Below are 63,150 nucleotides of genomic sequence, written 5' to 3'. Positions count from 1 at the left end.
TATGTATTTATTTTTGAAGAACAAATACATGCACCAGTGGTAAGTCACCTTCGCCTGCTAGTCACATATACTAATGATCTCCCCTTTGAGAAGATACATATATGTTCTCAGTTGGTCATTCACCTCCACCCTTTTAATTTATATATATATATATATATATATATATATATATATATATATTAAAAGTAATTCACAGTAAATATATATATATTTACTGTGATCAAAAAGTAAGGTGAAACGTTAGGAAGGCAGGTAATTTCTTTCTGAGGTTGGTAGAATTGTCTATTACATATGCCAAAAGTTTTCAAAAGGTTTAATTATTTCCTAGTTAAACGTGTTTTTGACAAACGCGTCACATCTCGATTCTCGCTAAAAGTCGTTCAATTTTTTTAAAAAAAGAAACCGTCAAAAACTGTACTCATATCGTTCCGCAACCACCGTATGCGTTGTGATTTGGCTCCGTGCGACTTTTGGCTATTTTGCAAACAACAATGCTGGGATCCCGTTTAGATACGAACGACGTGATAAACACCTAATCGAAGAGAGTCTTGCTTGTTACAAATGAAATAACACTGTTCGGACTGTTTCAATGATTTTAAAAAAGGTAAAAGTACCTTTTATCGGACAGAGATTACTTTGACGGCGATGAAATTGATTTGGAAAAGACAAATAAAGAATTTTTATATTATAAACAAATTCACCTTACTTTTTGATCACATTATAACATTTAAAGATTTTAACATATGTACTGACACGTCATATTCTGGAACCATAAGTCTTAGGGATTAGATTTTTAAAATATTCCTTTAGTTGAATTTCGTACAATCGGGCGGGTTGTGGGAGTGTTCACTAACTTCGCGAAACGGATAGTGGACAGCTAGGATATATAACAAATTATATTTTTTTATACTTCTTTTCATATACTCTTCTTGGTCAAAGAGATCATGGTCATGCCTCGGTTGGTTCTGGTGTCCCTGCTGCACGCTCGCCAACCGCCGTACGAATTTCTGATAAATTCAGGCGGTACTTTGCGGAAGTCCATCCTAAGTAAGATAAGGACTAATATATAGCTACTTCCGCTATGCATGTGCATGCGCATTTATTAACAGGCGGGCGGGCGGTGCACTTTATTGCACGACTACTGCTACATAGCGAAAGTAGCTATATATTAGTCCTTTTCTTACTGCCGTACGAATTTCCTCATATAGTAATATGTAACAGAACATTTAGAAAATTGAACAGAAATTTTTGTAAATAGAATGAATGCATACAAATCTTTGTACATTAAACATCTCGTTTTGTCACGCTGATCGTATTTATCGATTTAATTTTCTATTGCCATACCACATGCCAATAAGTTCTGGCAGCAAAGTCACAAGAGCTAGTTAAAGATAATTACGCAATTCGTGTGTATGTGTAATTCCCACTGATGGGACACCGGCCTCTTCTGAGTACAGTACTTTTTCAATTATATTCCACCACGCATTATTAAATGTTACATATCCTTCATAATTAATTTTAAACACATAAAGAGATTTAAGTAAGAAAAGGACCAATATTTAGCCACTTTCGCACATGCATGCGTTTGCGAAAGTGGGTAAATATTGGTCCTTTTCTTACTTAGGATGGACTTCCGCAAGGTAACGCCTGATTCCGTTAAATATATAAAGAGATTTAGTTGCTTGCTGTTGTCGCCCTGGATGAAGGTCGCTAACAATTGGTCCTACTGAAAATCTATGTATAAGTATATATAGATCAGAATAAGTATATATATATATACTATATGATAAGATCTATGTCCAACAGTGGGCTACCGGTTAAAATCATGATAATGTTAATTATGTCATTTACAATCTTGTCTCTTGGTATAAAATAATAATTTCCTGTTAACTAACGCAAAAATGCGTTTGTATTTTAATGAAAAGTTTCCTTACAATGTTTTAAGAATACACCAATACCTCGCTTTGCGTCATTTCGTTTTGCCTTTTTTTCGAACTTGCGTCGCTGCTTAATTAGTACTAATTTTCACTGTGCGTCGTTAGATTTTCGAGGTTGCTTTGTTTTGGGTTCAAGTCTTTAATTATTTTTTTAAAATTTTTATTTTTTTTCTTAAAGATGGCAACAATTTTGTTTCTAATTGAGCAATGCCATCAAAACTCGGGGATTCTCTTTCTAACTAAAAATCAACGTAATTTTAATACAGTTTTATTTTCACTTTGTTTTGCTAATTTTAAGAGTACAGTTTCAATTACGTAGTGTGTTGTGCCTTTTTTAAAAGAAAATAATAAATTTATATAAATTTTTACGTTTTATTCCTGGTTACAAAAAAGGTAAATATTATTCCAATTTATTTATTGGCAGAGTTATAATATTTTTGTTTCTAAATGTTCAATTTTCTTTTTAAAAAAGTAGTATTTTCGTGACCCTGGAACCTATGTAAATAAAGATCATGTGATGATCTTTAGCAAAGTTAGTTGTGTATGATACTACAAAGGTTTCTAAGTTGGTATGATCAACTTTCGACAGATGACGCCATTGTCATTTCAATGATCTTCATATATCGCCGTGATACGATATTACTTTCCGGTCGTCCTAATATAACACATTTTATAGCATTTATGTTATAAATGTAACAAGGGACATGTGTGAGAATTTTATCCAAAACTTTTTGGCATGTAAATAATTTTAAATTACAGAATCAAAAATGACTGCCTGTATTTAAATTTATAATAAAGATAAATAATAAAAAAAGGTTAACACAACAACAGGATCTTTGAAAAAAAGTATAAAAACTTTGAAAGCGTGAATATATATCTTTACTGTCAATTAATATAAGAATTAATAAATAAAGTAATGATATTATTAAAAACCTTTTTCAAAATTAGGATTAATAAACATAAAAGATAATTTTTTTTTACTCTATGTTCCTGCAAATTTTGTACTGCCATAAGATTTTGGCTTGTCGAATTACAATAAAAAAAAAATAATATGACATATGTCAAAGTGACAACTTTAATAGAGTGGTTGCAAATAGGTGCTTATATAACCGAATATTGTTTTTTTTATTATTTTGCCGAGAAATGTATACATTCACCTTTTTAAAACTTTTACAATGTATATTACACTTCAAAAAATTCAAAGTAATATTTTAACAATTAATTACAGATTAAAAAGTCATGGAAATACCGTTCCAAAATCGGAATTCTTTTATTATCATGTCTCAAGTAATTTATATAAGATTATAAAATGTGTCATACCGGCCAAAAGGTAGGAAGGTTGCGAAATTATTTTAAAAATACACAGCGGTTGAGGTCGTTGCACTTTCGGACCCACTTAGAGCGGGAAAATTAATATTATTTAGGCATTGGCGTCTTACGGATACGGCGTAAATTCCAAACGTATTGCAAAATGAAGTAACAACAAAATAATGACGATGTTTGCCTTGACAATTTAAAAAAAAACTATTTATTACAACAAAAACCAAAAAAGATATTCACATGTAACATCATCATTTACATCAGAGTTCCCCAAACTTTTTTGTGTCGTAGACCCCTTGCCATGTTTTTCCGTGTTGGGTAGACCCCCTACTTACCTGATATTGATTTCCTGTAAATTTTTAACTGTAGTGAAGTTTAGTGTTAAAAACTTAAAGTAAAAACACATGTTAATTTATACATTTAATAATTGAATTTAAATTAAAACTAATCAGAATAAAATTTTGTATCTGTTATGTAAAATATACGTAACATTAAATAAAATAGTTAATAGATTCAGGAAACGAATAAACGTTTTTGTCCCACATTCGTATTTATAGAGTGACGAATTGAACAAGTCAGTGCAAGGTAGCGAAGCTCTCAGACTGCGACTATCAGGTTGTTACAAGTTCAAAATGTATTGCGACCACAAAGCGAATACCAATATCCTACAACCTACACAATTTTATAAACATATATAATATTTTTTTTACTTCATAGGCACTTTTATAAATAATGTAAATGTTTTGATATTATAAGATAGTACGATGTAAGTAAATAGGTACTATCAGTGTATGTGTTGAGATCCACTATCGTGGACCCCCATTATCATTTCATGGACCCCCAAATTTTTTTTCGCTGACGTGGAACCCTTGCAGGTTGTCATAGACACCTAGGGGTCGATATAGACCACTTTAGGAATCATTGATCTACATCATCATGTGGTCGCCATGATGCCATATCTGCTGGTCATACGCTGCCCGACTCTAGCGACTTGCACGAGCTATGTGGTCCGCCAACTGCTAATGTAGACAAGCAATTCCTAGAGCGAAGTCTTTAATTCTTCTGCGGACTCCTACCATAGCCTTCTCCATTACTCTTTGTTTACCCTGTGATAATATATATATATATATATATATATATATATACGTTTTACGTTTTTTTCGAAGTTGCGTCGCTGCTTAATTAGTACTAATTTTCACTGTGCGTCGTTAGATTTTCGAGGTTGCGTTGTTTTGAGTTGGAGTCTTTAATTTTTTTTTTAATTTTCTATTTTTTTTTCAAAAAAAATTGCAACACTTGTTTCTAATAGCGCCATGCCACCAAAACTCGGAGATTCCCTTTCTAACTAAAAATTAATACAGTTTTATTTTCACTTCACTTCTATATATATTAGATATATATAAATATAAAAAAAATACCTCTTGTCTGTAATGAGGTCATCTTACCGGATGGGAACAACTTCCTGCTTCGCCCGCCCTTTCATCTGATCACTGTCTTAACCCCATTGTTCACCTGATAAATGTTACTATAGTATATTAAGTAAGCCACTTCTATACTTTCTGTATATTTGTATGGACATAATTTTGATATATATGATATGATTGGTGGTAGATGTAAATGCTTTAAATGGATGAATTTATAGCTCATTTATTTTTAATGAATTATTGGTAAATACTATACAAAAATAAATTATTTAGAAATATTAAATAGCGTAATGATAATCAGCATAGTAGCGTAACTTCCAACATATAAGGTACTAGATACTATAAGTTATAATTACTTGTATGTTAAAAGTTTATGCCTTGAGGAATTTTATAAACATACTAGTTCCCGAAAATGTTGTTTTGCAAAAAAAAATGTTTTTAATTTTCAAATAAAAAATAAGGGTTCATCGTAGAGCGGTGAAAATTTAGGGTTGTATGTATTTTTGTATGCTGTATCATAAAAAACAAAAAAAAATCGTTAAAAAATTAAAAAAAAATTCAAGGGTGAACAACCCTTATCACTTAAGGGTATGAAAAATAGATAGTAGCCGATTCTCAGATCTACTGAATACGCATGTCAAATTTGGTAAAAATCGGTCAAGCCGTTTCGGAGGAGCACGGTAACTAACATTGTGACATGGAAATTTTATATATTAGAAGATTAGTGGAACCGGAAAGTAATGTCGCTTTAAGTTGATTTTTTTTGATTTGCCATCTATACAAATCAATGTCGGAGCGGTAACAAATCAATCGGCGTTTCTGTAAAATATGTCAACAGAAACGACATTACTTTCTGGTCCGTCTAATATTTATTTAGTGGTCCGAAGAACTTTTTGGAAGTGGCAATAAACGGAACAGGTCGTAGTGAAGCCTAGGGGAACTGACAACACAGATGCTTTCATTGTAGCGATTTTAGTCGAAGGCCTATGTTTTGCAACGGGTGTGTAACGGCTGATATGAATGAAATTAAAATGTTATTTATTTTAATAAATCATCAGATTAAAGGGCTTTTTAACAATATAATGGATGTTTATAATTTCTATTTATTTTATACCTACGAATATTAAAAAAAAACACTAGACAATCGCCATCTTGTATTTCTTAAGAGTTTGACATTTCTTTTTTTTTTCTTCGCGTGTTGACATTTTTAAAATTAATAATTCGATCTTATAAATTCTAAAAGTTTGTATATATCAATCCGTAACAAATATATTATAATAATAAAATAACAAGACCTCTTTCAGTATATTGTATTACTTGTTGATTTATATTCACGTCGCGCTTTGGCTTGCGCGCCTACAGCGCGGTGTGAGCAATATGGCGTTACCGCCATTTTATAAATTTCTTTTCAGGCGCATCCTGCCATTTCTGTATTTCGCCTCTACAATCGCGGCCAATATCCCGGATTGCTGAACGGAATTATAAATTAATATATGCATTAAATTCTTTACCTTTCATTTGTATTCAAATACATTCTGAATATTTTTCTATTCTTTTTGTATCTACATAAATTTGGAATGTACGTATTACGTATGTAACGAAGACTTGACTTTTTTATTGTAACTGCACATTTAAAGCTATATACATTCGCAAAAAAATAACCAGCTAGTCCAAAACGACGACACACTTTAAGTGAAGATAGAACAAAACTTTCGTCTTGTTTGCAAACGACTTACTTCGAGTAACGCCTAAAGTTTTTACTCCAAGTGCAACAGGGTAACAGACTACAAGCCATTCATACGTTGCGCGATTGTATTAAACCTTCAAAATCAAAGTGATCTTAAATAGAGTAAACTTGACAATTGGTGCTTTCAAATCGTCTAAAATGTCTTAATACAAAACACTATATTCAATTGACCGAAGGTTTTGGAAAACCGATTGGGTTCGGAAAGTCTTAGACCGTTATCCCTACATTAACTTAAATATAAATTGTTAACTTAACGGTAGAGAATGGAGATTTGCGACCGTAGGTCACGGGGAATTCCCGGAATACAATTTTATATAACGGCAAGATACGAGAGCTCGGCTCGACACAACATAGGACTCCTTTCGAAACTCTCCGTCATAAACAAACTGCGAAAACTCATCAAGACATCTTTCCATCTCACACAACTACTAAACGGGTACGGGTACTGCAAGCAGTACCTGCACCGTTTTAAAATAATACACAACGAGACTTGCCCATGTGACGGCTCCACAATACAGACTTTTCATCACTTACTCAGACACTGCTCCCGATTCGAATCCAAAAGACGTAACCACGTGACCTTATGTGAAAACCTTAATACACCTCCGTTCAACTTACCGGACCTTCTCAAGAAAAAATCTACAGCAGAATCTTTTAATGAGTGGGCCCGGCACATTGTCCTAAATCTCAAGGCATTTAACGGTCTGTAGCGCTTGGGCAGCGACTTGAAGTAAAATAATGTACCAACTAATATATGATTGAGTAAATCTCACAAATTTTATTGTTAATATGTATAAATTTTAGCTGTATTTATCCATAAGAGAAAATTGTGTAATAAAAATTGTAAAAATTATGAAACGCTGTCGTGTCTCGCTGTTGGGAGAAGAAAGATCCGTATCAAATAGCGGCAACCCTCTCCCAACTGTCTGCGTTCAGTAAAAGCGAAAAAAAAATATTGTGAAAAAAAAAAACCACTAGCGATACAAATTAGATTTAATAAAAAAAACCTCCGTTCAACTTACCGCACCTCCTCAGGAACAAATCTACGACAGAATCTCTTGATGAGTTCGCCCGGCACATTGTCCTAAATCTCAAGGCATTTAACGGTCTGTAGCGCTTGGTCAGCGACTTGAAATAAACTAATGTACCAACTAATATATAATTGAGAAAAACTTCCAAATTGTATTGTTTGTATGTACAAGAAAAATTATAAATAAAATTCCAGTCTTTTTTGTGATTAGCCAGAACAAACAGACAGTTAGATATAATAAGATAATTGTCAATTATGATTAGTGTATAGTGTGCTGAATGCCACCTATTTCTTTTTCAAATATGTCGCATGCACACTAGTACAAGGAAAAAAATAGTGAGAGATAAAATTATGTAAATGAATTATAAAGATATAAAATACTAAAAAAAACGTATTAAATTAATCGTATGTAATAACTAATTACAATACCCGGCGATTAATATTGCACATCGACCTTTGGAAAGAGACAAACGGCCAATTTCGGCTTCATTCTTTCTTCTAATTTCCTTCACAATGTCTTTAATTTCTTTCCATACATCGCCTTACAGAGATCTACACAATTATCAATTATTAATTCTTATTTATTTTCTTACTATCTATATCGCACTTATTTAATTATTGTTAACAGCTATTTCATCACTCTTGTTTATTATTTTCTTTATTTTAGTTCTTTGTATTTACTTATTGCTTTTGATTTGTTTTTGTTAATACTATTTCGCAGAACCTTGAAAAGATCTGGTAACATTAATCTTTATCCACCAGTAGGGTGATGTTAGCTTCTTCTAATCACTGCTAAGATCAGGTGCACCACGATCTCGTTCACACCAGGGTCACAGATGCACGAGGGAATCTCCCTGAGTTTTAACCAATGCAGGTGCTCTGCGAATCCCTCGTGCCATGTGAACTCTTGGACCAGAATCGTGTCCAATTCAACCTAAAGCACATTAGGCGTTTGCCTGTTGTAAGCCTTACTTACTTACTCCGCTGGCTCAGAGACCCAAAGTGGGTCTTGGCCTCCGAAGCGAGAGACTTCCACTTTCCTCTATCTTGCGCCATCGTCTGCCATTGGTTGACATTCCATTCGCGCAATTCAATCATTCTGTTGTAAGCCTACAAAGTTAATATTTATTTTAGCACTATATTAAGTTAAACTTATGTAAACTTATATTGTTTCAATGTTTGTATGCCAATTAACCTGTCAACTGCCTATGGACATATTTGTCTAAACTTCTCGGGTGCGTACGGGTCATATCTGCCCGAAATAAATTAGGCTACATTATATCGAATCACCTTTAAAATACAGTTTAAAATCGCTTGCTCTGTATGTACAGACCACAGGACAATAATCAATAATATTTCATTTACCATTTGAATATATTAGACCCCGACACTGGCTGGCGCCATGTTGCTGCATAGTAAGGGTTTAAAGTAAATAAATATCAACCTGTGGCGTATAAATTATCTGTGTTACTGTGATTAAAACCGATCAGACGTTAAAACAGGGCGTCGATGTGTCGCATTAATATTACATGAGGTTCTAAGGAGTAATAATCGAAGCGCTCTCAAGTGTTGCGTGCGCGCGACAGTGACACGGGGAGTGGGGTGTGCATGCAGCGGCGCCGGCGGCGGACGGTGCGTCGCGCGCATTGCTGTCTCACAAGTAGGACGCCGTGTGGTTACAGTCTGCCCTTTATGTCATGAGCGGTGAGCGATTTCAACGTATAATACATAAAAACTTTTATAACTTTAATCGATTTTAACAGAGTCCGCTGTTTATCAAGTGTGTCCTTAGTCACCACATTTTAGCATCATCATTTCTGTGGACGTAGGCCTTCACCATAGTTTTCCTATATCACCGGATGAAAGCAACTTGCTTCCTGTGTATTTCGACGACATTAACATGGTTTTCTCTTCACTTTAAGGGTTGACGTTAGAACCTTAAGGCTCTAATGTGGCCTATCTTATGCCACTTCAATTTGACAAACTTCTAGGTGATGAAATTCAAATTACCGATGCCAATCACAAACACAGACTCTGCGAAATTTTCCATATATGTCTGCTTTTGTTTACAATAAAATTCTTAGGTCTTATCATGATATTAAACACTGCTCTGTATTTTAAATCAAATATAAAATTATTGAGTAATTAGTAGAAAGCATTTTAAAGCAATAAAATAATACGTGGGTACATTTCTTTATTTTTCAGCGCTAAATAAATGTTCAGAGTCTATTTCAGAGCTCTAATTCAATATTAAGTATAATTATTTTGTTACTGTGTATATCTTATTAAACAGCTTATTCTTTGTATTAATATACTTGTAACCTTACTTTGTATGTTGTCGTGAAATCTGATCTGTGAATCTCAATGCTATTGAATTTGTGGTACAGGCCTTGCATAGTGTGTGGTTGTACTCATATTGGCATACATCTATCAATTGTATATATATTCTTTATATCACTATTTCTAGCGCCCATTCATGTGCTTTCATAAATAAATATATTATTATAAACGTCGGTTTCTTATTTTGATTGTGGATCTCCTCATGCCCGTGCGCTTGATGCTATTTGTAACAGCGTCATGTTATTAAAAGCAATCTTCTCTCTCTCTCTCTCTCTTTATCTCTCTCTTTATAACGTTTATCGTATATGATGTAGTGACTCACTCTCCTTTTCATCCACTTGGCTCTCTTCAGAAGTTGTTTATCTGCTTTCAATAACAATTTTATACCTTTAATAATATATACAATATCAACGGAGTATAATAATACATAAAATAAAAATAGAGTTATTTCTACGACTAAGTAGTAACCGCCATTTTGGCATCTGCCTCTCCTAAGCCCCTCCGTGCATCACGTTCCCATTCCTCACATATCCATAAGGGTCTATGGTTGAAAGTTTCGTTCCACTTTTTACTTGGTCATCTTCTTTTTCCTCCAGGCTCTCATTCTGTTACGTGTTTTACCCATTTAATGTTCCTCCTGTAGACATGTCCTGCCAATGTCCCTTGAGTAGTCTTTCTCCTTTCTTCACGTCTATTATATTAGTTTTATTCTTGATATTAATATTGTCCACCTTATAAGATAATTTTAGAGTTATAATAATACATACAGTATGACAGTAATACATTTAAAACCGAGCATTAGAGTTTTGAGACGTTCTGCTATAATATTATCCTGTTAAGATAGTTGTATATTGAGCGTATATTAAGTTAAATTTTATTAAAGGTAAGGGTTGGTACATAAAATGCTATCGCTTATCGATTGTGCCACCGCGCACGCTGTCGCTTGTCAAACTTGTCACAGAGCGGGCGGCCCCGTTCTGCCCCCACGCGACGATAGGGCGACCACACCGCATCTCAAACTTTATAGAGTACACTACAAATGTTGCATCTTTGAAGTTAGATAGAAGAAGCTATTTCCTCCCGATTGATTCTATCACGCTGCGACGTGATGTTTCAAAATTGAATTGAGCAATAAACAGCGCTAGAAAATGACTTTATCTTTCGACTTCTCCTTAGATTTTATTGGTTTACTGAGAAATAATGTTGAACAGTGTAAAAGCTTCTTGTAATTTCAGATTACTGCGTATATATATATATAATTATTATTTACTATTCCACTGTCTTAATAGGTATTGAATAATATTATAATTTTTATTTGTAGTATATTTTTAGTACAGTGTCATCGTGATCCATGTTAAAGTTTTCATCAATAGGTGAAGGAAATAAATACATTTAAAAAACTTTTAAGTTAAACGGTTTTTTGATACCCATATTGTGGTAGTTGTGGAAAAATATGTACCTAGTCCGCCATATTGGAACGGCGTCCATCTTGAATTTTAAATTTTGACGTAATCATCGTGTTCTACTAGTGTAGCCCTTTCATTTGATACACATATTGAGGGGGTTAAGGAAAAATATGTAATCCGCCATTTTGTATCGGCGGCCATCTTAGATTTATAATGTTATTGATTTTATTATATTGTATTGTCATCTAAATTAAATGTGTGTACCAAATTTCAGATCAATCTGACAACGGGAAGGTGCTTAAATTTCAATTTTGTAATTTTGACCCAAATAAATAAACAAATAAATTCCGTACGGGTCGAACTAAATAAAACCGTTTAAAAAAGTAATAAATATATTACGAAAAGACGTTGTCAAAATTGGGATTACTACATATTAAAATTAATCATTGTTTACTATCTGTTCGTGTAGATTTTTGTACTACCATATGTTATTAGCTTGTCGATTTACAGTTAAAATTTTTTTTGTAACATATTTCAGGGTGATACAGGGTAGTTGAAAATAGACATACAAGTTTAAAAACGTTTTTCTGACTAATCATTCACAACTTAAACGTTTTTTTTCTATTACCAATCAACCTGTATAAAAAAAGGTAATGGTTAGTTCAAAAAGTGCATTATTCCGCAAGACTATGAGACTAACAAAAATAAGCGTGAGCAAAGAATAAACCTGTTTTCGGTTGAATTTAAAAACTAATCTAAGATAGATAATGTTATATATGTCATATGTATGAAGTTACGCTGCTAGCTGCCGCCATTTTGGATTTATGCAGTTACACGTGCGAGCGTAAACTAAATAAATACATTTAAGAAATTTAAAAAAAAGTTAAACGTTAAACTTAAAAAAGTTAAACGGTTTTTTGATACCCATATTGTAGTGGTTGTGGAAAAATATGTACCTAGTCCGCCATATTGGAACGGCGTCCATCTTGAATTTTAAATTTTGACATAATCATCGTGTTTTACTAGTGTAGCCCTTTCATTTGATACCCATATTGAGTGGGTTAAGGAAAAATATGTAATCCGCCATTTTGTATCGGCGGCCATCTTAGATTTATAATGTTATTGATTTTATTATATTGTATTGTCATCTAAATTAAATGTGTGTACCAAATTTCAGATCAATCTGACAACGGGAAGGTGCTTAAATTTCAATTTCTAATTTTGACCCAAATAAACAAATTCCGTACGGGTCGAACTAAATAAAACCGTTTAAAAAATAATATTGTTTATATATTAGTTGTTATTTTTATAATTACCAGCCAATGGACGCAATTCACGGAGGACAGAAGTCCAAATAATAGTTCTTTTAATTATTGTGCAGAAAGAAAGAGACACATTACTACGCCACGTCACGTACACAATAGGACTCTGTGTTTGGCACTAATCGGTGTAACATAACTCCTGAAGATGCCACGTGGAGGGGTGAAACACGTGTTGAGTAATTTGGCGGTGGCGGTTGTATGATTCGCATTGTTTGCCGCATACGCATTTATCAGCGGGCTGGCGGGCAGGGCACTTTATTGCACGACTACCACTGCATGTGCGGAAGTGGCTAAATATTGGTTCTTTTCTTACTTAGGATGGACTTCCGCGAGGTAACGCCTGATTCCATTAAATACAGAATAGATGGCGTATCAAAAACCTCTCAAATCATTGGGTATATTATTAAAAAGTATGTATTAATATACACGGATTTCTGTAAACTGTCGTCTTGTTAAATTACATTAATTATATTGAATAATATTACGGTCTTATTGAAAATCTATGTATAACCTATGCCCAGCAGTGGACTACCTAAGACTTAAATTATGACGATGAATTTACAACCAAGTGAAAGACTTATCCAACGTGTGTCTAACACTATTGAGGAATCAATTTGTGTTAAGAAATGAGACCATATCACCAGTTCTGAAGAGTCAAAGACATACACGGCAAAATACGTATGTATTTTAAAATTTTTGATATTATCACATTATTGTTATGTGACAAAATATTGACAACTCACGAATGTGTCTGTGACTGTTTCAAAACCCCCCCCCCCCCCTTTTCTCTTTATAACAAAATAACTATTTATATATATATTAGAAACACAGTAATAAAATTAAAATTAAAAATACAGTGAAATATGTATACATTAATCAATTTTTCAGGACACAGTCTCACTTTAAAGCAAAAATATAAAAAAATTATGAATCCTAAATTTTAAATAAAACGCATACGCACCCTAGTGTAATCTTTTTTCCATTAAGGGTAAAATTATGGTTTATTATGACACAAGTTTTCAGCTGGAAAAGTATCTTGTAGCGAGTCCTTTTGCGAAGAGATTAATTTTGTGGCGGTCTGTGGAGGGATGGAAATGATTTTTACGCCTGTTTAACAGGGAAATCTGTAGTATTTATTTTGGAATTTGAGAGATCTTTTGGACTTTATCAGATAAATATTCACTTGATTGTAAGAGAATGGATAGATTTGTAAATCAGTTCGTCCAGCGGGTTGGCTAGTTCAAGTGGCAGCTGGTAGACTTCAAGGTTTTGGAATGGAGACTACAGATCGGCAAGCGCGTCATAGTACGTCTGTCTACTTAGTAAGGTTCTTCAAAAACTATGGAGAAAGCTTAAGTGATGACGATGATATTTCTACTTGTGAGATATACTTCGACTTAGATATTACTTCATGGCCAAAAACAACACACTAATGATACCGCAGCCACCGTATTCCCCAGATCTGACCCCCTGCGATTTCTTTTTCCCGAAAACTGAAGAGGCATATGAAAGGACGACGCCACGCCACGATTGACGAGATAAAGACGGCATCGAAGGAGCTGAACAAGATACAAAAATAATGATTTTTCTAAGTGCTTCGAAAATTGGAAAAAACGTTGGCACAAGTGTATAATATCCCAGAGGGATTTATTGATTATCTTTGAAGGGGACGAAATAGATATTCACGTATAAATAAATAATTTTTGAAAATTGGCGATACTTTTTGAACACACCTCGTATGTATTTTATTCAGCGGATGGACTCACACTGCAAGGCTTAGGCCTCCATAAAAGTTTTTTTTTATGACCCCTGCTATTGGGGGCCTCTCGTACCCCTATTTATGGTGGGATAGGGACTTTATTAGCATTTAATTTATTCGTCGTCGTTCGTTAATTATTTTATTTTCATTCTCTTCTCTTCCATAAAAGTTCACCACGATGACAGATCCTGCACTGCTTGCATCCAGCGACTTCTTTCGACTAAAACAATGTCATCGATCCACCTAGTGGGGGAATTACCCACACCGAGCTCACCAGCTCGTGTCGCCACTAGAGAACCATTTGGCCCCAACCGCCATCAGTTGCACGAACGGTGTGCCCTGCGTACAGCCACTTCTGATGAGCAATTCTTTGAGCTACGTTCTTGGTTCTTCTACGGATCTTCTCATTTATGATTCGATCTCGCAGCGTATATTATATATTTTAAATGTCATTTTAGTAAGAAAAGGACCAATATTTAGCCACTTTCGCACACGCAGTAGTCGTGCAACAAAGTGCACTGCCCGCTAGCCGGCTGACAAATTAAAATTTATGTATATACAGGCTTTAAATATTTATGTATATATAGGTTTTGTCACCCCCTCACGTTTGATCAACCATCTTTTTTTTTCAGTAATTTTCGTTCTTCGGCGCATCTCATTTCTGACTCTATCTCGCAGCGAAACTCCTAGCATAACCTTCTTCATTTCTCTCTGGATAACCTTGAGTCTTCTAAGTCCCGTCGTGAGTGACCACGTCTCGAATCCGCATGTCATCACCCGCAACACTAAACGAAATAGAAGTTGTTTCGGAGCATTCCGAACGCTGCCCATCCGAGTTGGAATTTTAAATTATTATTACGTAATTTATGAGCTGCAGAGGACTGGGATTAATATTAAGATAATTATATGTATGAGTTCCAGCAGTGGTAACCCAGTGGTTAAGAGTCAGATTTGCGACTTTAGGTCGCGGTTTCGATTCTCGGCATACAGTCTTATATTTATATAAGTCACACTTTCTGCAATCATTATATAGGATTGTCCAGAGGATAGGCAGCAGTGTCCTCTGCGTACCATAATATTACATATTTAATGGAATCAGGCGTTACCTCGCGAAAGTCTATCCTAAGTAAGAAAAGGACTAATATTTAGCCACTTCGGCACATGCAATGGTAGTCATGCAATAAAATACACCGCCCGCCAGCCTGCTGATAAATGCGTAGAGTCAAACGAGGGACTCTGTGTTTGGCACTAATCGGTGTCACATAACTCCTGAAGATGCCCCGTGGAGGGGTGAAACACGTGTTGAGTAATTTGGCGATGGCGGTTGTGCGATTCGCATTGTTTACCGCATACGCATTTATCAGCGGGCTGGCGGGCGGTGCACTTTATTGCACGACTACCACTGCATGTGCGGAAATGTGAATATTGGTCCTTTTCTTACCATAATATTACACCGATTGCGTAAGCGAAGCGTGGGGATTGCGGCATATATCCACCATAGATATCTATGTATTGCAATGGACGTCTATGTGCTGAAAAGAGAAAAGACTACGAAAGAATACGTCTAATGAATCTCAGCAGGACGGATGTATTTTATTAAATAATATTAAATTACATGATTTAAAAACATTTAAATAGCTTGAAAGTTATTTAAAAACAGGAAACATGCAAGAATTTTAAAAGAATTAAAAGAATTGAATTGGAAAATTACGGATCCAAGTTGTGGGGGACAAGGGTCTTATAAGAAAGTTGTAGGTTATTCAAACCACCATTACCAACACAACGACAATTATAACATGTTTTAATAACGTTGCTATGATAGTTAAAAATAACGTTATATGCTTAAATAAATAGCGTTACAAATAACATACAGCTCAAATTAGCAGACAAAGGTGTTAAGTATAAAACGTATGAAGGTTTCATTTTTGAGTTTATATTCTGATAATTTATGTATATATCTCGCAGAGATAAGTATCAATTCTGTTCTTCTCAGGTTTATGGCATTTTATCCGAACATCATAATTCAACATAATATATATATATATATATATATATTTAATTTCAAACATACAATATCTATATAGTCACCATAAATTAAATATGATAACAAAGTCACATTTTAATTTTATTGTTTTATAATCTTTACATATTTTATTTCTTAACTTACCTTTATTTTTTGTACTATATTATGTTTACCTTCTGTGTAGAAATAAAATGCTTTTTATTTTTAACATATTTATTACTAACTTAAGTAAACCATTGTAGAATATTCTTTATTAATATTTAAGATTTGTATAAATATATTCCCAAAGGTTTCCAATATAGGCAAAGCCTGTTTTGTTTAATCATTACATTAAAAAATTGGCATATTGTGAATAGTGTAGAAGAAATAAATGAAATATTAAAATATATTTGTAAATGAATTCATCAAATATAATACGTATGCGGTGTTGCCGGTTGCCCGGCTTCCCGGGAATCCAGGCTCGGGCTCCAGAGGCAAGAGGCTGCGCGATCTCGCGATCAATAGCACATCCCCCCCTTCGCCCCTCGCCCCCTCCCGGCCCAGTACACCGCCCGCAGTCGACCGCTCCACCTACAGCAAACGGGTTTTTTAATTATTTCATCACCTTTATTATTCATTAGCGCAGTTAATATCCTGAATTTCGAAACCATCATACACTCCAGCCTTCACTGGAGATGGGATTTTGCTGAAGGTAAGTTTTTATATTAGTTTTATTGACAGCTGTTGCCTGGATGTGGAATAGGTCAGGTATTGGGCCTGTCTCTATCACATGTAATTTTTTTCGAAAGCATATACTATTAATAAGCGCTTAAATATCTACTAAACAACAGAAATATATATTTTAAATCATCAATTATTAGCTATAATTTTAAAAAATAATTATAAATATAAATTAGTAATCGCATTGAAAATGTTGATGGATGTATGACCTTTACACGTTTGCCCAGCCTTGAGTTGTGTTTGCGAAAACGAAAAGCTCTTTAGGCTTTTTAAAATTCATAAAAATTTAAGCTCACCAACAGTGCTATTTTTAGATACATTTTCATAGACTAAAGTTTTTAAATATATTTATTAGATATGACAATGTTGATTATGTTAATTCTCATTATGTACACATATTATAATTTTAAATAACCATTACAAATTTATTTATGATTAAATCTAAATTATTATGGTGATGTAATAAAATAAACATGTTTTTAAAAATAATGTTATAAATATAACGTTAAAAATAGCGTTTATTAATTTAATAAATAGCGTGTTAATTAACACGCAGTTCACGTCAGCAGACGAAAAAAAAAACGTTTAAAGTTTTGTTCTATTTTCAAATGTAAAAATAGTTTAAAATAAAGATTATGACATTTATGAAATAGAATTGACATTTTTGAGTTTTATTTTTAGTAAATTCGCGTTTAAATATTGTATTGATAAGAATGGATGTATTGGTAGCGAGAGATATTAATAGCGCGCTAGGGCGCCGCCCTATCTCTGAAATAAATTAAATATCTCGCGATTGCATTTAGGGGCATGCGCGCGATGAACGTCGATTGTAATTACGGAGCCATAAATGCAATTTGAACCAACTGACATTTATGAACAAGAACTTTGTTCTACAATTAAAAAAAAAGATATACAACCTTTTTGCATTATAATCTTCAGTTACGTACAACATTTGATTTTAAAAACAATATGTAATCATTAATAAAACAAATTTAAATCGAAACTGTCTTTTTATACAAAATTACTAACAAAATAAACCATTTTCTTAAACATTTACATTTTTTTCGAGAAAATTATTGAAATATTTTTTACCTATAATTAGAACAAATCTCTTAGTTACGTAGACAATTTTCGAACAATACAAAGATATACAGGATGATTGATTAAAGGTGAAGAAGCTTTACAGGGTGTGGCAAAAATCATTTTCAAAATTCGAAATACTTCATTTTAAAATTACTAGTCTGTTGCATTTTAATAAAAAAAAAAATTGATGTATCGTATTTCATAGTGATCACTTCATAGTAGGTGATTGGAAATAGTTATAACAACTTTAAAACATTTTATTATTTGAAAAGTAGATGTCCACCATATCTGAAGTGACAGTGGGTGGGGTACATCGCTTCTATAACCGAAGGTTATTGGGCTTCCTTACATTACCCAGAGAGCAATGAAGGCGATGCTATGTTTCACTGCGAGATCGAATAAAAATTCTCACTGACATTGCTCGAAGAATTGCTCGTCAAAAATGGTAGGTCCCGGTGCGCATCGCTCGTGTTACCGATGCTTGTTGGATCCGAGAGGTTCTTGAGTAGCAGCCAACAGCCGGTAAACGCGGCGTGGATAGACAGGCCCCTCATTAGATTGATCGATGTCATAGCAGCTGGCTGCGCAAGAGCATATCATTGTGATGATAGAGTCTCCGTAGAGCACTATCTCTGTCGCACAGAGATAACTCTACGAAGCCGAAATAAGCCGATTGTCTCTTTCCAAAAGCCGATGTGCAATATTTATCGCCGAGTCAGTACTCAAAAAAACTTGTAGGCAACTGTCAGTTACACAAGTTTTTTTTATGGCCTCCTTACTTAAGGAACAGGATAAAAAAATTTTTCAGGCGAGGTCTAGATATATATATATATATATATATATATATATATATATTAAAATATCTTTGTTACAAAATATAAAATAGCTGGATAATAGCATCTTGTAAACCCTTGACCCCTTTTTATATTTTTTTTGGAAGAAATCTCGTATATACCACAGATAAAATATAGGATCGTATACAGCAGCGAAGACAGCTGTCGTGGATCTGTTACCGCACTACTTTCAAAATAAAAGATTTTCCCTAGATTATTTTTTTTAATTTCCACACCGCACGTCCGTCAAGTCAACATGAAGACAATGCGCTTCCGAAAACAGAATATAATTTCCAGTTGAGTTTCGTTGTTTTCGAAATTTAATTCTACGAGCATTTCATTTTTTCGGACGGATTTTTTGAAATGTTGCCATAATTTCCACGTAGATAACGTTTTAGTAGATATATGTGTGTTTTAATTTAAGAAATAAGAGCATTGAATACATTTGATAATATTTCGCCAATACAGAATGATTGGTTAGAAGTGAATGTATATCTCATTTGCTGTGAATTAATGTGTTGTTTTAGAAATAATAAACATCGTAATGATAATATAGTAAACAAAGCGTTTTAAAATTCGAATTACAATATATTAAAATTGTTTTTTTTTTATCTATCTGTCATTGCAAACTTTGTACTGCTGGCAGTTATTGGTCTTTTGCATTACACTAAAAAAATAAATATAACATAACATAGGGCGATTAGAAATAGACTTTTAGCCCTATAAGCAATCATATTGTAAGTAAAAAGTATTTTTACTTTAATAAAATTAAGTAATACCTCCGTTAAATAATAGCCCCCCGGTAGAGGTCTCTGACTGGCAATCGAAGGTTACTAGTTCGATTTCGGGAATACACTTATATAATCCAAACTTCGTGCATTAATTATATAGGATTGTCAATGTTCACAAACAAGTTTCCAGAGGATGCGCAGCAGCGCCCTCTACATACCATAATACCACACAGCACACGTCAACTATATCAACCATAGATATCTTTACAGTGGGCCTATATCTTGCAGTAGATTTGTATAAGCTAAAATGTAGTACAGGATTGTAAAGAGCATTGTAATTGTAATGGCAATTTAAGTTCAATCTAATACAGTTCATACCTGTATTCACACATAAGAAAAATTGTAAATAAGAATAAAACGCTGTCGTTACTCGCAGCTGGGAGAAGAAAGATCCGTAGCAAACAGTGGCAACCCTCTCCCAACTGTCTGCGCTAATAAAAGCAAAAAAAAATATTGTAAAAAAAACAATAGCGATACATGTTAAAATTAATATGAAAAAATAGAGTACAAAGAATGTGTTGCGGATACCATCCATTAGTTCTTGGTGATGTATTACACAAAATATTTGCTTTAGTAATGTATTTGACGCTTTGCGTGTTTTTTGTGAAATATTCCGTAAATGGCAATTTATTTTTGATTTTCGAAACTTTTTCAATTAAATGTTTGTTTTATTTAATTGCTTTCCTCAAGTTTCTTTATAAATATTGAAAAGGTATTTCAATAGACGTTTCCCATCCAAAGGTACATACGCCTTATGTTTTATGTACACCAAAACATAAAATTAGTAGATATAACAAACAACGCAATGAAAATATTATAAATAAAGCGTTTTCAAATTTATAATTATTGTGTTTTAAAATTATTTATTGTTTTCTGCTCGAAGTTACTGGCCAGTTGCAGTTCAATAGAAAAAAAAAAATATTTATAAAGGTTCAAAGATATAAATGTGAAGTATATCCGGTATAAGAATTGTGTATTTTAAAAGAATATTTTAATTCTAAACCTATTTTGGTTTTCATAAATATATATATCATTCTTGCAAACTCAAATACATAATATGTTATTGATCTGACGCCACGGATGTTAGTTCCTGCAAGACACTAATGGCGCCACCTGAAAGCGCGCCATATCCGTTCTGTCAATTTGACAGGAACATTTCTCATCGGTCAAAGGTAACAACGCATTCAGCCGCGCAGCTGCAACGATCCGTGGCGTGGCTGTAGCTCTCAGTCGTCGTCCGACCAGGGGAGAGGATGGACGCTTCACTTTTAAACTAAAATATTAACATCGTCGCATAAATTGCATTTATTGAGATATAAATGTGTAAATTAATTTAGTTTGAAGACACTTAGTGCGTTTGGCAAGATTCCTATGCTAGTTAGTTATAAATAAATCTTCTTTGAAGACATTTGATTTAGTTTTAAATTTACGCGCTTGCATTCCTGTCATACTTAACTTTTATAAGAGGTAAGTTTTTAATAAATTTTAAATAAATATTAATTAATTTTGTATTTATAATTTGATTTGATGGTTTTAAATGTTATATAATTATTTTTTTATGGGAAATCATTTAAAAATTAATTTTATTTTTTATAACTAAATTGTTTATTACTTTTACGGAGGTTTTGTGTATATTAAATAAATATGTGATTTTTATTGATTATAGACGGTTAGGTGTCAATTTTTAATCTGCTGCGCGATTTTTTTAATGCGAAACTTACCTGTAAACATATGGCGTTGGCATGAAAAAGATTTAATGGTTGCTGTTGGGTTTTTAAAAAAATATATATGTGTAAATTAAAGAATTCTAGTAATTTTTATCAACTTTATTTTATTGCGGAAATTTTAAACTAATGGTGTGTGATTAGAAAAAAAATGTGGTTACAATGTGGTAATTAGTTTTAAAATAGAAATCACCTGCTAGTTGCTTTGTTCTGTTTATCTTGAAAAGGGTTGGCAGTACTCCAAAGCACGTCACTTTGGAGACATTTCTGGTATTGACGAGAAATGTGACAGCGGATAGATTTCTTCTATTGATCTAGGAGATATCCATTGGTTATATTTAATTTTTATAAAAGAAGCTCAGGCAGAGATGATATCTTCAGGAAAATTAAGAAAAAAAATGTATTCTAGATATTTTAATTTTTAATTGAACTTATAAATTAAGTTTTGGTTACACGAGATAACCCAAAAATATCTTAACATACTGTTAACATTCAAGTTAAAATAAAAAGTTGATATACCCAAAAGTCGAACTAAACGGTTTGACAGTTCGTTTTTGGAGAGAGTCGCCAAGATTTAAAACACCCTGCCTGGGTCTATTTTTCCTGATGAGTTGAACTCTGGAGCCTTTAAGTAGAGTAAACAGGTTTTTTTGGATGGGCGTGTACCACCTTTGTCTTCATCTACACTTTCCATCAGGTGAGATGGAAGAAAAGCGCATACTCCATTACAACTTTATATAAAAAAAATGAAACTAGGTGGATTTGCCTTACGAGCAAAGTAAATAAAATTTTTACATTGTAGCTAGTACTACAGAAGTAACTTTTACCCCATAGGATGAGAAGTCATCTTGTACCCACAGAACATTGCATTAAATCGCCTGTGGGTGTATTTATTTTATATAATAATTATAACGAAATTTCTTCGACCTATAGAAGTAGATTTAGGTTACCATAGCTTAGCTAGCCAATCTTCATCTGTTATTCCATTTACGAACTGTGTTAAATTATGTTTTTTTTTTCGGCAAAATCAAATGTAAATATTAAAAAATTAGACAGAAAAACTCAAAAACAAAGCCTTTGTCTCTACCTTTTTTTTTGATTTTTTTGTAGATCTCTGCATAAGGTATTTTAGCGACTCTTACGTGATTTATTATATATATATATATATATATATATATATATATATATATATATATATATATATATATATATATATATATCGTATGTGCCGAGCGTCAGCCGAAAATCAAATATCGATAGATTTTTTTTCTGTATTTTTTGGACGTATGACATTTGACGTGTTCCTATCATATCCTTTTCGATTTAAATTTATCGAAAAGTTTTTAATGCAAACCATATGAAACAGTGTTTCCCAACGTGGGATTCGCGCTCTACAGGGGAGCAATTCGAAAGTGCAGTCAAGTTTTACCCTTTTGCTTTTTTTTTTAAAAATTATAAAACATATATGTTACATATATACATGAGACATGGCACATAAAAGTTTGAATAATACGTATAGACTTCGGTATAGTTTGATAACATATGCCATAGATCATTTATAGTTTTTCTTCTTACACGTGTTTAATGGCCGCCGTTATTGGGGACATCTGCTTTTATCTCTATCTGGTTTTGGACAGGGTTGTTTTTTATCTTTACTAATTTTTCAGTCTTTTTGATTTTTACTTTCAACTGTCGTCCTTCACATAGTCTATCGTTCTATTCTTTCATACCAAAATTCGATCTGTCTTTCTCTTCCATTCTGATCTTGCCATTCGTTCATCGCCTCATACTTTTCTCTCATTTCTTAATTTTGACAAAAAAAATTATTTTCGATTTTACATACTATTAATATTATCAAAGTATACTTTTTTTCTTATTCATTACAGATTTTGATGTTTTATATGCTATTTTATAATCATTTAATATAATTCATTCCAGCATTTTGTTGTTTCTATTGCCCAATATCAATTTCATTCATTCATTTTTGTTACTTGTTTGACAATGGTGTCATTCATTATTGAGGCGATGGTTTCATGCCTTATTTTAACGCCCAACCGGCCTTACTTGTGTTTAAATACCATTCTTAAACTAAATACAAAACGCAGCTCTTTTAAAAAACCTAACCGTACACAATTTTAATACATCGGTTCAGTGTAAATTAATATTTTGAATAAATTTAAATTATTAAATTAAAACTTACTAGCTTCGTTATACAAACACTTATTCTTATAAGATTATATGTATGTATAATGTTATGTACATCTGTTATTTGAAGTGCCATAGTTGGCGAAGTTTCCTGATATATATATATATATATATATATATATATATATATATATATATATATATATATATATATTTTACCCGGGATTCGCCTTTATCTTAAAACAGTTATTATCTATACTAATAATATTTTTAGGTTGTATAATGTAACATATTATACAATTTTTTTTCATAGTAATAATAAAAATAAATACATTTAAAAAACTTTTAAGTTAAACGGCTTTTTGATACCCATATTGTGGTGGTTGTGGAAAAATATGTACCTAGTCCGCCATATTGGAACGGCGTCCATCTTGAATTTAAAATTTTGACATAATCATCGTGTTTTACTAGTGTAGCCCTTTCATTTGATACCCATATTGAGGGGGTTAAGGAAAAATATGTAATCCGCCATTTTGTATCAGCGGCCATCTTAGGTTTATAATGTTATTGATTTTATTATATTGTATTGTCATCTAAATTAAATGTCTGTACCAAATTTCAGATCAATCTGACAACGGGAAGGTGCTTAAATTTCAATTTCTAATTTTGACACAAATAAATAAACAAATAAATTCCGTACGGGTCGAACTAAATAAAACCGTTTAAAAACGCACGCTACGTGGATGCGGGTAGTAACAAAGTCGAAACTATAATGGTAGGCGGAAGAAAGTTTTGTCACATTTTTTAACATAAGCGCCATTGTAGCTACTTCACAGCACAGCTTGTTCACTCGGCTTATTGAGGAATGAGTGGGAAAAGATTATTTAGAAGTTATTTAATAAATTTCGTATATAAAAATAAATAAATAAATTTAAAATTACGTTAGATAGGGAGAGGAATCTGTTCTCTGTGGATTCTCAAATTTGCGACGCGGATTCTCGTTCGAAAGCACTGCAAACAGTTCCTCTATAACGCGATGGACCTCGCAGCTGCACGATTAATGCTAATAGTATTTTTGATAAATTTTAATTGTTTCGTTGAAAAATTCCACTTTTAACTACATTGTTCCAGTACAGACGATCAAACAATGCCTCTACAAAAAATATCAATGGGGTATGTAGTAAATTGCCACGCTTGGAAGACGCTACTGTCCATCCTCTGAAAACTTGTTTGTGAACTGTATCAATCTTATATAATTAATGCACAAAGTGTGATTTATATAAAGAATGTATTTCAGGTAGTTGAAAACGCGACCACTAGTTTTAAAAACATTACTAACAACATTATGATATATTTCTAAATAATATAAAATTAGATTTAACCTTCGTTACAATATCTGGAGGGCCGGAAGCTCATTCCCGACCAATTAATGAACTCCTAAGTAAACTTACATCTAGTTACCGAGAGTAGGGTGACCATCGGTCAGGATTTATTGCGACATTCTTATGAAATTCATTAAATCCTAACACAAGGGAAACCTAAACCGATATTTTTTAATATGCATACAATTACATGGATTTTTACTAATATATTCTCAAGAAATATGTATTTCTGTATGAACAGACAAGTTATATATATAGATATGTGTGAAATACACTGTGGATGGAGTTTAACAGGTTAGGTAGGCAATGTTAGAGACAACACCTAACGAGCTGGAGAACAAAAATTAAAACGCTTGGATGAAAGATAGACAGTTTATTTAAAAGTCATCCGCCTACAACTTCAGACACACCAACGCCGTAATTAATTATTTTTCATACGAATGAAATAATTTTTATATAAATTTTTCACCACTCATTTGTAAATATTAAACACTGATTCAAAATTGATATAAGATTCCATATTTCATTACAGCACTAAAAATTTAATACAAATTCACAAACAACAACACATATGTCACTTGATGCCGTTCGCCATTTTTTTTTTGTTTCATAATATTTGTCGTTGTGAGACGCGGTTTTGACAACTGCCTACAAATCATACGCCGCGCGTCCTTACATTTTGCCCATGCGTAGACCGATGCATTGACAGATAAGCGAAAGCATTTTGACAACTGTCATTACTTCGCTACAACACAATCATTACATTTATTGCAATAATATTAAGGTTTTGACATTATTTGAAATTCTGAAAAACTTCCAAGGATACAGTGCTTAAACAAAGTTCATATATTTACTTTTTATGTAATATATTATAATGAAATACGAAAGTAAAACATCTTGCCTATAATCAATGTTACGTAGTTTATTCGAGACCTATTTTAGTATTATTAAGAGAACCATTTAAAATTGTTTATTTTTTCTGTTATTAACGTGTAGGTATCTTTATTTCTTGAGATTGTTTTCTTTTGTTCAGTTCATTTATTAACGTGTAGATATCAGGTATTTCCTGAGAAATATAACCCGGGTTTCTTCAAAGTGAGGATGAAAAGGTACTTACTGAGTCTGCATGCTTCATTTTCAATCACATCGTCGCTTTCAAAAATAAATTGGTGATGAAAGGTGTACTAATGTGCAATAAAAAATTTTTAGCTATCATATATATGGCCAGAGCTGTGCACGCTTGCAATAGGCATACATATTTCATTTTGTAATATATATTTGATCAAGTAGCCAATTGTTTAGACAGTGCATATAATAATTCGTTTATCATCCAAAAAAGCTTAATAAAAGGTGGCTCAAAAGTAGTGTCATAAAGTGAACGCGCATTAATTTTTTCAAATGGCGCCAAATGTCACTGCACATTGACATTTATGATGTAGATATATAGAGAATTAGTTGTTAACAAGCGATAGTGTATATCTGTATGTATTCATCATAAATGTCAAAGCACTATGACATTTAACGTCATTTGTATAAACGAATGTTCGTTCACATTATAATATTACTTTTGGACCACTTTTAACAAGTTATTAGGTTCCTAATCTCAAATCGAGATTAGGAAATGCTGTTCTAGATTATAAACGCTTACTTCATCACCAGAATTTCTGCCCTAAGGTGTCTACTCCAGGAAATAGGCCTCCGCCATAGATTTGTAATAGGACCGGTTAAACGCAACCTGCTTCCGGAGTCTTTCGGCGACCTTAACATGGTTCAGTGTCCATGTTATAGATGGACACCTAAAGCACCTTGGTCTCCGCTCCAAAACCTTCAAACCCTGCAACTATCAATTTGAGCACTATATGTCTGCCCAATGCTATTTCAATTCGCTTGGCCATGTCCATAGCTTTCGTTCTTCAGATTCTTATAAGACATCTTTAGCTCCATGTCCTCGTCATTAACCTTTATTTTTTAATTTTTCATATTTCATTTACGAGAATAGAAAACTCCGTTTTAAATTAAAAACTTAGTCTTAGTCCATGTACTTAAAGGTTCATTTTTTGTTGTATATTGTTTTTAAAATATGTGCGATAGCTTAAAATGTATTAGACACTGGGATGGTATATTCTTTCGCGGCTATAGATATACGTTGCCGCTGTAATGGCGTACGGTCGAAGTCATGCATAAACCAAACACTATTAATAATTTCCCATAAATATCCACTCGGTCGAGATTAACCTGGTCGCCCTAGTTAGACAGAACTAATTTGTTTACATCCGCCGCCATTTCCCCAACGGCGCGCTGATTCAATTTTCGCGTGATCCGTACGCTTATGCAAATATGAGGCGGTTAGTGCTTTCGTTTACCAACCAAAACAATGTTATTATGATGTCGTTTGTGTATTTTAGTTAATAGAACCGATATTGATTAATATATTTAATAATCATCACCATCAGACATCACTTTAAGGCTCTTTGGGGGAGACCTATCCTCCAAAGATTGGCGCGACAACTTGTCGTTGCACTCAGCGACTTCCCGAGATCTTTATGTTGCCTGTCCGCTTAGCTACGTCGTCTACCGGATTGTGGTCGCCATTAGACAACCTTAACGGCTGTTGGTTGCACGAGCGATGTGCCACTGCCACTTCGAACAATTGTAACCCGAAAGCTTCGTTACCTTATTCTTTACCGTTAACGGTTACCTTGGTTCTTTGGAGAATCTTCTTATTCCTATTTAATATTCTAAATTTTTATAATATTTATATATATATATATATATATATATATATATATATTTATATGCAGTGGATTTAATGTGTTGTATAATTTATTTATTTCTTTATATATAATATATACATATATAATTATAAGCATATGAAAATTATTTATTTTAGCGGCTGTATTTATACATTATTGAAACTACATGTCGGATATAGATTATATATAATTATTATATATAACCTTATTTATTACATCTTAAAGTCTGTATGTAATTTCCATAAATTCATTTTATACTGGCATAACGTAAACATCCTTTGCCTTTTATAAAACCGTACTTTTTTTTTCGTTAAAATTTCCCGCCGAAACAATTTTGACATTAATATCAAATTTTATTTGTTCATAATTACTTATAGTTGCTGCTGAATGAACTGACTTTTTTGTGAGTTATTCTTTGTGAAAGTTTGTTTTTTTTCACTTCGTGTTTGTCGCTCCTTGGCACCATAACGCACCTAAGTAAAATGTTCACGACGGCGATTTTTTACGTAATAGTTTTTTAATTTGATATTTCACATGAAACCACTATTGTAAACTTTACAGATATTATGTCAGACATCTAATATTGCAACTGAGATGCATTTAGTGATAAAGATACAGGCAATATTGATGTATTTTGATAATAATAAACAGATAAAGTAAGTCACACAGTTTTCTGAAACAGTTAATAAACTGTCAGCCTGTAGATGCCCATTACAATTCTCTCCCAAACATCGTCAGGATGACCGCTTCTCCTCCCTCCACAAAGTCCATTCCAGTATTTTTCCACCCTTTACATACCATGCTCTATCTTAGCCCTTTTAAAATTCTTACACCGTCTATGTAACATATATGTTTCATATAAAAGCGAAAATATTAAACTCGTGTTTAGTCCACTTTCTAATTGCTCTCTTAATAATCAAATTGCCCACGTGTGGGGCATTGGTTCTACTTCCGAAAACAATGGTCTATACTGCAAAGATAGGGGTACGAGAAAAATAGTCTTCACATCAATAACCAATCACGCTGTATATATCACGAAATTTAATATAACATTATTTATTTTCCATTCATTATTCCTTTTAACAGGGGCCGAGGAAATGATTTGCGTTTTGATATAACAAAGCTACCCACAAAGTTTACCCTTGTTAATGTATTGTTAATCGTAATTACCTGGTTACGCGTCCGTTTCGTACAAAAGACGGGAAGGAACTGAGCAAATATGTGGCAAAATATGCTATTAATTTAACGCGAGCTTATTGCTATTATTTGATTTTTAGCGAATCATACGTTATTTCGCTATTATATATAGCTCGTGTATATATCTCTTTATTTTTTCAAAATTTAGAAAAGTCGTTTGACGTGTTCTTTTTTTAAATTCTTATCCATTTAAATTAAAAAAAAAATGTTTTAATGCAAACAGTATATCTAATAGATTCAGGCGTTACTTTGCGGGTGTCCATCCTAAGAAAAGGACTAATATATAGCTACTTCCGCTATGCAGCAGTAGTCGTGCAATAAAGTGCACCGCCCGCCAGCCTGCTGATAAATGCGCGTGCGGCAAACAATGCGAATTACACAACTACCACTGTTAATTCACTCAACACGTGTTTCACCCGTTCACGGCGCATCCTCAGGAGTAATGTTACACCGATTAGTGCCAAACACCAGTGACTGCTACGTAGCGGAAGTAGCTATATATTAGTCCTTTTCTTACTTAAATAACATATGTTCGTATAACTTAGTAACTTTAACACTGGGCATTATGAAGGCATGTTTTTTTCCTAGGTTGGTAGGACTGTCTATAACATTTGCCAAGCGTCTGTTTGTCAGAAGTTTTTATATCATTTGGATCAATTCAAAACATTTTGAAGGGTGTCTCAAATGCTTCAAGTCAAGTAGATGTCATACCAAAGAACCAATAGATTCTTCGTGACTTTTTTGCCACAAACTAGAGGCATTTCTTCCAATCAAAAATTAAGGTGAATTTGTTTATAAAATGTAAATTCTTTATTTATTCATCCAAATCAATTTGAACTCCTTCAAAGTAATACCTGTCCAATAAAACGCACTTTTGCCAATGCTTTTTCCAATAATCGAAATAGTAGGAAGAGACTTTTTTCCGGTAGAGCGTTTAAGACGTTATTCGATTCAGTTTTTATCTCCTCAATCGTGTCAAAACGGCGCCCCCGCGTTGGTATTTTGAGTTTGTTGAATAGCTAGGTTGCGGAACAATATTAGTCGAATTTTTTTACACAAAAGTCAAAATTTCAAGGGTTTTACAAAATTGAAATATTTGACAAATACACGTGTAACTCGGAGATAGTTAAACCTTTTGACGCACAGACGCTTGACAAATGTAATAGACAATCCTACCAACCTAGGAAAAAAATTACAGAGTTTTAAATTACAATTTGACCTTACTTTTTGATCACAGTAGTATATATATAACTACATAATTCATAATTAGAAAAAACTTACAAAGATTCTTCCGCCTATAGTTCTCGAACCTTCTTTACAAGCATATAACGGTTTGCTGACTGTAATTACGATGGAAAATAAAAAAAAGACGCTTTGAATAGAAAAAGAAAATATAGGTCAGATTTGTGATAAGGGCAAAGTATTAAAAGATTATTTGATGATCGTATGATATTTCTTATGGTTTGTGTCAAATTGCAAGTATTAGTTAGTACCACCATTTTGTTTTAATTTCTCTTATAGGTTAAGTCACCTAAGTTTTTGGCACAAATTATGCCAATAATTGCAAACTAAACTTAAGCTCCCGGACGCCATCGCGGTTGATCACGCGCTCCGTAGCATGGAGGTGGACGCGGTCTTGGTCCAGCTCTTCACGGGGCACGAGGGATTCTCTGAGTATCTTCATAGGTTTAACCTCAAGAAGGATTCCTCGTGCTTCTGTGAACCGGGCGTGGACCAGACCGTGATCCACCTGGTAGCAAAATGCCTCGCATTTGGAGGGCTTCCCTTCGAAACCGATTGCCGAATTGGAAGAAGGATAGAAAAGGCCACTATCGCCTCCATTTTGATAGAGAAAGAAAGCAGAAAAAAACTTCCTCAACTTCTGCAGTAGAGTAGCCAAAACAGTAATAAATAGGAACAAATGATAAGTTAAACGGTGCAATACAAAAATGTATATTAGAACTAATTATAATAGAAATAAATAAAATATGTTAATACTAATATTGAAAATAAGAGAACTGTGGTATATAGGTATAAGATGTAAAATTAACTAAACTAGCTGTAATATATATAAATTGTATAAATAAACTAAACTGCAGTAATTGAGGATGAACGAAAGGATATTAGAGCGAAAGAGAAAAATAGACAGAATTATCAAATAAAAGAACAGAATTATAGAGATTGTGAAGAATGGAAGAAGACTATGAAAAAAATAAAAAGGAAGTTAAAAATGTAATAAAGAAAGTAAATCCCTGTTCCCAACAAAATGAGGGGTGGAACAAGAGGTGCCCAATAGCGGGGGCCAAAAAAAACTAAACCTAAGCACATAATATGTATTTTAATGTGTTAGTTATTTTATGTAATATATGCTATTATTTTTTATATAATACATTATTCTATTTATATCTATTTCTGAACGAAACACTCGCCTACTTATTCGATAATTCAAAATGGCGTCCGTGACGGAAATCGGTACCGGATATAGAGCGACAGATGTTATTTATATTTTATGAAAACAAGCTAAAGGTCAAAAGTAAACCGTTATTTTTACTTGTTTCAGATTAAAATTATTTATTTATAAGAGTAGATTAAATATAAAAATTTCGAACTGACATTTTCTGCCTATTTACTCGATAATTCAAAATGGCGTCCGTGTCGGGAATCGGTACCGGATATAGAGCGACGGACGTTATATATTTTTAATGAAAACAAGCTAAAGGTCAAAAGTAAACCGTTATTTTTACTTGTTTCAGATTAAAATAATTTATTTATAAGACCAGATTAAATCTAAAAATTTCGAACTGACAATTTCTGCCTACTTACTCGATAATTCAAAATGGCGTCCGTGGCGGGAATCGGTACCGGATATAAAGCGACGGACATTATTTATTTTTAATGAAAACAAGCTAAAGGTCAAAACTATTCCGCTATTTTTACTTGTTTCAGATTAAAATTATTTATTTCTAAGAGTAGATTAAATCTAAAAATTTCGAACTGTCAATTTCTACATCATTAATTATTTACATTTCAATTATTATTTAAGTTATCTATACAAATAAATAAAATTTGAAAGTCTTTTCTTGTCTTATACTGCCAAGTATCTGATTTTAGAAGGAGTAACTAAGGTTGCTTTTATTTTAGAAAAATTCTTGAACGAAAAAAAACTGAATAGTTTATTTTTATTCCACGCGGAGGAAGTCGCGAGTACAGCTAGTTTGTTATAAAAAACACTACGTAACCTTATGCGAAAACCGTAATATATCTCCGTTCACTTACCGAACCTCCTCAGGAACAAATCTACGGCAGAATGTTTTGATACCCAGCACATTGTCCTAAACCTCAAGGCATTTGACGGCCTGTAGCGCTTGGGCAGCGTTGTGTAGGACTTGAAATAAAATAATATACAAACTAATATATAATCGAGTAAAACTTTCAAATTGTATTGTTTATATGTATGAATTTTAGCTGTATTTACCCATAAGAGAAAATTTTAAATAATGATAAAACGCTTTCGTGACTCTCGGCTGGAGAAGAATGATCCGTATCGAATAGCGGCAACCTTATTTTTTTGGTTTCGGGGGGGGATCTTCCGGACGTTCAAGATGCCCTGCCTCTTGGGGGAGGACAGGGGTATGTGGGATTCCTACCCACTACCCCCCCCCCCCCCCCGGTGATCACTCTTTGCACTATACAGGGGACCACGGTATCTCCCGGTCAGGGATCGCCACGCGGTATTCCCTCGCGCCGTGCTATTTTCGATAGCCCGTCGCATGTATTTCGATACGCTACTTCCGAAACCCTTGTGGTGCTATCACGATGGTTCGAGACCACGTCGAACCACCGCCTCAGAGTCACCGAAGCTAGTGGGAGTTTAGGGCCCCCATCCAAAACTCCCGCGACTCTGATCTGTCTGAGTTTATGGTAGGGGAGCACCATTCACCGGAGGGCCGTCGCGAGGCGCGTCCCTGCGCTGACGGCTCCCAACTGTCTGCGCTTAGTGAAAGTGAAAACAATTGTATATACTAGACACTACCGATACAAATTAGGATTAATAAAAAAGGGTTTGTTATATATTTCGTAACAAACTAGCTGTGCAGATCTAAGTTTTGCAGTGGGTGTTCATGTCCTGAAATGACGATCCGAATGTATAATTTCATAATTTAGGATTAATTAATGATTTTAAAGCATATATAATAAGTATGTTTTTTTTTTTCAGACGGAGGATGGACATCCGTCGGCCATCATGCGCCCTTGCTGTGATCATTGTGTTCTGTTTGACGGAACTTGCGCAGTAAGTAATATTTAAACTTTTTTTCTTTCTTATGTATATATATATAATAGAAAGAGATAATCGGCTTTCCGACCGGCGCTTCGTAGAGCGTTATCTCTGTCGCACGATATACAAACAGTCCGATATATACTAGGAGCTGTTAACATGACATATTGTAATAAAAATTGGTATAATTATGTTAAATGTAGTTGTGATTTTCCTAAATAATTAAATACGTAAACATAATGTGAACCTTGAGCCACCACTTATAGAAAAATTGGTGTATTTTATATAAATAATAAAAATTATTATCAAAAGAACCAAATGATACTTGTTTTACAGCTCCTGGTATATACTGGATTTTTTGTATTTCGTGCGTCAGAGATAATGCTCTACGAAGCCGAAAGCCGATTGTCTCTTTCCAAAGGTCGATGTGCAATATTTATCGACGGGTATTGTACTTTTATTGAAAACCTTATCTATGTATTATGATTTCGTGGTCGCCGTTCTTTCTTTCCAGTGATCAAAAGTTCTTTTAAATTTCTCTCTTGATTATGTGATCGATAAAATTGACTTCTACCACCACCACAGGGAGTACATTTGACTCCAGCATCACATGTCAAACGTGTCGACGTGTATTTATTTCGCTTTTCTTACAAATGCCCTGTCATATATTATTTACGTGTAATATACGTAAGTCAATTTTCAAACATTTTAATAATATTCTAAATGACTTTTATTTTAAAATTCTAGATATTCGTAAAGATTATAAATGTTTTTCTTTTATTTGTACATTTAAATTTAGAACTTCATAATTACGATTTTTAATTAAACTAGATAAGCTTTAAGTATAGATAGAAATAAATGAAATTTTACCATTTCGAAAATACTCAGTTGGCTAAATTAAATTTTTAACTATATTAAAAATTAATTTAGTAAAATATAACATAAATAAAACACTTTACAATAAATATATAACTTAGTTTGTTGAGTGGTAGCTTACTACTTAGTAAGAAAAGGACCAATATTTAGCCACTTCCGCACATGCAGTAGTAGTCGTACAACAAAGTGCACCGCCCGCCAGCCCGCTGATAAATGCGCATGCGGCAAACAATGCGAATCACACAACCGCCACCGCCAAATCACTCAACACGTGTTTCACCCCTCCGCGGGGCATCTTCAGGAGTTATGTTACACCGATTAGTGCCAAACACAGAATGCAGAGTGCTTACTACTTGTAATGGTGAAATAATTGATGATTTAAAAGTACATGTGTACTTGAATAAAGATATTTTGAATTTCATGATTTTAATACGGCGTCGTAGGTAGATCTACAAGGTGCCCTATGCTATAGTCAAGGTCCTGGGAATTTGCTGCACAGGAACCTTCATCAGGACAATCGTTGGGGATAGCTTGTCTTTCACTGAGCGTGTATCGGCTGATGTGAATGAGGTTAACAGAATATTGCTGAATAAATTATTTTCTACACGACAACGACTCGCTGTTGAACAAACAACTGGTGGAGTACCACTTTCGACCTTTTTTTTTGTTGCAAACGTAAATGAATCCGATATTTTTTATATTTAATTCGAGCCGCAGTATGAATTTAAAAACTGAAATTTTAAATGATTGGCTTAAAAGTGCACTTGGAACTGTGCTCGGAGCTTATTTCTGAACGAGTCGTTTAAATTTCAAAATTGGAACAAGAAAATTATGGCAACTACGAATGAGAAGTTATTTTTAAATTATCGAAATTAAATTGCAAAAATTTATTTACGGTGTTCGTATATTTTGTTGTAAAATATTTAAAAATATAGACTAATTGGACTTACAGGAAAATGGCGAGTAATTTCTCATATCTCTTATTTATTTATTCACTCATTATACATATTATACAGTGGCGGACTTAATGCTTTATATGTATTTACTATAAGTCAACGCATGTTGGAGCACAGATAACAAATAAGTTTAAATATTGTAGAAAAATATAATTGATATTGTGAAGAAAAAGTTGGGTGAATTTTTTTATCTAATATATAAAATTTCCATGTAACAATGTTAGTTACCGTACTCCTCCGATACGGCTTGACCGATTTTTACCAAATTTTATATGCGTATTCAGTAGGTCTGTGAATCGGCTACTATCTATTTTTCATACCCCTAAGTGATAAGGGTGGTCCACCTCTAATTTTTTTTTGATTTTTTCGACAAATTTTTTTGGTTTTTATTTGATTAGGATACAGCATACAAAAATACATACAACCCTAAATTTTCACACCTCTGCGATCGACCCTTGTTTTTTATTTGTTAATTAATTTTTTTTTTTTGCAAAACGTTTGCGGGATCAGCTAGTAAGATGTAAATTATTTATTCTTCCAAATCAATTTCATCACCTTCTTAGTAATTCCCGGTCCGATACAACACACTTTCAGGGTAGAACTGTGTGGCAGATATGAACACCATTTTTACCACGCAGCCTTTGAACTACTTGAAAGGCTGTGTTGAGGGCGGCAAGACTAACACCTCTTTTAAAGAACAATAGAAATAAATAAAAGACAAACATAAGTAAGTAACAAAGCGACAATAAAATGGGAAAAAATTAAGAAATAAGACTGTGATAAATAAAAAATAATTATAAAATAAGAAATCCAAATGTAAATAAAAAGATAAAAATGTAATTATTAATAAGAAAAGAGGGAAGAATGAAAGCTGAATAGGGCGAATGAGAAAGAAAGATGAATTGTGGAATGAAAGATAGAAAATAGAATGAAAGAAATGACATTATAAGGAAAGAAAGAAGAGAAAGAAAATAATAAGAAATGTGAAAAATTATATTGATACAAAAGACCCTGTCCCAAACTAGATAGGGGTACGAATATAAAAAAAAAAAAAAAAAAAAAAAAAACACCTCTTTTAAGGTAGTAAACCTCGAAGGGTTCCCCTGATTACCCTGATCTCCCGGCTCCGGATGCTACTTACTACAATTTCACTGGATTAACAGGCCACTAAGTCCTTAGATTTCTCCATGGAATCATCAGACACAAGGGGTATGCAGGAGTAGGTTACCATTTATATGGCTTGGCCTGACAATCGATAATACTCGTTTAGTATTCCATCTCAATGGCGCCTGAGAGGTCAGAAAGACTTGGTCGGTTGCTATTACCTGGTCTAAATTATTATCACAACGGAAAGCGTAAGCGCTGATAGAAGAAGTGGAAGAAGAACTCCAGCAACACTTCTATCTAGTATGATGATGGTTGGCGTAGTCTGTGATATATGACCTTACATCGACTTAGACGAGATATGTTAGCTATCGAATGGCTGTGAAATATTTTGCATGATGCCTCTGTATTATGTCGACGCGTCGTCCGGAGAGTCAAGCAAATGTTTCGGCGGAATTTAATGTGTCGGGTGTGGTCGCTTTTTAGGTGGCGTCATCTCCAATCAGCATGTTTGTGTATTTTTGGAAAATAGATATGTTAAAAAGAAACATGATTAAAATTATATAAAGGTCATTTTTCCACCTTTTCGGTCTTAGGTTCTGCTTCCTGGTCGAAGCATCAGCGGTCACCTGTTCTGCGTTATCTGCTCATTGACTCTTCAACTTAGTAATCCGCTAGACCATGACGATAATTTTCGTTTTCAAAACGATTTGTTTATTTATATATACACCAAAACCGTTTCGTTTTGCGATTTTTTTGAGGTTGCGTTGTTTTGGGTTCGAGTATTTAAATTTTTTTTAAATTTTCTTTTTTTTCTGAGATGGCAACACTTTGATATATACATATATACGCCAATACCTCGCTTTGCGTCGTTTCGTTTTGCATTTTTTGTTGTATGATATATATATATATATACACACATACAACAAATATATATGTATATTTATATATATATAAATATATATATATATATATATATATATATATATATATATACAGATATATATACATATTTTGTGTATTTAGCCTATTATTCATTAAGAATATTCCAATATCTTTATATTAAAGGTCAAATAGAATTTCTTTCTGCTTCTTCTTCACAAATATAACGATTTGAAACAGAGTAGAGTCAAAAATAAAATTCATTTTGAAAAAGTTGACGATCTACAACAGGCCTCTAAAAGTTCCAATATTGGATAATTTGATTTTATCTTTATCTTATGTTTATTTCAACAGTTAGTATATTAAAAATTTACATTTACGTTAAATGAGGATATACACTTTAAAATACTTATCTTGTGTTTATAATATAAAATTATTGATCAGACAAAGCCGACAGTCTCTGATTGACATACTGAATTTATTCGGCAACTATTGATGTTAGGATTAAAAGGCCTCCGTGAATTGAAGAAGAACGAAGTGGAATAAAAACTTAAATATTGTATTGTTTGGGTAATTTGTGTCATGCCGGTGTTGAACTAAAGATGGTGGATGTTATAAGAAGATAACAGTCAACCAGAGAACAATGGTGATGAATATTCTCGGAGCTTAGATAAGAGATAGAGTTAAAAATGAGGTCATTCGCAAAAGAACAAAGTTCACCGAAGTATCTCGAATATTTGCTTTTGAAATGGCGGCAGTAGATGAGGCACATCACTCTTGCAGACCATAGCTGGTGTTAAAAGATCATCGAGTGGTGATCGCGCACTAGGTAGACTGATGATATAGTTAAAGTCACGAGATGTCGATGACACCGGTCTCCTTACTGATCTTTTAGAGACACCTATGTCTTGAAATGGACATATATCGTCCGATATGACGACGACGTGAAAATTACAAGTAATAAGTTTTTTTTTCGCTTTTTATTGCAAAAATAGTGCAATGATATATATCAAAATAACCCACACCGAACACATACCGGACAAGTGTAATAAAATATAGCTCTTACATGTTTATTTTCACGCGACATGAATGTCAAATATTTCAAGATGGCGTCTTCAATTACTTACGTCTAGATACAGACTTAGACGTGTTTATTTTGATGGTCGAATATTTGTAATATTATTTATTTATACATCATTACATTACTGAATGTATACATTTATAAATATCATTTTTCATTTGGATTATTTTTGTAACGATCTCTCGTGTTCGTAAATATAGTAAGGAATCTAATTCGATGGAAATAAATAATACTAGGAGCATTCCAGACGCGTCCTGATCTAACAATACAATCTGTTGAGTTTTTTTATCACTTCAACAAATGTTTAAAGCTACTCATCATCTTTATCATCATCTTTTCAGCCATAATGGACATAGTCCCTTATCAGTCTTCATTCAGCGTCTTCTATCTTTATAAGGTCATGTCTACCTTAAAGTTCAAGTCCTTCATTGCGATTGCTGATCTGTCGTCTTCACTCCAAAACCTAAAGACACACACTGTCACTTCAACCAGTAAATTAGCTGGGCAATGTCAGTTACTTTCATTTATCTATGAATCTCCTCATTCGATTTCATCAACAAATCCAGAGCATAACCTTATATAATGAGACTCGGAGTAAGAGACCACGTTTCTATACCGAAAACCACTGGTAACACCATTTGTAGCAAACTTACTTCTTCAGGCACTGTATTAGATTGCATATTGGATGGGATATTTCACTGTTTCCCAAACGCAGTCCAGTCCAATTGAATTTGGCAATTGACTTCTTTCTCCAAGTTGAACTTACTTTGTTTGACTTCCCCTGGTTTAAGTACGAGTCAACAACTTCATGAATCAAGCCTGTACCTTATACTAGAGAGGGCACAGCATATATTAAGGCCCTACCATCGAAACTCGATCGAGTTCTTCGTGATAATTTTTTGTTTAGCCTTCCATCGAGTTTACTACGACTATGGTTATATTATTACTTCAAAATCCTTTACAAAATAATCAGGTTTATCAGTTTCTATTTGATCTGTTTAAATTACTTTAGTGGTGTAACTATGCTATTTCAAATTGCTATACGAGTATAGCTTTTTATGCTATAATTATATAGCTAGTTGACGTAGATTTATTAAAGGTAAATATATAGTTAATAAATTCAAAAGCAAAGAACGCAGACGAATATCTGTCACGCAATACATCAAAGAAATTTTTATTTCTATCGAATACTGCCGGTACCGTCAACGCCAAAAAATATTAATAAATATCTCGTGCAAAAAAGAACTCTATGCCACTGCAATAACGTACTTAAGATTCATATCAAATACAAAATAGTTTTAATGAAACTACAATCAGTTATGATATAATTGACAGGGGATTAGCTTAAGATGGTGATCACAACACAGTTTCGAAGCATCTTCTTATGTACGACTAACAACGTAACAATGACGAGAACGAAAGACAATGTGAACAATGAATGATGATGAAAGATAGATATTGTGATGAAAAATAGATGAGTACGAATAGAAACAGTACGAAAAAGAGTCCTTGTGTTACTAGATAGGAGAACGAGTGTCAACAAGTCTAACTTTAAGAAAGAAATCAAACATCGAATCCAAGTAAGTAAAGTTCGGGTGGACACAAAACATCTTGACGCCTAATATCCCTTGAAATTGTTGAACAAGTGTAAGAGAGCAAAAGATTATACCAAAATGGAAGGCGATGGAAAAAATGAAAGATATCGTAAAGAAAATTGTAGGAAAAAATGAAAGGCATTGAGAAGGATGAAAGGTGAGGATGGAAATTAATTACAATCATGTGAAAAAATTATTAAGTATATAGTCTACCAAAAGTCCACACATGATAGAAGATGAAAGAGAGACCCCAAAAACGGAGCCATAATGAAATATCCCTTAAGTGAGAATATAGCTCCTGAAGATGCCCCGTGGAGGGGTGAAACACGCGTTGAGTGGTTTAGCGGTGGCGGTTGCATGATTCATATTGTTTGCCGCATACGCATTTATCGGCGGGCTGGCGGGCGGTGCACTTTGTTGCACGACTACCACTGCATGTGCGGAAGTGGCTAAATATTAGTCCTTTTCTTACTTAGGATGGACTTCCGCAAGGTAACGCTTGACTCCATTAAATATCCCTTAAGTATCAAAGACGAAGGTCTAAGACCAATGTGTGCCAAACGTGCTCTCTCACTTAGAACCTTCTTGGTAAAATCACAGTCGTTTAACGCGCTATGGAAATTGTTATTCTTGGTATATCTCTACGAATATGAATCAGGCATGAGGTCAATAGACAAACAAAAGTATACCGACATGGTCCAACAATTTGAAGAGGGCAGGGCAAATAGCGTGCAGATGTGATGCCCGCTCAGGCTTAAGGCTTGGGTCATTATGAACCAGCATGTGCAGCGTGTGGACACCAGCAATGTGGACAGAGGTTAGTCATGAATAAAGCAATATAGATTGAGTAAATAAGAAAAGATAGTAAAATAGCTAGATGGTATTAAAATAAAACTTTGATAATGTAGCAAACTGTGGTCTAGGAACGAAGATGAGAGAAGAAAGGAGATGCCTGGTAGACGATTAGAACGTGAAGGTAGATAGAAATTGTGAAAGACGGGAGGAAATCGTAACAGAAGAGGTTGTGAAGGATGAAATAGAAAGTGAAATAAAAGAAAGAAAACCTTGCTCTAGTGGTTAGAAGACCCTGAATCCAAACCGGTCCTAACTGGTTTTATTGGAATTACACGAGGAAGAATTATGTCCAGCCGTGGACATCCTATGGCAAAATTTATGATGAATAACACCTATAAATATTTCTCAACATTCACAATTACTTATGAACAGTTTGATACCTACCTTACTATAAACAATTTTAAAGAATTTTTATATTTTACGTGGTCATACCGACATATATATGTCGGAACTATCACAGATATATTATTAGTAATATATATGTTTTAGCGATACGGAACAGTTGAATAATTTATTCTGACTTTTGGCATAAGAATGTAGACAAATGAACTGCAAGAGTATTTTTCTTTTCGTTTGTATTAGACGTAAATAAATTTACACATGTCATATTTTTGAAGGATAAGTTTATTATGATAAATACGTCATATAGTTTTAAGATTATAGCTGGTGTTTAAAAGTTTCTAAATTTAAATTCTAATTGTTAAGAATAAATATATACAGGGTGATTGTAAGTAAGTAAATAGTATTAGTTAAAGTAAATAGTAATAGTTTTAGTTTGTTACGACAAAAAGAAAAGAAATAAAAAATTTATATTAAAAACATACGTGAGCCGTATTGTCGTTTGTCTAATATTATTTTGTATTTATAATTTTAACGTATATTTTTTAAAATTAAAATACATGATTTTGTAATAACGATATTCTTTGCATTTTGTTTTTTTTTATTATTGTTCGAAAGCTTCCTTTGATGACGATTTCTTTTGTTAAAAAAATGACAGATAACCTATAAAAATTGCAGTGTCAAAATTAATTTTATACATCAATTTCTGAACACCGTTTTCATGTGATCAGTGTGAAAAGTGATTTTTTTCTATTGGAATACGACATACAATATCATTACAATATTTATTTTTTCTGAAACCATTGATTTTTGAAATTTTCTCATCTATTAACTCGAGTATATATACACGTACACGTACGTAATTAAAAATATTTGAGATTTAAAAAAAAATATTTACCTACAGATGCATGAACGCGAAGATAAACTTCAGGGAGAAAGAGAAGCAGATCCTGGACCAGATTCTTGGTCCGGGCCGCTACGATGCCCGTATCAGGCCCTCCGGAATCAATGGCACTGGTAAGTCGTTAATCTTCACACAAGATTTAATTTTAAATTTAAATTTATACAATTTCACACTATTCTATCAATAAGCAACGTTATAAAATTACTACAAATCTACACTAAAATATTACGTTTTATTTATAAATATATCGTTACTAATATCATTATGAAAAATAATAATCTAAGATCAAAAAAATATCCATCATGGCGGAAATATAGCGCCATTTCATAGCACAGAGTATTAAATGCTACTAAAAATAGCATAACGTTATAACAGCGCTAATTGTATATACAGTAAACGCTTTTATAGTCACTAACTGCTACGGTGCTAATTATCACCGCTATTATTTGTAAATAAATCACTGGAATGCTTTATCTGTGAACGAATCTAACACACGGTAATGCATATACATCGAAGTTATTCACAAGATATATTATTTGATGATTTCTCATGTTAACAAGCGTTCTGCCATGTTATAAAAAAGATAAGTAATATATCGTAAGTGTGTTTTGACAACGATTTTTAGGTAAAGAAATGATTTTTTTATTAAGCTATGCGAAGATGATAATTTAAATATCACTTTTATAAATTACCTATTTATTTAAAAAATAACTAAACGCTATTTTGTTATTTGATTCAGAAAATGTTAGTTATAATAAAATGTATCAAAGGTTGAGGCAAACACGAAGTTTTTTTTATTTAAATAAAAAAAAACAATGGCGTTATCTGGAAAATAATTAATTACAAAATATACAGGAGAACCTAAGTTTACGAAAAAAATATTGTTTGAAAATTTGTTTAAAATACAGTTAACATATGCAAATTTTATTGTAAATACCATCACATCATGGTGTGTGACCATCTTAACGTTTACACTCGACGAATAACGAAAACAAAATACGACGAATAACGAAGACGAAAACAGCAAAATTGTACTACAACTCGGTGAAACATTACACCTGGTCTCCGGAGAAGCCACGGAATGTCTCTTCAATGCAATATCATTTCTCCATTAAACAATATGTTTATAATCTCATCTTGTTGGAACCAGGGCATCCTGTGACATGCTTCAAAATTACGCAGTAATGGAATGAAAAAGTTACATAAATATTCTTTTCAATCCGCTCACTCGCTCTTCACACAGATGAAGGTTTCAATTTCTTCACGACACACATGAGAGGTCTTTGAGATCATCAGAGAATCTGGAATTCAAAATGGCGGCACATTCTTCTTCCTTTATGGCCAAATCTGTTACCACGCAGGCCGTTCGATTGTGGAATGATTTACCGCTGAATATAAGACGTGCTAACTCACTATCTATTTTTTTTTAAAAAAGCTAAGAACTATTTACTAGACCTTTCTTTTTCTGTTTCTTTATTATTTCTGAGGCAAGTGTGATCCAAATCATTTTGATGTTTTTATTTATTATTGTATTATGTACGTAAAATGTATTATACCTTATTTATTATAAATACATATGCTATATACATATGTATGTATCTTAGTATATATGTATGTTTTGTACACGTTAACTACCCATTATTTGTACTTCTACCTTTTCCGTATTATGGTTGTCTGTAAGAGATTACCTCGTGTGATAAGACCGCCCATTGTACTTTTTTGTTTATTATTATGAATATATTTATATGTATCCTAGCGTGTACAATAAATAATATTAAATAAATAATAAAAATTACTATGTACCGACTACATTTTGAAATTCGAAAATCCCTTTTTAGTTCATTCTGTATTTACTTAAAATTACTTGTTAGTCCAATATAAAAGAGTCCATGTTACCCACCTACAAAATTCATGTAATTTATATGGAAGTCATAAATCCGTCCGCCATTATTTTTTATTCTGGTCATCATCCTTCCCAAGTCTGTTATTAGGTTAAGTAAGAAATTGCTACATGGGCGTCAGGAACAATTTGTTTAAGTAAACCGCTTTATTCTAACCAGATGCTATTTTTAACTATTATTACGCTACATGTGTTAAAAATAGCATATACGACTACTCTATACAAAATGCTATAAACGCGTTATAAAAAAAAAACATTGTAAAAGAAGATAAAAAAAATTCGAAATATGAATTAGAACAATTTTTTAAATAGTGAAACTATACTTATATAATGAACATACGAGTATATACATATATATAACATACATTTATTCGTATGTACTTATTATAAATACAGTATAATATTTTTTTCTAATGTTGGAAAATAATTTAGATATAGACTCTACGCAAATTTTTATAGATGTTCAACAAAATAAATATAGCATAAATGTATATGTTAATAAATTAAATAGTGCGCTGTATGTTCATTCAACGTGTTGGCTAGTTATGGAGAACACTTCTGTGTTAAAAATCGCGTAAATTATCGATCATTATGTAATAGATATAGATAACTAGATTTTAATTACATCTCAGAATTGATAGATTCGAATTTCGAATACGAAATAATTTAGGTTATAATTTTTTTCTTTAGCATTTAAAAAATATATAAAATAACTTGACTTAATCATCAGCAATGCAACTCTTTTTAATCTATAATAATAATTTAAAAATAAATTAATATTTCATAATTTATAAGTATCGTGTATGCCTCAACTTTTAAAATTGATAGATAAGTTTAATTGATTTCATTATGCACTTAAATTGCGGATATTTGAAAGTAAGTATTATAAAACGGTGACATTGACTTTCCCGCCAAATGTTAAAACAGATTAAATATAAAAGTGTTGTATGCGTTCAGAATTAATTTTGATCGAATAAAATTGATTGAGTTCGTAAGGTATTGTGAAATGTTCCGACAGATGGTCCAGCTGTAGTAAATATAAACCTGTTCGTCAGAAGTATTACCACCATAAGCGACATAAAAATGGTTAGTACATGCTCAGGAGTCAAACGATTCAGATAGGTAGACGACATTTTTATGGCTTCAGGAGTAGCGATCATCGACGTCAGTTCATTATTTTTTAACTTTTTTTCGCAATATTAATCGATTATTATTAATTTGTGTCATGCAACTGGCAACACATGAAATGAACTGTCGTAATGCGATGGCGCGAAAACTCCTTTGACATGTGCTAGAATTATTAACACTAGTGACAAGATGTACTAGTACAGGTTTTTGTGTGCTGAAAAACAAAATTTATATGATTTTTAGTTTACACTTTTTATAATACACCTTCAAATTATGATTGGCGTTAACGATTATGTGTGGCTCTTTGTTATATATGTCACTATAGTTAATATAATACAATAAGGTAGCAAACCCCTAGGAAATTATATGTCTCCCGTTGTCTTTTAATTTGCCTAAGCGGTTACGCGATTCTAGAACTTTTAAGACGTAATACATAACGTTATTTATGTGGCGAAAAGTAAAATTATTGAAATGTTTTTTTTACGCCTTAAAAGTTATCTGTTATCCGCGGGAATACATGTTACGGCCTGGTGGTTTTTAAAAAAAAAATTCTACCGCTCGAGTGCGGATGTCAACAGATTTACATTGCCTTTCCATTTTTGTCATAATAAAAAAAAATAGAACACTAAATGTGTCATTAACATATTAAAAGTTTATTTTAAATACAATTATAAACATTTTTATTTCTTTCGCATAAAAGTAAATATATTCATTTTGTGTACAAAAACTAATTACCAGTGCTTTGATTTTAGAGGTTAAATGGAATTAATCGACTAAAAGATATAATGGCGTCTAATCGAACAGTTCCGAACGTAACAATACCTTGTATCGTTCAAATTAGTCAGCAAAAAGTTGTTGCAGTGCTATTAAAAAATCGATAAGCCGATCGTATCACGCTATTTAGTCTGTGTTTTTTTTTTATTTGACATAATCTGTGTTGATAAACCAAATATAACATGGAATATTTATGTTTAATTACAAAAAAATTACTCGATTTTTCCTTTTAATTTGTACCACGAAATACGAGAAATTAGTGTAATTTTTTTACGATTATTATCTAGCAACATTAGATCCTCGATCACATTACAGACAGTAATTTGGTATTTTGGCTTTGAACGCAGTTTTATAAGTGACTTATGTACATGTAACTTAAAACCGAATATAATTGTTTCAAATAATATTATTTTAGAAGTATAATGCTTCATTTAAAATTCAAATTTGGAATAATGCTTCGTATAGGACAAATAAAAAAAATTAAGATTTTTTAAAAAGTTGTTACTAATGTTTAAGTATATGTTAAGTATGGACCGTTTTTATTTTATTTTATATATTTTGATTACGAATTATCTATAAATTAAATCGAATGGAATTTAATCTTTTAAAAATATATGTTTGTTTTTTTTTTAAATGGCCTACGAAATTGTTTTATATAGGTAATCTTCCATGGAGGTGAAATATTTCTGTTTTTTTTTCACATTTAAAAAAATTACGTCCTTTGCGTGAGCTTATATACCTTTCGAGTCATAAAGATTTTTTATATTTATTTTTAAAATCTAAATATAATAAATAGTTTTTATTAACTTATTCAATGGCACATAACGAAGTGATTTCTATATGTGTTAATTTTTCCAACTGTCATGATTTTAATGTTTGATAATAAATGAAGTTTGAAGTGTCTACACTAACACAAATTCCTTAAACAAGCCAAGTGGTAGTCTGCTTTGTTTTTATTATAAATTAGTTTTCTTTTGCCCTGCCATCAGTATTTCGACCGGCGTCAGTTATTTGTATTTCTTTTATTTATTTTATTGTGTGCGCTCATTGGGAGACGTCCGCAAATGACGGCTGACGAATTGTAAATGCATAAACATAAGATTTTCAGGTTGAAGGTGAGTCGATCGTATACAAATCATTATTTTCAGAATCAACATCGCGTACCACAGAGTATATATACTCAGCTAGGGCTTAGTGTTGCCATGTACTGTTATATCAATCATATATTTTGCTTGGTACTTAGATGGGCCGGCGGTAGTGAGCGTGAATATATTTGTCAGGAGTATATCAAAAATCGATGATGTCACAATGGTAAGTCAACATGTACGGACTGGACCATGCATTTAGACTAAGTTTCAGTATGAGGTTTTTTTTCTTCTCCTATAAAAAAAGCGGTTGCGGTTTTCAAACAAGTCAAATGAATGGGCAATTCCCTCCTTGTTTTACAACGGAGAGATTTACCCCTATGTATGTCATGTTCGTTTTATATTTTCATTTCCTATTTTAATTTCTTACTTCTCCCTTTGGTGTTGGCGACCAAAATCGTTTTTAGTATCGCGCTTCATTTGAATGTGGTTATTTGACGCCCGGAATCAAAGATGGCGGACTCGAAAATTTGAAAATTAACTGTTATGCATACACTTCTCGAATAATCTATGATAGTCTTTTTTTTCTTTTTTAATTTTACTTCTTACGCTCGAATATAAATTAATTTTCCTTTCTTTTAGAGTGCCTGCTTTTTATAACGATCCAAAGGGGCTTCCGATAGTGAAATGGGAATGGTTTTTTGTACCTCGCTTTTGGTTTTATGAATCTAGACAATCGTATTTATCTCAATTGCTCGGTTCATTTCATCTGAAGTAATGGCATCTGACATTAACTCATCAATATGCGTACCGTATTTCCGGTAGGATACTAGTTTAGAGTTAGACTGGAATTTAGTTAGGTCGTTTAGATGTGAGAGCCGTTCTGTAATTATGATATTGTTTTTTTCTAAGGCGATGCGCCAACGTTAGTCCGCGTCAACATGTTTCTACGATCCATCAGCAAAATAGATGATTACAAAATGGTGAGTTGCTATAATGAAACAAGATGTACCCCGATGACATTTTTATTATAAACCAAAGTAACCTGTGCTCCCCCATTACCCTCCGTGTGTTTTGATGTTTTGCCACGTTTGAAACTTTGTTTATAATAAAATTGGACATTAATATGAAGTGGATATCTGGCAACATTTGCACTGCTAAATATTTTCAAGCTAACGTAAATGTGTTTGTGATTACAAATTTTATTATTTTCATTTATGTTGTTTTTATTATTTTGTTTTACTTTTTTTGTGTTCCTTTTTATTTATCACGTATAAACTTAACGTCCATTCCCCCTTCCACTTTTAAATTGAAAATTTAAATAAAGTGGTTTATTTTGCGGTGCGGTGCCGCGGCCTCCGAATAATAATTTTTATTTTATTTGTAAATAAAAATATTATTTTGTCATAATAATTGGACAATTTATAATCGTTTTAGTATTATGATTTTAATGAATTTTGGTTTATGTTTATTTATAACTTTTTTATTTTTCTAAATTATTTTTATGTTTATTTATTATGGGGAAGAGTGTAACGGCGACCGTCCCTTGTAAAAACACCTGATGGATTACTGGTATATGTAGATGACACGAAATTCACCTGCGGCTTCGGTTATTGCATAATGATAGTTCAATTGGAAATGTTCGAAATTTGAATTAGTTCAGCTATGGTCAAGTTGACCATGTATACCGTCCGGGAAATGATCGGTAGCACGCTTAATTGCGTAGGCGCACGGGGTCACGGGGTTGTACGAGATTCACGGGGCACATGCGGCCCGCACCCACATCATCTCATGTTTATATTTTATTTTCCGTATTTTGATTTATTTCTCGATCATGCTTTTCTTTTTCACGCATTGATTTCGTGAGGAGTTTATAATTTTGTTTTAGTTGAAAGAATTATAAAAACTATTTTGGTCGTGTACGTCGACTGTATGAACGTTGTCTATATTGTCTTGTTCACGTGAATTTGTGTTGTGTATAAATATCGGGGAAACTAACTGCGTCCGCACTCGGCTTCGTGCTTCTTGGTGGGTGGCCACGGGACCGCAATATGTGATCCTCGCCCTGATGCTAATTGTAGCCCTAGTTGTACCGGATGCCTGCATGAAGGTACCCCAAGCATTCCACCGACGAATGCGATACGGTGAGTTGTGGACTTCAGCTTGCACCACTCGGTGACGGGAATGCACCGCCATAGCATGGTTGCGCTTAATCGATTATTTTTTTTCAAACGATATCTCGAATCGAAGCTGGCTTTTGGAAAATTTATAAATATTTTAACGCGTATTCGATATCGATTTGTATTCCGGTAGTCAATTTCCACTCTATTATATTATCCAGATGTAAATTGAAAACACTTTTGGCTGCGTTCCAAATAAACGGGATCGTTTCGATAATGAACCTGTCGGCATCCATCTTAGTCTTTCTATTTGATGATCTATCGAAATTATTATTACATTAAACAATGCTACTTCATTGTTTATTAATTCAAAATAAATTTTTATAAATAAATGTACATCTTATCTTTGTTATAACTGACATGTTACAATGTAAATTGAAAAAATTTATATCAGGGATGGCCAGCATGCGGACTCTTTGGAGGATTATTTGTGGCTCCGGATAAATGTAACCTAGTCCTCTTTTTATTTATGTATGATTATATTTAAAAAAAAATCGTTCCAAAAAGTTTTTTTTTAAATTACGTACAAGAAATATCATCAAATTTTAAAAAATGTCAAGAGAAATACAACAAATGAGTTAACATTTTAATTTAATTGATGAAGATTAAAAACTTTAACTTTTTTATCAATACATAATTTTTTATTTATACGATTTCAATTAATGTTATTTTTGTAAATAGAATAATGTTCCGTGCGATAAATTTCAAATTTTAAAAAATGGTTCGAACTATCAAGAAGTTTGGCCATGCCTGATATAATAATATTATCTGTGATGTATGCTGTACGCTTTAGGTCTACGATCAACAGTAAATTAAAAAAAAAATACTAACTGTCAATTTTCCCGCCAAAAGCTAACTTGACACACGTTCATCGAGATATCGACTTGACCAGTAGCGAAGCTTGTTCTCTCTGTGTTAAAATAATTCATTTGACTTGCTCTGCTGATGTCGAGGGATCCGCCCTATATTACACTTGATGCCAACAATACAATTGATTACATCCGCTGAACCTTCGACACCATTACTTATAGATGTTAGAATTAAGCTTTACTTTATCTGTAGATAAATCGTACGACAATTCAATATTTAAACATCGAATATGTGAATTTCGATTTTTAAATCGATTTTTTTAAAATCGTAAATCGGATTAATAAATATTAAATAATTTCATACGTCACAATGCCTATTATGGCAATATTTATATGAACTAAATTATTCATTTATTGCTTTTAGAATTTAAATTAAATAGTAAAGCATCTTAAATGAGAACCGATTCGATATCGATATAAAGTAGAATTGAAATATTGACAGTAGTGATGAAACGTTACCAAATTTTAAATCGATAATTTTTTTTTATAATAATATCGATGTGAAATTTGGTATACGTGCATGAGAACCATAGATAATAATTTACAATGATCACAATGTTTTCAGGAATACTCTGTACAGTTAACGTTCAGGGAGCAGTGGTTAGATGAGAGGTTAAAGTTTAACAATTTGGGAGGTAAGTCTTATTTCAAACTAATTTTTTATGATAATTAAATAGAAACAAAAAATAAAAATGTATTTTCAAGAGTAATTAATTACACAAAATGATTTCCTATATTGACATGAAGAGCATAGTAAAAGACAATGGATGCTCCAGGCTCAGTGGTTAAAGAGTGAGACGGTCACCGTTGTCTGTAAAACACTAGACCCTGTATAACAGTGTCCATCGTGCGGTGGTAGCGATATCACGTCACACACGTGCGTGTACTGCACGGACGAGACTCAAGATACGATCGCAAGGTTCGATGTGGTGAACACGGCAACCGCCGCACAGGTACTGGCACACAACCTGAGGATGTCAATATGGAGTAGTTATGAGGAAGTAGTCGCACGAAACGTAATTATAAAAACTATACATTGTTAGGGCGTTGTTAAAATAGATCAAAAGAAACACTGTAACAAGAAAAAACGTGAGCAAAAAAGAATGTTCTGGAATGTAAAACAAAGGCACGAACGCTAATGTCTATGGAACATAGATTCTCATAAAAAAAAAAACTGGATGTGATCAGATTTTTGGGGGCGGCGTATGCACTGCAATGGCCTTAGATCAGAGTTCCCCAAACTTTTTTGTGTCGTAGACCCCTTGCCATGTTTTTCCCGTGTTGGGTAGACCCCCCACTTACCTGATATTGAGTTCCTGTAAATTTCTAACTGTAGTGAAGTTTAGTGTTAAAAACTTAAAGTAAAACACATGTTAATTTATACATTTATTAATTGAATTTAAATTAATACTACTCAAAATAAATGTATCTGTTAAGTAAATAGGTACTATAAGTGTATGTGTTAAGATCCACTATCGTAGACCCCCATTTTCATTTCATGGACCCCGAAATTTTTTTCGCTGACGTAGACCCCTTACAGGTTGTCATAGACCCTAGGGGCCGTTATAGACCACTTTGGGAGTAACTGCCTTAGATGATCATGATTACATTAATTTAAAAAAAAAAACTTGAAACGAAAGTTTGTTTTTACTATGTGCCAATGAGCAGACCACAACTTAGAACAGATGGCTTGGGCATTAAGGAGTGAAAAACCCGAACCGGCAAGTGCAGCGTTGGGCGCCCACTCACAATGTGGACAGACGATCTTTATCCTTCCTTTTACGTCAATTTAATGCCGAAATATCCAATATAGATATTTGGGGACACGATTAATGGTTTCTGTAATGATTAAACACTTTTCTTAAATGATTTGATTTTATAAAATTGTAATGAGAGTATAAAATTTTATGTATAATTAAATTAACATGAATTGTTATTTTTTAAAGACATATTTGTCTGTTTTATACGATCTTGCATAATTATGACCAAACCGTCTACAATAGGCAGACATTTTTAATTTTATACAATGTTACATTAGATTAATGTAAACTAATGTATTTTACTATTGGCTTGTCAATTTAAAAATAAATAAATTAATCTTGATTTTGAATAAAGAACATTTGTGTCCACAAAAAGAAAACTACAGTCAGTACCCGGCGATAAATATTGCACATCGAATTTTGAAAAGAGACAAACGGATAATTTCGGCTTCATAAAGCGTTGTCTCCGTCGCACGACTGGTATAACGTCACATAGGTAGCGTGGGACAGAGATAATGCTCTACGAAGCCGAAATTATCCGATTGTCTCTTTCCAAAATTCGATTTGTAACTTCAGTTCGTTGCGAGCCATTTTCATATCAGGACTCGTGTAATATGATTATGATCAACAATAACAAGTATTGTTGATCTTGAGTTTATAAATTATTACTTTAACCACTGTATTAAAGATATGGCAGACAGGACGACTTAGGAATCCACGTAGACTATATTTTAAGCTGTAGAATACCATTAGAAATGAGGAGAAATAAAGAAAAGAAGTTCTGAAGTGCTCTAGTGATGGGGCTGAAGGGTACTAGAGTGGCGACTACTAGCCGGTAGACGTGGCAGGTAGACGTGGCAGGTAGACGTGGCAGGTAGACCCTCCACCAGGTAGACCCTCCACCAGGTAGACCTTCCACCAGGTAGACCCTTCACGGGTAGACCCTCCACCAGGTAGATCCTCCACCAGGTAAACCCTCCACCAGGTAGACCCTCCACCAGGTAGACCGGCGATATAGTTGAGGTCACGGGAATTCTGACTACTGATGGCGGCTACATTCGGAGAGGCCAGTGTCTTGCAGTAGACGTCTATCAGCTGACCTGATGATGATCATCATTATTGTGAACTTAATTTGATTATTTTCTATTAAATTAGTCTCTTCTTGCGTTCTTTACTTGAATGATAACTTCAATTGACTCTTTGTCACCAGGTCGTCTCAAGTACCTGACCCTGACGGAAGCCAACAGGGTATGGATGCCGGATCTATTCTTCTCTAACGAGAAGGAGGGCCACTTCCACAACATCATCATGCCAAACGTGTACATCCGCATCTTCCCCAACGGAAACGTCTTATACAGCATCCGGATCTCTCTCACTCTCTCCTGCCCAATGAACCTGAAGCTGTACCCATTGGACAAGCAGACCTGTTCCCTGAGGATGGCCAGCTGTAATTATACTTATCACAGATTTCTTTTTTATCAATAATAGCAGATGTTAGGTTGCGAAAGTCGCTAGATACGGGCAGGGTAAGACCTTTCATCATTGGGATCTTTGTGTGATGCCTATGGTTCACAGAGGGCGTCTATAATGTCAGATGATGACGATGATGACGATGATGAATCATGGTAGATTAGTCCTGGATTCCATCGAACGTTAAGTAGTGATAATTAATTCTTCACAAGAACAGAATCACTTCATACTTACCGTGATCCTCAAGTATGCATTCATCACACATACAATCACCCCTTTAAAGCCTTTAAACCTGTACCTGTTCACTCTGTATAATGTATAAATAATAAAGATGTAAATGCTAATGTAAAATTGGTTGATAATATATAACATAATATGTAATAAAGCCTTACGTATATGAATTTCATTAAAATATATTATTTTATATATAACATACTTATAATATATATCGTTGTGTCTGCCCGGCTTAGACCTCCTTCACATATTTTGTATAAAAGCGATTAAATATATATATATATATATATATATATATATATATATATCGTGATGATTTCGTCAGCTATGTATACTAAGGGGGGATATATCATCATCACCACAGTTATATAATTATTATACAGAGGGTGCTACTTCAAATGTAATATACACTAAATATTGATCAGTGCAAGTAAATATTTCAGAATAAAAAAAGTTGCGAATTTTGTCAAATTTTAAAATGAATAATATTGGTGTGGCTGAATGACAACGACGTGTTCCTAATTTAAATAACACCAAAAAAAGTAATATAATTATAACTTACAAAAATAATTTATCTGTGGCAAAAGTTGACAGATTATTTTTCCCGCCATTATTTAAACAAAGCTGAAATAGAAAAACGGTTGATTATCTGTTCTAGTGAGTTAAAAATTGTTTGTTTACATAACACGTTCTCGTGCGTATTCTTTTTTTTTATTTCAATTCGAACAAACAGATATCGCCTTGGATTCGTAATAATTCAAGAGATTATACCGCAATTGCGGAATGCTATACGATTATTTTAGATACGTGAAACGATGCATAGTTGTTGTATTTTTAAATTAGATTCGTAATTTTAGAAACACAGATTAGCAGTTACTACGCACTATTACAAGATTTTACACTGGTTATTGTCTGAAACGAAGTAATAAACCATTAAAAAACTGAGTGATAAAAGACTGAGATTTACGATTTGCAGTGCTACCGAGATCGCTGTACCGCGCCTATAAAGCGTGGGAAGGTAGAAGTCGAGAAAATAAGACAAATATCGCCACCGCGAGCGTTGACGGCGAACAGACGGAAAGTAGTGGCCGATACTCCCCCTGTCCGCGCATACCTATAGCGCGGTACAGCGGTATCGGTAGCAGTCATTTATGAAATAAAATTACTAAATCATAGATTCATATTCTGAATAAAGGGTTTTAATATACGCGGCCATTTCGAAGTTATGTCCCAATCCCAAATGCTATATCAAACTAATTCACTGTACGAAGAAAGCTGTTTATTGTGGAGCAGGGGTAAGCAACCCGTGGTCCGTTTATCACTTTGATGAGACCCGCCGAGCATTTTAAAATTTTAATTTATTTTATCGATTTTCCCCATCTATAGTCATAAAATTGAATATATATAAATTGTAGTACATACTAAACCGAAACAATTTGTACGTGACTGTTAGATTTGCAAATTTTAATTTTAATTTTTTTATTTTTCTTTATTCTAATGTAAATAGAGTTATGTTATTTTTAATCTAAATCGACCCGATGTTTAAAAAGGTTGTTCAGCCCCTGAACAACCTTTTTAAACATATTAAACAACCCCTGAACAACATTTCTCTTTGAGGTTTTTAATTGTAATTTCGGATGTTAAATTAAAAATTATTATTATTATCATTATATTTATTAATAACTATGTAGTAGTATTTATTTTAAATATAATACATTAATAAATATCCAACAGATTATTTCATTCGTTTCATATACACGTCCAAATAAATATCACAGATGGGTGGACAACTGATGACCTGGTGTTCCTGTGGAAGGAGGGAGATCCAGTGCAGGTGGTGAAGAACTTACACCTGCCACGTTTCACCCTGGAGAAGTTCTTGACTGATTACTGTAACAGTAAAACCAATACAGGTTAGTGATTTCTTAAAGGTGTCTTCATTCGATCTTATATCATAGGGGACATCAACCCTAGATCATATTAGAGAGAAACGTTGCTGGAGTTTTTTCTATCACTTCGTCCGCCAACGCCAGGCAAAAGCAACGAACCAAGCAAGTTTCTTTTTTTTGTTTTATATGGCCCCCGCTATTGGGGACCTCACCTTCCACCCCCTATTTAATTGGGAACAGGGTTTTGTATTCCTTAATATTTATTTTTTTCACTAGAATTTTTATTTTCGTTCTCGTCTTTCATAGTACACAATATCTTTTTTCCTCCTTCTATCATTCTACAATTCCATCTTCCTTTCTCAATCATTCCATTTTTTTCGTACATCCTCAAACACTTCAGTTATCCATTTCTATTACATTGTCACAGTTTTAATTGGTTTAATTATTTTCTCGTATACATCAATTTTATCACGGATTTATTTTCCAATTTTTTTTTAGTATCAATGAATCTATTTTAATAACTTTACAATGTTTTATCCACCTATGTTTTGTTCCTGTCTATTGCGTATTGTGCAACTTTCCTAAAGAATTTGAGGACGCACTCTCTTCCATCCTTTTCCATTATAATGGAGGCAAGTGTCTCCTCCTCTATCTTTTTGCCTAGCCGGTATTCGGTCTCATATTGGAGCTCTCCAAATGCGGGACATTCTACTACCAGGTGGATTGCTGTCTGGTCCACGCCCGGTTCACAGAAGCACGAGGGGTCCTCCCTGAGCTTAAACCTATGAAGGTACTCAGAGAACCCCTCGTGCCACGTGAAGAGCTGGACCAAGACCGCATCCACCTCCATGCTACGTATCGCGTTGTAGGCCGCGACGGAGCAGCAGAACTTCCGCGTTGTCGATGCCGTCGTTCCAACCAAGTACGTTTCAGATGCCCTCCAAACCGAGGTTGACTCGCGAGGGTTCTTGATCAAGGTTACTCCATGGAGCGTCAGCTCAAGCGACCTTGGATCAGTCAGCGGCCATTCAGTCCTGTGAAATGTAGTGTGTAGTATGTAGTGGCGTATGCCAAAGTTCCTCTGTATGCCTTTGTGCCTCGCTACCTTCAAAGAGACAGGCTATGCGACTTCAGCACCCTGCCACCTAAAACCTGTGGAATCAGCAAATGAAATTTGGAAAGCAATGAGAAACAGATCCTGAAGAAATAAATCATCGTGGGACTGTATATTTTATCTCATATTTTAAATTAAATTTAATAGTATAATTATTGCACATGATACAATTATAATTAAACACTACAATAATAATGAATAAAAACACATTTTTTTAAATTAAAGTATTAAGGTTACCATTTCATACTTATCCAGATGTGTTTTTTTATCTTATTTGGCACCGTGTTTTGGAGTCTCTCGTTCAACCCCTATGTTGAGTGTATAGGATCTTTATTTACTTCATAATTTTTAAAATAATTTTGATTGATTTCCATACCCATCTGTCGTCATTCTCAATGTCTTTCAATTCTTTCCTCCAATTACCCTTCCATGCATCCCCTCACTTCTTTCGCTGGAGTTCGAAAATTTTTAATTTAATTTAAATTCTCTCGTTACGTGTGCGTTTAAAAATATTGTTATTAAATAAAAATACAATTTCCAGGTGAATACAGCTGCTTGAAAGTGGATCTGTTGTTCAAACGGGAGTTCAGTTACTACTTGATCCAGATATACATACCATGCTGCATGCTGGTGATCGTGTCGTGGGTGTCCTTCTGGTTGGACCAGGGTGCCGTTCCTGCCAGGGTTTCTCTGGGTTAGTCGACATTGTGATTAATATAATTTTATGACAACTCTGATTTAGCCACTTCCGCACATGTATATTGTTATGTACATAACTCCTGAAGATGCCCCGTGGAGAGGTGAAACACGTGTTGAGTAATTTGGCGGTGGCGGTTGTGTGATAAGCGTTGTTTGCCGCATACGCATTTATCAGCAGGCTGGCGGGCGGTGCACTTTATTGCACGACTACCACTGTATGTGCGGAAGTGGCTAAATATTGGTCCTTTTCTTACTAAGGATGGACTTCCGCGAGGTAACGCCTGATTCTATTAAACTCTGATTTGACTGGTGAAATATTTAATAAGATGTAAAGGATTATCACCCATACATTACCACTGTAAGGTGACAAATGCAGATGGCTCCATCATCTAAGTTTAGAACATCTGCATTTGGGGAGGTTTCAAGCGGAATTACACGAAATAATTCTCCATCTCCTTCTTTCCATCGGACATAAACACGAACGGGTTCATGACATCCATACCGGTTTGCTATTACCATTTTGCCAATACTTTTATAGTCCAACCAGCCAAGAAGTGGAAGAACCTACCTTCGTCATTGTTTCCAGATAGTTATAACATAGGAGTCTTGAAGACAAGAGTGAATAGGTCAAGCATGTACCATCCTCTGTATTGTGTTACACTTTTGTGTACATAATAGTAATATTTAAATAAACATCTTATAAGTTATGGCGCGTCGCTTAAGCTATGTTAGAACTCCAAAGCTTTCGAATCTGTTGAAATAGTAGTATGTAGCTGCCCAAGCCGAGGCTTCTCTACGATCCCTCGAGCCTCCCTAATTTAATAGAGACCTTAGGGCAGACACTCTCTGAACACCGCCACTTCAAACACGGGAATCTGCAAATGCTATTTGGGCAGAAGCGACAGTTTGGTCCAATAATAAAATGTTCAGTTCATTAGTATATTGTAATATATACCAAGATATTAGGAGCTTCGCTGCCTTAAAAAAAGGTCTCCAAATGCCTTTACGCAGAACTGAGAGTCGGGTAAGAAAGTAAGTATAAAGGACAAATATTTAGCCACTTCCGCACATGCAGTGGTAGTCGTGCAACAAAGTGCACCGCCCGCCAGCCCGCTGATAAATACGCATGCGGCAAATGATGCGAATTACACAACTGTCACCGTTAAATCACTCAACACGTGTTTCACCGGAGGGGTGATCTTCAGGAGTTATGTTACACCGATTAGTGCCAAACACAGAGTGAGTCCTACTTAGGATGGACTTCCGCAAAATAACGCCTGATTCCATTAAATATCGAGAGTCGAATAAATGTTTATTTTTTGTCCAGGTGTGACAACGCTTCTCACCATGGCCACGCAGTCGTCCGGTATCAACGCATCTTTGCCTCCTGTCTCCTACACCAAAGCCATCGATGTCTGGACTGGTGTGTGTCTGACCTTTGTCTTCGGGGCATTGCTGGAGTTCGCGCTGGTGAACTACGCCTCCCGTTCTGACATGCACCGGGAGAACTTGAAGAAGACTCGACGGGAGATGGAGGCAGCTGCCAGCATGGATGCGGCGTCGGACCTCCTGGATACGGATAGCAATGCGACCTTTGCTATGGTGAGCTCGCTACTGACCCTCACCCTCAGCTTGACTTCCCTTAGACCGCTTGATGCCGTAGGATTTACTTGACTTTCGCTTAGCATAGTCTGTCTCTTTGAGGGTATTTTGAAAATAACTGCTATTATTTTATTATATATACATTATATAATTAGTTACTTTTACTCAAAAACATACAGGATGATTGATTATAATTTTTGAAGTTTTAAATAAGTGAATGTATAGCTTATTTACTAACAATTGATGTACGGTACACCCCATCCAAGTAACTTATGATTTCAGAAATAATAAATCACGTAATGATAATATAGTGGTAAAAAGCGTTTTTAAAATTCAGATTACTAAATATTAAAATGATTTATTGTATAATATCTGAATATGTAGACTTTTTACTGCTAGAAGTTACCGGTCTGTCGAATTTAAATAAAAAAATGTCAATCGATGTAACAAATTTTGCCCATCAGTAGAGTTCAGAGACTTGCGATTTCAATTGAATTTTATGTAATTCAAACCTGCTCACAGAGAAGTACAGTACAAAGAACCACACTACAATTATTAATACACCAACCAAGCGTGGCGATTATGGTTATTATGATTATGGTCTCCCCAAAAAATATCTATGGGGGATATCCCATAGATATTTTTTGGGGAGGCCTATACCTTGCAGTGAAATGGACTAAAACGGTGATGAAATTATTATAGAATGAGAATATGGATTCAAAGAGAAAAATTAATGTAACATACTTCACAGTGATTACACAATAAATGGTGTTTAGAAATAGATCTAATGTAAGTTTTATGCTGACAAATGAGTTATACATTCACCATTTTAAAAACTTTTATGCTTATAATCAATCATGCTGTATTTACTTTGAAACGATTTTGTTCTAACGACACGCATGTAGTAGATTATTTTGCAGTGTATATACATTGCTCGATTTATTTCAATTTAAATTAGATGGTTGTTGTGTAGTAGATAGTGGGTTTTAAAGTTTCATTGTTATAGAGATATGCTTAACACGTTCACTGCGGGCCCAATTTTGAAGAACTTTCAGCTGGTGCGGCTGAGGTCGAATCAGACTCAAGCTGAACTTCCTAGTAGTGCGGTTGAGGCCTTTTCTGCCTCATGTTGCAATCATTTTTTTTACAATATTGAGTCAATGCTTCGCAGACATAAAGAAAGCTATATTTGTCTTTGTCATACCTCATACGGTTGAGTGTAAACAGCCGCCGCACTAGAGAGAAAACACGAGTTTTACGCGCCGCACCAGTGCAAAGTCTACCATGAGGCTGAATCGACCTCAAGCCGCAGTGAACGTGTTAAAAGTGACGACAATTAATGTTATGATATCTTTTATTATCTGTGGTTTTCCTAGGGCCGATAGGTCTTCGAGGTAATAACAAAATGAAGTCCGAATTAGAAGTGTGTATATTCATTGCTATTTTCTATTTTCTATTTGATGTAATTGATGTGCTGCTAGCTGGTCTAGGCTTTGTGCAGCTTCATCGAAACCGAGCCCGTGGAAACAGAGGTCCTCGGACTAAAAATTTTACGCTGGGGATCGTACCTCAGTTACGACGAAGACGTCCACACGCGGAGAACTACAACCGTGTAGGTGTATAGTGTAATGAGTGGTGTATATTCATCATGATTAGCCAATATTTATACCGATTTAAAACTGTCAAAACATTGTTCCACCAATAAAAATAGAGGGCCAATCACAAGTCGAGAAACATTGTAGCGCGATCTCTTTCGCACGTTGTATATAAAGAATTATATTTCTGTGGGATTCCCCTTTTCGATGCGCCGTTGATGACGTCATGTGGCTCCTACAAATACATTATACGTAATAATTCTTTTGGAACTTTCATACGTTTTTGTTTAACGAATTACTTATTTTTAATTATAATTTCGTTCAGTTTTTTTTAAGAGAAAAAAAAAGAAATTAAAATATCACCTGTAACATATCAATACGTAAGTCGAAATATATTTTATTTCTACAAAACTACCTATTTTTATATAAAGTATGATATATAGGTATATACTAGAAGTAAATTGAAGTTAGTTAATTTTTTATGCGCAATTAATAGGAAATTATATCCTAGATAATGTACAAAAGACTTCTATTACTAGATTTAAACGAAATTTTCAAAAACTTGCGTGCTAATAATTTCAAACAATGTAAATGACAGGAGATTGCACAACTTGCAACATCCGAGCGGATCATCTTGACATCAGTGACAGATGTAATATCATATGTTGAATTTGAATACAGATTATAAATAGTTTTCGTGAGCACACAGATTAAATATATTTTTTCCAAATACTAGGCTTAATGTTGCAGTTAAATACGAATGCAAATAATGAAGGTAGAAAAAATATATGATGGGTATTATAAATGTACTTTTGACTATTGCAATATGTTCAGATGTATCCTAGTTAGAATCGCATAAGGATAATTATGATAACATTATAAATAGACAGTAGAATATTGCAATGGAGTAGTCATTTGGATATTTTTGAGCACATTTTAATAATGAAATAAGTTCTAAAAATATTGAAGTTAGAGAGAGATAGTTGTGGACCAATGTGATTTCTCTGGTAGTAGCCATGTGAACTCAGCAGACCTATCTGAGCTGAAAGAGACAGGTAGATATTTGCGATTGACCGAGTGAGAGAGTTTTACTATACCGAATAGGTTACATGGATGTTTTGAAACAAAAGTAAATAATAAAGTTAGTTCTAAAGTATTTAAGTAAAAGAGACACTGATAGAAAGAGAGGCAGATAGAGAGATAACTGAAATAGAGAAGCGTTAGTTGTCTGGTAGTAGGAACATGCACTGCGTCCGTCTTAGATGATAGAAAGAGATAGATATTTGCGATGGATCAGCGAGCGTGCTCTGGTAGTGACCATGTACGCTCAGAGTGTACTGGTTCCGTCTTAAATGATAGAAAGAGATAGATATTTACGGTGGATCTGCGAGCGTCCTCTGGCAGTGACCACGTACGCTCAGAGTGTACTGGATCCGTCTTCCCTGACTGGTCTGCAACCGACAGAAACCGCTGATGCGCGGCGGCGTGGTCGACTCGAAGATCCGTCAGTGCGAAATCCACATCAGCAGCAAGCGCAAGAACTGCTGCCGCCTCTGGATGTCCAAGTTCCCCACGCGCTCCAAGCGGATAGACGTCATCTCCCGTATCACCTTCCCGCTGGTCTTCGCCCTCTTCAACCTCGCTTACTGGTGAGTTTTCTCTTAACATTTCCACTCACTTTTATGCTGACTCAGCAGTTTTTGTGTAACTTTGACTTTGTTTAAATTATATGTGTTAATGTAAAATTGGTCATCAGTGCAATAACTTTCTTATTTTTGGCATTGGCAACTGGCAAACTCACATGCTCTGTGATTTCTCTTCGAGATCTAAATAGTAACAGATGTGCCCAGCCCAGCGGATTAGCAAGTTGAAGTTGGACGGTGAACAGACCACATAGCACTAAGAACAGAAGGAGCGATGGACGAGTATGAAAACCCATCCGAAATGTCTTGAGGGTTACATCGCAGGGGACTGTAAGGAGGTTTGCTGATTCTCATGACAAATGGGCACCTACTCACCGTTCTAACAAGATCTAAGTATTAAAAATAATAATAGGCCAATTCTATTGACATTTCAGTCGCAGAATGTCCACTACTGAATGTAGACTTCGTATATAGATCTCCAATATGATAGGTTGGTAGGTTTTTATGATTACCTTATCAAGGTAGTCTGTCTACCTTGCTACGGACAGTTGTGTAATGATAGCGTAATGTTTGGCGCACAGGTCGACTTACCTGTTCCGCGACGAGGACGAGGAGAAGTGATTCTCGCGCGAAGCGTCCGGCGCTCCCCAGCGGGCTCGGCTGGCGGCCGCCGTGCTGGCGCCGTACGCGCTGTTCGCGCTAGCGTACCTGGCCTGCCTGCGCCACCCGCCGCCCCCCGCGACCCTCACGTCCCCCACGCACTCCTCGCGCCGCCCCTCGCGTCGCAGCCAACGTTCCCGCCGGTGACCCGTGCACCTTTGAGCCGACCGCACGCGGCCACCGGCCGACACCGACGTTCATCAGGTCGTCGTCTACCACGACGACTCCTTACCACCGACTCCGTGTTGCACTTGCCTGTGCTTTTAAAAACATACACACACACACTCCCACACACAAATCATCATCATCACACAAACTCGACTGAATTCTCTTTGTGCTCTTTTACGATCAGTATTCCTTTTATTTACAGCTTTAAGTCGAAGGAGGTTATTATGGTCACCATCATTATGTCAGCCAATAGACGCCTGCTGCAAGATTGGGCCTTCAAAAATCGCCACTCTGACCACCACTGCCTGCTATTACTTCCAAAACCTTGACACATACAAATTTCTATGTATTCTAGTATTACATCATCATAACATTTCTATCAGACCAAGAGACAATGAAGTAAGACACTGGATGAAGGTCACTTCCAACTGGTCCTATTGGAATTGTTTAGTAACCTATATCCAGCTGTGGGCGTCTTACGGCTGACATGATGACTTCAATTTCACCACAAAAGCCCAACAAGAAACAAGGAATAAATTTAACGCCCACCTTTCCATCCACTCATACTGATCCAAA

General features: G+C 34.0%; 1 protein-coding gene across 1 annotated transcript; it reads left to right on the top strand.

The window, feature by feature from the left end:
- Window positions 1-20,988: 20,988 nt before the first annotated feature.
- GluClalpha (glycine receptor alpha 1) lies at window positions 20,989-62,877 on the top strand. The gene is made up of 11 exons (XM_068763600.1): window positions 20,989-21,202; window positions 33,153-33,227; window positions 41,805-41,917; window positions 47,604-47,674; window positions 50,306-50,375; window positions 52,711-52,947; window positions 54,983-55,117; window positions 56,749-56,901; window positions 58,234-58,508; window positions 61,568-61,752; window positions 62,328-62,877. The coding sequence occupies exons 2-11, from the start codon at window positions 33,160-33,162 to the stop codon at window positions 62,365-62,367; spliced, it is 1,347 nt and encodes a 448-aa protein (XP_068619701.1). The 5' UTR covers window positions 20,989-21,202; window positions 33,153-33,159; the 3' UTR covers window positions 62,368-62,877.
- Window positions 62,878-63,150: the final 273 nt, after the last annotated feature.

Source organism: Battus philenor, unplaced genomic scaffold (genome assembly GCF_028537555.1).
Source record: "Battus philenor isolate CCGP_79_NKW_IND1 unplaced genomic scaffold, ilBatPhil1.0.hap1 SCAF_18, whole genome shotgun sequence".
Taxonomy (NCBI): Eukaryota; Metazoa; Arthropoda; class Insecta; order Lepidoptera; family Papilionidae; genus Battus; species Battus philenor.
The sequence above is the reverse complement of the archived record's forward strand: the minus strand, read 5'-3'. Positions and strand labels throughout refer to the sequence as shown.

Excerpts from the sequence above, each read along its gene's own strand:
- GluClalpha (XM_068763600.1), top strand. The coding sequence starts at position 33,160 with ATGGACATCCGTCGGCCATCATGCGCCCTTGCTGTGATCATTGTGTTC. Across the intron at positions 47,675-50,305 it reads AAATAGATGATTACAAAATG|GAATACTCTGTACAGTTAAC; the intron begins GTGAGTTGCTAT and ends CAATGTTTTCAG. Across the intron at positions 58,509-61,567 it reads GCAATGCGACCTTTGCTATG|AAACCGCTGATGCGCGGCGG; the intron begins GTGAGCTCGCTA and ends TGCAACCGACAG.